The following is a 66,727-nucleotide window of genomic DNA, read 5'->3' on the forward strand; positions in this document are numbered from 1 at the left end:
TCAGAACCATATTATCTTCCAATCGGGGCGACAGAACTCCGTGTTTGAGTACTGAGAACTTCAGCTTTTGCGTATGCCGTTACACAACTCACAACTCACGACAAAACCGAATAAAATGAGTGCGCTTGTTACTACAGGAAAATTCGTATATCGCTCCTACTTCAAAGCTGACGGAGTTGCAGCCTAGGGCGTGGTTCTCACGCTGTTGTTCCCATGCGCAAACGGGCGCTGCATGCCTTCAAAACGCAACTGCAGAGCGGTGGCCAGACCTGCGGCGCAGCCTGTCGGTCCCCGGCATGGCCAATACCACCCCTCTCTCCCCAGCGCGTTCCACACTTCCCTCGGCTCCACGGTTCAGCCCACACCTCCAACGCAGTGCACCTGGAGAGGAGAGCAAGTCACCGAACCCTCCCCGGCACGCACTATGCCCCAGTTCTCAGGGTATTTTCGGCACTCGGCACACACCCGAACCCCATTGCGTCCCTCCCGGACGGGCCGCTCCGGTTTGCGCCCCACCCCACCCCTTCCATTGTCCACAGACGGACGCAAACAGGCCCCGCCGCCACCGCCGCCGCAGTCTGTCTGTTGCCGGTCCGTCAGTCGGCGCTGTTTGTCGTGCTCTGGATTACCGTGGCGTCTGTAGGTCGGCCCGGGCGGCGCCGCCCGGCCGCCATCCAGTGCCCAGCCACATCAGCCGGGCAGCCAGCGGTGAAATCGAAAGCAGGAGGGCGGCGGCGGCGGGGCGGAGGCGGCGCTGCGGCGGCGGTTGTGGTGGCGGCGGCAGCAGAGGGGCGTCGCTCGTGGGCGGAGGGCAGCGGTGATGGCGGGGGTGGCGTGGCTCGGGAATTGCCGCGGTCGGGGGATGACTCCGTCCAGCGGTAAAGGAGCTCCAGAGACGGATCTGGCGCCGCCCGGGGCGTTATCTGTGACCGCGGGCGGTGGCTGACTGCCAGGTAACCGAGCTCAGAGTCTGAGCTCTGAGGTCAGCCGGCGTGTCCGGCCGCGCCCTGCCCGCTCCCCAGTCACCGCGCCGACCCGGGGCACCTGTTTACGGCCAGGAAAACTGTATCAGACGCGCCGATAATGGCTGTTTTCCAGTGGGACTATCCGCCGCCAATCAAGCAGAGTCGGACGAAGCGCCGGCCTGCCTTTTGTTCGGCCCAGATGCGGCCGAGATATGTCGCGCCTAAGTCGCTGTTCGAGCAAATCCATCCTCGGTATCTGCGCGGTTTTTGAAGCCGAGTTCTCAAAAGCCAGCTGGATTAAATAGGCAGGGTGCATGCAACTATTGCGACAGGTCCGGGCGACCCAGCATTCCATGCCTAATCAGTTCTCCTGAATATTCCGCCCACGGAATCCTGCACTTTGGCAGCTTCCATGCCTGAATCAATGTAGCCTGGCCGTGACAATCGATAAATATGCAGCCAATTGTGCTGCAGTGGCCGGAGTTCTGGGTACCATTTGCGGGTGCAGCTTCGGCACGCAGGAGCGAGACCCACGCCCCGTGCCACCGCGCCGTCCCCACTGAGGTATATATAACTTCCCCGAACTGTTTTTGTTGCCCGAGACAGATCCGAGGCGACGATAGCCGAAACAACTGTGACATATTTCAAACTCAAGGGCGGCTCGAGTTTTCGATGTCTGTATGTATGTACTTTGTGACCGATAAGGAAGCCACAGTCGTTACCGGGGAAAATATTTTTCCAGTTTGGACACGTTCCCACGCGAAAGAAAAATGGCGACACATCGCATGTGTCACGAAGCAATATTCTCATTTGCTGATCACTTTGTATTCGTGCATTGGTTAGCGTCCTTGGCTGAGGGCAAAGAAACATTTATGAGCTGGAACAGTTCAATTGTTTCGCGTTCCTTTGCAGCGCCGACACTCTTGAGTGCACGGTTCATCGTTACTGAACTGCCATTTCCCCTCCTGTCTCAAAAAGGAAATTGGATAAACAGCATCCCATAGATGATGTTCCGTAACAAAATTGTTATAGGAAATGTCAAATGCACATGACCCTAGCGTGGTATCACAGCTGGGTGCTAGTGGGAATGCTAACGTAACAAAATTTTTATATAAAGGACTGTTCAGTCGAAGCTTTCAAAACTCCGTGTGACCAACTGGTTACGTGTGTCCTACACAGCTTAACTGTTCCGTTGCCTGAACTTACTAGCAGTGGCCTGTAATTTGGAATTCCCGACACTTGAGTGGCGAGCTTAGCTACATGCAAAAACAAGCTGCAGTATCAAATAAAAAAGAGGCAAAACAGATCAAAGGCGAAAGATCCGATCGATGCATTCGCAAAAGCACTCTTCAAATAGCCTGTTCAAGCGTGTGCATTTGACACGCACCAAGAAACCATCAAATTCGTAAAGCAAAATACCAGTACCTACGCCATTGGTTGCTAAAATAAACATAATGCAGAGTACAATATGCAGCTGCTTTTGAATAAAAAGCAATAAAAAACAAAGATATTTTTGTTAAAAGACATGACCTTCGCGTGCACTTTATGGTGCAACTATATATGCACGCTGAGACGTTTTGTGCAAATCTGTTCTTTCTCAAAGAGCCCTGTTTGAAGTATTTACACAATTGCCAAGCCTTTCGAGACTGGCGCATCACAGGGAGGAAAAAGCATGCAAGCCATTTAAGTTATGTCAAGATGGTGTTGGTTCAACATCCACCTACATATGTGTTTTACTTAGAGTGATGTTTGCTGACATTTGGATGCTTCTCTTAAAGACCTGGCTACACTATGCATTTTCTGCGTGCGTTTTTTTTGCGGAATATCGTTCTAGAAAGAAACGACATTACGTTTTTGTTATATGTTTTCATATTAACTTTTAATTAATATCAACGTTTGATTTTTTATACAAATACTAAAGAAGTTATATTAATATTTAATGTTTTTCTACAACGATATTATGCAAAACACGCAAACTCGCAAAAAACGCACGCAGAAAACGCACGCAGAAAACGCAGTGTAGCCAGGCCATAAGAGTGGTATTGGAAGTGTCAGCCTCCAACCTAAAACAAGTCAGTGCCTACTTAACGCCGTAATACCACCCCACACCTCATACAAAGCATGACATATTGTAGTTCGTTACCACTACACTACGGTACGTTCGTGCCCATGGGTTCGTGCCCAACCGTTCAATTCACAGTTCACTCTGCGGCCGACTCTGCAAGGCACAGTAGTGTAGTCGTGACTGTCGCAAGCTGCTGACATGACGTGTTCAGATATATCCAGCTTCGCGGTGTGGCCTTGGCCAAGTTCGTCGCCACTGCTATGTGATCGAATGGTGCTACTCTCCTATGACTGGCTGCAGTCGCTGATATGTGCTTGTGCGTCGATGCAGTCACCCGTGGATTTAGCTGGGAGGATATGCTGCTGTGCGCAGATGTGGTCTCCGTCTCAGTAGGGGATATGCTCTTGTGATGTTATGCAGTCTCCCACGAAATTTCTTTGAAGGCGCTACGCTCTGCAGAATTGCATGGTTCCACCGTGTCGGGAGCATATAGTGACATGGTCTTCATGTATCCAGGCTAGAGATCAATGTAGATTATTGGAGAATGAGCTTGTGGCGTGTGTGTGACTGATGATATGCACTACAGGTTCTGTCTCCAACTTAAAAAAACGGAACGTTATTTTGTAGAATTTCGCTTCAACCTGTTTTACGAGTTTCTACAGTAAGCTTGTTGAAGATATGGCCTCCATCTTTTCCGTCACTAAGCAAATTCACAGCTAAGAGCTATTACATGTTTCAACGACGGCAGACAGTGCTGATCATACCAATCGTACCAATCGGCGTGGCTTCGTGTGCGGTCCTCTATGACAGGGTGCGTAGCAGCCTCACTAAGCGGAATCCATTACCTTGCGTTTAAAGCTGATTAAAAGTTAGCCTGTAGCAAGAAAGAGGAATTAGCGTAGCCGGTTCCAGGGGCAACATCGTTGGACTTCTACCACGAGCTGCGCTTAAGGAAGCGCTCATTATAGTCGGTGAGCAGTTTTAAAATGCCGCGGTCCTTTTTGACGGCGGTGGAATGTGCTCGGCCGAGGACCCGCAGGTGCTCGGCGATCACGTGGCGATACAAGGGTGTCCGTATGTCACTCGTCGCAGACTCGCCCCCCAATCAGCTGCTGATCAGCGCAGCTAAAAGAATGAGCCAATCAAGAAACTACCGTGCTTCTGCTAATTTACCGTTCGGTGTTCGGTATTTAAACACAGGTCCGAAAATGGCTTGTTTGCCAAGTCTCTTTTGGGTTGGTATGCTAACCAAATTCCAAAATAGACGAAACTACTAATAATACGATGCATTCTGAATGCCAGTGCAAACCTCAGACAACATACAGGTTCAGAGCTCATATAAGCAGCATTTTATTTATCCTCACGATACGTGAACAAAATTTGATCCCAGCATGTATCAAATCTGCACTTCGTTCAAGCACAATTTATGTTGTTTGAACCTGACGTATTATATCTTTTGGCGAATATACCTATGGAATTACAGGTTCAGACTCGGGGTGCTGACCGCGCGGGAGGAGGCGATAGTTACTCCGCTAGTTACAAATAATCTTTTAGAGTCCAGCTCGACTCAGGTTGACTTGACTCCATTTGCGAAAAACCTAGCAATCCATTCAAACCAAGTAATTCCAAACACGAGCACGCATTACACTTAAATTCAGCCTTTCCCAATCACATCCCGTTAGAACAGTGAGGCAGGTTCTTTGACTCCGACAGAAGTCGTCAGACAGCAGCACAAGGAACATTGGCGACGGCAAGGGCGGGAGGTTTGCCACGTCAGGGGCGGTAACGACGTCGACAGGGGCGGGAGTTGACAACGGCGGGGCGGGGAACGACACCAAAATCGACAGCCCGCCTCCTCCCGCGCGGTCAGCAGCCCTGTCCGACACCGGCGCACACCGGCGCACTATCTTGCAGCCGAATCGGCGCACACGGCCGACGCACCAGCCGGCGGACTCCTCCACAAGCCGAGGCGGCCGCCGCATGCCGCCAGGGAAGGCCCACCGGTCCCAAGGCCGGAGACCAGACCGGTCAGTGGTAGCGGCGCCGCCGCCGCTCGGTCAGAGTGCCGCCGCCCGTCGCCCGCAGCGGTCGCATCGCAGGAGTGCTCGCTCGCTCGTGCGCGCACGCCACAGAGCGTTTGGTGGCAGTGACTCGTGCCCCGCCGGCTCGGCGGCGTTATGTGCAGCGCTATGGTTCTACCGACACTAGGCAGGACTTTCTTCAGGTGAGCACGCGTCGGCGAGTCCAACAGACACCCTGGTGCTGTAGGTCATGGTGGGATAATAGGCGGTGCTGGGGGCTCTCCCAAACTGGGATGATGCATGTTTCATGAGGTGAAGCCGTCACTGGCCGTCAATACTGATCGTGAGGTTGCTGGTGATCAGGTGGGGCTCAACATATTCTATGCTGATATTTCTGCAGAAGGGATTGCATTTGAAGGACAAGTGTAAGCATAGGATTCGTTTGAAGGTAATTAAATACATATATCCTCATGCATTGGTATGACATTGCAATTATGAAAGCGGCTCTTCAATTGTGAGGCAAATGTAAGCAGTGTTTACACACAATTCTACAAACATGTTGGCTGTATTCATTAACAGCATTGTGGACTTTGGAAGTTGTATGAGTTAAGAAATATCCAATGTGGATCTAAATCATTTGATGAGCTTCCCTATATTTCTTCACTGAACTCCAATTGCATACTAACGATTTACGAAAAGAAACATTTTTATAGTCACACACATCATAATTCTGAACCACTCGCAGACCTGTCTCTGGCTCAGGTCTATCGATGTCTGCTCACGCATACAACTTACCTGTAATCTCCTGCAAAATAACCACCAGGAAGCAGCGCTGAACAACACAATATGCCCACACCATCAAAACGCGCAAGCAGTTGACGCCAAACAAAAACTCATGCGGCTTTCAACAAAGGCTTACAGAGTATCCCAGGCCATTATCATGCCGCTAGTCGATGTAATCACGCAATTGCACTGTCTTGTGCACGGAACAACAGACCATAATCACTTGAGCCACGTTTTTGCGATGCGTTGTTCTTCCTTGTTGCCAGCCCGAGTGATGGCAGAAAAGAGATGGCAGCTGCTTGCAGAAAGTAGGGAAATATTTGCTTAGCCATTGCATGACAATCCAGGGACAATATCCAACGGTATCTGTTTTTGTATATGTATTGGAGTGATTGATAGCATAACGCCAATCATACAATGGTCCTAACTAGTACATCCATCGACTCCCATCCAACAAACTCCGTGAATCAAGTAGCATCACTTGATCACACCAGCCCGTGGGTGGCGGAAGTCCGGACTCGTCATTCGGTCTATCACACCCCATCCCCTCAATCACATTATCATATCATCTCATCCCGTTAGTCACATCATCCCGAGCGGTAGCGTCACAGCGCTGTACTCCGGTGGGGGCGGGGGCGGGGGCGGGGGCGGCCTTCCGACCGAACCGGCACAGCCGCCGGCGGACCGGGAAGTGGTGGGCCGCTCGGCTGGTCACTTTCGCCGCTGCCCGCTCCTAATCACCAGCCGGTGGGGGTGGTGCCGGTGTATACGGCGCGCTAAGGGCCGGCACACACGGATTACACGCGGCTGGCGAGTGCTGTATGGAGATGCAACTGACGCCGGCCGCATGGCCCGACTGAAAATGACGGGATAATGAGCGGGACTGAATACTGCATCATTTGCATCTTTCTTTGCGAACAAATTTCTGGGTTAGATCGACTAAGCCCAGTGAGCATTTGCTTTTAATACAGCTCAATTAACAAATGACAAAAAAAGAAAAAGATAAAATCCATTGCCACACGACAAAATTCACTAAGCTTCATTCCAAGAACTGAAGCCTAATCCAATTTATTCATCAGGTAGGTTCCAGTAATAACATAAATCATCGTAAAATACGACACTTCCCAATTTTTCATTGTCAACGCTCCACGCTAGCATTTATCGCCGTTGTTCGCGGTGATCTAGCATCCATGTTCAGCTCCGGGAATCTGTCATTTTCAGGCATTAGCACGGCTTCTGTCTAAGATCTTCTCAGGAAAAATATCGGACCCTCCGCCCGTTCGCCGTAGGCAACAGCGGTCGCCGACAGCTTACAAGCATTTTATTGGCAACATGAAAGATGACATTGGTTAGACCGGCTGGAATGGCGCAGTAAAAATTCAATCCGACAAACGTCTAGCTACCGGCCCCGGTCGCCCCCAGGCTGAGGAATTGCGCCATGGCAGATGAATCAAAAGGCGCTGCCGTAGTACCAAGTGGCTGGCACGTAAAAATCAGACCGAAATCTGCTTGTAATTGACGTTAATGGGCCGTTAGTGTGCCTCTGCCAGATCCGACTGCAGATGCACATCTAACTTATGGTTAGTTGATATGCTGAGCAGACTACCGCGCGAAGAAAACTACTGAGTTGTTAATGCAGATTGTACTAATGAGCATACCATTACTTACGCATCTGATTCAATGTCATATCTATTCATATACAAGGCAACATGGCCTCTAATAACGCAGATAAGCAGCATATCAATCATTCCCACGTTAAACATCACCCGAAGTGCGGACACACTATCGTGGATTATGCATCATTATCTGGCCCCTAAAACGCTCAGCACGAGGCAGCTTTGCCAGTGCTATCGGCAGATAATCCCTCCCCGCCGGATTCCAATCAGAACGCGCCGTATACCTGAAATAGCAAGGATTTGCGTAGTCTAATGAGTCCCGTTTTACCGTTGAGATCTGCGCGACATACCGGATTGGGTCGAGGGTTGACGATGTCGTCCTCAGCCCTGACCGACCTATGACGTCATTGGAGCGGAGTGGACAGTCCGCAGTCCGGCTCTGCAGCAGGGGAGGGGGAGGGATGACGCATTTGCGCGCTGACACAAATGCGTCAGCGGCGGCGGAAGGTAGGCCGGGCCTCAGAGACATGGCAGACCACGCTAGACACATGCTAGAACCGATACCATCACGAATGCAGACAAAAAGAAACCTGCCGCAGACTGGCCGGCCGAGCGCGTGTCCTCTTCGTGATGACGCGAGGTCCTGGAGGCAGACGACGGCAGTCGTGAGATTAATGCGACACTAATCGACTTTAGATGGCTCCGCATGGCTTTAAGCCGCGCCAGTCGTGTCGGCTATGCGGATGTCCACTCGGCAGTCAACTCATTCTCACAGACTCCTGCAGCCAAGGCCTGGCTGAATAGCTTCCGTGTCACTGTGTAAAATAAACCGGATTTACAGCCGGGCTGAGTTGCCTAGCAGGTGCTCAACTGAGTGAAATCTCGCTTTTTTGTCCTCATTTTCCACCTAGTAACATCAGAAGCACACATATATCAAATTCAAAGTCCTATTTTTGCTGCAGGTTTAAGTGCATTATCGTATGCGCCTTGATCTACCGCTCCTCACCGTCTCGCAGGCCTTCAGTCGAGCAGAGGACGGCAGACGCCACCTCCTGCGATGCACATGCGATTACCAAGAACACGTGCCGTAGAGATGAGGAGAGATATCATCCTATTAGTTCGTATTAGGCTATGTTCCAGTTCTCCCTCTCTGCTCACGACGGTTGTGATGCAATGTCTTGCTGCAGGATTTACATTGTCAAAGCGCGATAAACCTCGAGAAGAGCCCACAAAGCAGGCGTTCACATTGCCGAAGAATGTTGTTTGGCATCGCGAAAACAATGGTAAACATCCTAAATCAATTTACCATGGCTGTCGCAAAATGAATGAAGCCGATAAGAGTTAATTACCTCAAAGCACGCGGTCGGTCTTTATCCTGGAATCTTGGTGGCGGTTTCCTTGCTTGTTCCGGCAGCCGGCCAATGGAAGCCGGTTGTCGGCGATGGACTGCATGCATGCTACGTATGCGAGCTGCTGTGAATCCGCGAGCCTGGAAGGCGCGACAGGCCGATGACACGCAGATTAGCCCAAAAGGCGGATCACGCCCGGCCCGCCTGACGAGTGGTGTAAAAATCGCCAGCCGCGCCGACTGTTCCCATGTGGGTCTGTGTGGCCGCCGGCGACCCCGCTACGAGCTGTCCGGTGGCCAAATGCCGACCAAAATGTTTCGAAGGATGCTATGTCCTCTATGGCGTCAGGTATTGGTAAATGTAAACTTTCAGAAGCACACATGTTTACCTAGGGGGGTCAAAGCAAATCGGTCATTTCAAGCGGTTACAACTTACAAGGCACATATTTATCGGATTCCTTTTCATTAATCCAGAGGGAATTTACTCGAGGGAAGAACACGGATGGAAAAGTCCGAGGCTTCCGTACGCATCATCCACGCAGGCTGGCCACACCCAGCACAGCACGCAGCTGAGCTTGATGTCCTTCCAGCCGGAACCTGGAAAACACCTCCGGTCGTTCATGATGCACATCTATCTCCATCTCTGGGGAATCCTCGCCCTCTTTGAGCATTCCACATGGGGGAATACCAATGACAGGGTAAGCTATAACCGGTGCCACCGTACGGATTAGGCTCAGTTGGTGGCAGGCGCCCTTCGCGGCAGCACGAGCGGTCATCCTCGGTGGCTCTTGGGTACGGCGGGGTCATGTGTTTGGAACTCATGGATCCTTGGCGTCCTTCCACAATATTCAACAGCGGGCCTCACTGGTGAGTGAATGCGACGTGGTCTCAACTTGAACACATTCATATCACGCACATAGAAAAAATGGCGTAGCGATAGAGCGGCTAAGTGAGGCTTCGGTATTTCTAAAGCTAGCTGGCCCACTTCAGCCCTTTTAGTGGCGGGTTGGGATGTCACCCCCTAGGCTTTGCTTGAATACTTCCGAAATGACGGGAGACTTAATGCTGATTTTTTCTGAAAGTTGATATCGCACATACTCAAAAAAAAATCGGGGTTGTATCTTCGACAGCGGTGACTGCAGGCCCAGCTTTTTTTTAGATGCTTTCCTCTGAGATCTCACGGTAATGCGAGCGAACGCCAGAGGCCTGAGTGGCACTTGGTCTCTTTTTTCCATTTGCGAAAAAAATGTGGACTTTTTCATTCAACCCATTACAATAAAACTTAATGCACATACCAATACAAATAGGCAAGCAGCACAGATCAACATTTACAGTAATGACTGATTCAAACAATCATCTGTTCCTACCCACGCTAGTCACGTCACATTCGACTGCGTGCCCACCCGCCTGCGGTTGCCGCTCGACCCGGCCTTCGCCCGCGTGTCTCTCAGCTGACCGGCTCCAAAAGGGAAATCGGAACCGCTGGCACGGCGCCAGCTCCGCGGCGGTCGCGTCGCGTGCCCGCGGACCATCGCCCCCGGGCGAAAAGTGAGAGTTGACCGCCGGGCTGCGCAGCGTGGCTGGACGAGCGGCCGGCCGGGCGCCGCGCCGCGGCTCGTGGAGGGGAGGGGAGGGAGCCGACCGGGCCACCTGAGACTGACGGGGCAGGTGGGAGCCGCCAGTGACGCTCTTAAACGGGTTCAGCTCTGGTAAAACCACCCACTCCTCCGGATACAGACGGAGTAAAAATGGTGAAACCTCTGTTGCTGACCACGACAAAGAAATAGATCAACCCACAGCAAAGCAGTGGATTAAACCAAAAGCGCAACAAAAAGGCAGCAACTCCTCTTCCACACAAAAAAGTGAGCTCTAAAAATGTAGGCTTTACATCAGCATGCTATTTTCATTAACTTCACGCTGTTTCTAGGTTGTGAATGCCAAGTAATATGACGTATGTGTTACTATGCATCTGATCCTTTTTAGTCTGCTTCTCACGTCTCCTCTGTGCACCTCGCCTAAGCTTTCACAAATCCAGATGCTACACTTCTCGCCAGACAATCCGCGGCCTACGACCACAACCGTCACCTTGCAGTCATGACACCGCTAACGTCAACGGTCCCATGAGACACAGTTTTCGCCGCCAAACACCAACAGCCCACGGTCACGAGTGTCTCCTGCAGACGGCTGGGCGCGTAGCGGTCTGTCCTCTTGCCGGCTCGTGGTTCTCGCACGGTACGGAGAACACCGGCTACTGGATAAAACCCGGGACGCCCACCGCTGCTGTAACGGTCAGATCACGTCGGCCCGCGCGGGAAGTAGCGCTCGTTTCCTATAAATCGGCACGAAACTTCGAAAAAACGTCGGTTTACCGGTGTGATCTTGAGACGGCCACGGAGCGGTCGGTGCCGCAGCCGGTCAGGAATTTCATGATCCGAGCAAAGGTCGCTGAAGGCGATGGAAAGATAACGTTTCCACAGGCAATGTCAGCACTCTCAGCCAAGTTCGCTTTGCGGTCGCCGCCGCTCGACACCGTATATGACTCCCTGTATTATTTCTGTGTGCCGTGAGAAGTATCTGCAGCAAATGCCGCCTTCTCCAGACTGACCCTGATCCACACAAATAAGGCAGCTTGTCGCGCTGCAGGACTAACAGAAGCAGTGTCAAGCTTCCCGCTAGTCTCGGCTGCACTGCTTATGTTGGGACATGCACAAGGGAATCCCCTTTTGAATAATTTGGCCCGATTTATAACGGTTTACAAGGCTACAGGCGTCTAGAGTAAGCATCTTGAATCTGATTAAATCAAAAGGGAACAGAAGGCGACAAGATGAGCCATTTTCTGTCGATATATGAAAAGCAAATGAAGCCTTCGTTTGACGCTGTGATCTGACCGCGTGTCCCTCCGCTCTCGCAGGAATAACGAGCCGCAGCTTTCGAGCAGCGTGGGCTCCAGCATCGCCGCCGCCGACACACTGGGCAAGACGGAGCCGCACGCAGAGTACGACTTCTACAACCTGGCCGCCGGCGGGCTGGACATGGACTCGGACGCCGACATGTCCAACAGCATCGGCCACATCCTCAGCACCCTCGGCTCGCAGCTGGGCCGGGCCGCCGACCCGGCGCACCACACCGGCTTCGGCAGCGAGCTCCGACACTGGCCGGTCGATGAGAAACGCGTCAGCGAGCCCATCTGGGGTGAGGAGCTACATCATCACCAACAGCATCACCACCACCACCACCATCAGCAGCAACAGCACCAGCAGCAGCACTGTTACCGGACATCAGACCTCCCCAGCTCCCCGGACCACTTCAGTGACTCTGGCGCCGAGCTCTTTGACTCTGACTCGGACGTCCGGACTCCGCCGCAGCCACCTCAGACGGACTGTCTGCCCTCGCCCCAGCCGCCACCGCCTCCACCACCGACCACCCAGCTGCGGCCGCGCATCAGCTCACACGAAGATGAGGAGGACGCACTGCTCGGTCTGCAGGCTCTCCACGGTCTGCAGCCGCTGCACCCCGGGTCAGGCATTGCCGGGGGGCACGGTCCGACGCAGACACACGACGTTGACCTCGACAAGATGGTGACGGACTACCTGGGAGACCCGGAGGAGCTGTACCAGCAGGCACTGCGGTTAGACGAGCTGGCCGCCGCCCTGACCCGGGTGAGCCCCTCCCCGGCCCCGGCTGCTGCCCCGGTGAACGACAGCCGCCCGCTGGGCCCGGCGCCTGCCCCGGCACGACCCAGCGCGCGCTGGGCCGGCCCCGAGGGCGGCTCCTCGATCCTGGAGGGAGTGCTTCGCGGCACCCTAAGTCCGGCGACGCGGGTCACGTCGCCACCCACCCGACCACTGCCACACTGCTATCCGCCCGGTGGCTTTCACGGGTACACGAGCGGCGGAGGCCTGGCGCCCGTGCCCCCGCGGTACCCGTGTGACGCCCCCGCCGGCAGCCCGGTCCGCATGGACTGCGCCCTGTCGCCAGTAACCGGCTCTCAGGACGTGTTCAGTCCACCCGGTCCTCTGACCTCGCCCCAGTCGCAGTCCAAGAAGGAGGCCGCGCGGAAAAGAAAGTACGCCAAGCGGAATGCTGCCGAGGGTGATGCACCTCCCTCGCGTGGGCGCCTCCTGCACTTCTGCCACATCTGCAGCAAGGGCTTCAAGGACAAATATTCGGTGAACGTGCACATCCGCACCCACACCGGTGAGAAGCCGTTCCAGTGCAACCTTTGCAACAAGTGCTTCCGGCAGAAGGCGCACCTGGCCAAGCACGTGCACATCCACAGTTCGCCCAAGACGCCGCCAGCCAAGCGCTAGAGCGGGCCGGTATGGTGGGGCGATGCGTTCTGATGCGGACGCCAGCAGTGTTACCATGGTGTGAAGTTACCGTTTAGCTTAGACCCCTGTCTGGCACGCCACTCAGGAGCATGGCTGCCGAGCTGACGCTGTGATTTGTTATCGGGGCGTGCCCGCGCGACCTTTCTTTGTTCTTGTTACGCATGCGTGCTTGTGTTAATGTTAAACTCTTGTGTGTGACCGTAGGTGGGGCAAGGCCGATTCAGGCTAGATTATTTTCACAAAGAATCGTGAAAAGGCAGTGCCTTGCTAGGTAGTGTGGTCATGCACGACTGACACGGGGTTATCATGCCCCGCTGAGCGCTGCATACTATTCAGACATTGAAGGGGGATCGTATTTCTGCGGCGGCTATCGCGGGCCACATAACTCGGGCCTGCCGGACTCGTTTGGCCGTCTGCCATGAGAGGCGCCGTGGCTCCTCTCCCCCCTGCGACACAGGGCGTCCTCCGTCGGTAACTTCCGCAGCCGGCACCGCCCTACGTCGAACTTTGCAGGCAGAGGCGCCGCGCCGCGGCCGGCAGTGCGCGCCGCTCCAGTACAAAGTGCCGACGGCGCCGCCACACCCAGGGCGTGGCAGGTGGGCCCGGCACCCACCCCGCCCCCTGTACCTACCGCCGGCCGAGCCACCAGCCGGCCGGCACGTCTATTCAGAACGGGAAGCATTGCGTGGCGCTAAACACTCAATAATACCGGGGATTTTCATCCGTACTTTCTTGAAGTATTTTCTATGGATTGTCTGTAAAATTAGTTGAACAATGGTCTGCCAGATCTTTAAAAAAAATTGGAATGATCGCACCGCAGTGCTTCCCTAAACGTTTTGGTGGAGGTGTATATTTATATCGGTATTTTCAATGCTCCGATGAGATAGATAGCAAGTTTGAAATTGCAACTTGGTTGCCAACATCCTATTCTTACCACAAACACCCAAACATCGATCCATACCAAATTTCAATATCCTAAGGAAGGACTAATGCGCATCAACACAAAATTAGCAGCTCACGCTTTTAAGAAATGTCCCTCCACACAATGAAACAGCTAAGAATGAGAGCTCAAAGTTACCATTGTTGCCCCAGAATGCTACATAAGAAGGACTCGGTTGATGAGAACACGTATCTACCTATGTCAATTTTTGCATAGAATCTTCAAAAGGAAGTATGGGGAAGTATTTTACCAATCTTGTCAGATATTTTGAAAAGAATGGCTAATTTATTCATTCTAAGTGTGCTTTATTTATTTTAATTGTAAAAGCGTGGCTGAGGGAAGGCCGCGCTATGTTACCGGAGCTACGATTTAGGATTAGCGAAACGCAGACTGCCGGACGACTGCCGACGAAAACGATTGTGATTGGGAACGGAAGTTACCGCCCGCTACCCACAGCGACTGTACCACCCGAGACACCAGGTTCGGTGCCTCGTGTACCGTGGGCAACTGAGCCACCAGTGTAGAAAGTGTATATATTGTGCTGTGCCTGTGTGTTTCAGACAAAATTTTATATCGTTCAATACAAGACAATGTCTGTAAAACACGATGTGTGTATATGAAGGCACAGTTATGCTTCGCCTGATGTTCTAAATAAATAAAATTCTGAAGCAAGCATTCATCACGTTTTTGTAAATAGACAAGGGAGAAAAATTGCACAAGAGCAAAATAATACAGCAAAATAATCCATCATACACCATTCAGGACAACGTAGTCGAATTACGTTAGTATTTTAGCAGAGCGGACTAAGAAATAAGCATAAGCAATATCGTGTACAGACAGTAGCAAGAGAAGCAGCTGAGGAAGACGATAGTCAGTGAAACGATTTTGTTAGTGCTCGAAAGAGAGAGGGGGAGAGAGAGGGAAAAGGAGAGGGAGAGGGAAAAGGAGAGGGAGAGGGAGAGGGAGAGGGAGAGGGAGAGGGAGAGGGAGAGGGAGAGGGAGAGGGAGAGAGAGAGAGAGAGAGAGAGAGAGAGAGAGAGAGAGAGAGAGAGAGAGAGAGAGAGAGAGAGAGAGAGAGAGAGAGAGAGAGAGAGAGAGAGAGAGAGAGAGAGAGAGAGAGAGAGAGAGAGAGAGAGAGAAGATAAATAGGGACAACCGAAGATCATGCTAGGTCAACTTGCCTTGCCCTACTAAATGAGGTTAATATATATTAAACCGCGAGTAGGTAGAACAAATCTTTTAACCCTCGCCGAACCTATTGGTTTTCTACATACGCGCCGACCGAGGGGGGACGGGTATGACCCCCCCCCCCGCGTTTCGCCTCTGGTGGAGCTAGCGCGTCGCGCAGGTCGCCGAGGCACTGGGCATGAGTTGCCGCACGATTTGGCGCTGGTTGACACGCGACAGAAGCGGATAGACGCCTGAGAACAAGCTAGGTCGCGGCAGGAAGACTTCCACCAGCCGTGCCCAAATCGTTATCGCGCAGCGCGGGGCTTAACGAAAGGTCAGCCAAAGGTTGACCTCAGGTCACTTGACCTCGAGGTCAACGTGTATATCATTCGATGCGTCTTGACGAGCTGAACACAATGAGACCATCCGCGCTGCTGTATCTTGTTCCTGTACGGAGTTATTGGCAAAAACCGCTGGTGACCTTTGATGACGTCACATGACCTAACTGCTGCCCAACAGCAAAACAGACCTCAAGGTAGTGAAGGTTGATCGTATGTGAAGACATGTATGGTATATGGGGTCATTCCGACCCGTTTTAGTGGTAAAAACAGGAAGTTGATTTTTTCCCCATTGACTTATAATGGGGAGGTCGAGAAATTGACCTGACCTCATCGATATCAAAATTCCGAGATAGCCAAATTGTAGCTGCTAATGACCTTATAACATCCTGCGACTTTCAAAGGCCTCCGACATCTTCTGTAGCTCTGGCACGGTGACAAATTTGCAAAAAAAGTGACTTGAGGTCGGGTCATTCAAAGTGACCTGGTGACCTGACCTTAGAAGTTAGGAGGTTCAAACTTACACACCCTGTGTAAAATTGATGAGAGAATAGTCGTACCAAATTTCGCGCCGCGGTTTTCCCGCTATTCGCGAAAAACCTCAGGGGGGCGGATATCCGCCCCCCCCCCCCGTCGGTGCGCGGGTTAATTTTGGGACACCCTGTATTGTTCTGCATTGCCGGTAATTTGACCTTTGTCCCTTGTGGTGTCATTTTTGCCTGACTTGAAAATGACGTAAGCAAAAACTGTAGCCATCGCCCGCCCATATCCAATGTAATTTACCGCTTATCGATAGTCTGCTTACCTTTTTTTAGGATTTTTGGGGTCGGTATTCGCCCGTCCTCCCCCCCCCCCCCCCCTCTTCCCCGTCGATGGGAAGTTGGCCCGGTTCTCTGTCAGTGCGCTGGTTAAATTAATGCATGAAACGGTAGCAGCTCTTCTTAGTCAGCCGACACTAGGCTAAAATCTAGGACTAGGATACTAGGATACTAGGACAGAACAGCTAGGACACTAGGACAGCCGACACTAGGTATAACAGAAGCGTACCCTCATGCTCACTTAGCAGTCACCATATCATACATGTCAGACTGAAACCTGATGATCTTCCCCACAGACAGAAGCCTCGCAGACACGTTTGACTGCATAGTTAGCCGCTGCTGTCATGCTTGATTCGCTGCACGATAAGGTGAACAAAAAACGTAGAAAGATAAATATTAGGTGATGTCGCCAGACATAAAAGCTTGGCAGCGCCGTGATGTGTAGCATGCGATGTGTTAATTTCTGTAGCTAAAGCTCTTTGCATTGAGTACCGCTGTTGGCCGTGACATTGCGTGCACCTGGGAATAGCTGACCTACACCTGCCCTCTGCCCCTCGCTAACGGTGGTGACCTGCTGGTACCGGACGGGGGGCCGATGGGCGTCATGCGGTCAGGGCTGCCACTCGGCGGCCGGAGGCTCCCCTCCCCTCCCACCGACCGCAGATGGGCGATCGGGGAATTAGCCACCGTTAATTGCGTCAGGCGCCGAGCCCGAGACACCGGTGGCCGAGCTCAGAGGCGCCACGCTGACGTGGCCATCTCACGAGCCTCGCGAGTCGACAGGTCCGGCTCGCATCCGGCGGGGGGAGTCACAGTCACCAAGAGAGGGAGTCGTGAGCCGCCGACAGGGGAGACTGAGTCAGAGTCGCTGAGAGGGGAGTCGTGAGTCGGCGAGGTTTGTGCTGATTGAGATGACTCGCACTCAACGGTCCGTGCCGCGTACCAATCCACTTTGGCAGGCCCTGAAGGGTTCGTGAGATCTCAGCGTTTACTATTCGCGTGGGCTGAAGTTTAGCTCACGTGGCTCTTGAATATGTACGATAAAACTGTTGAATGTTGAGGACTTCCCTGCCCGAAAGGATTGCGAATATCAAGTTCGCAGATGACTTAACAATGAGTGGCTATGTATGCCACCAACTAACGAACATCTGTCTCCTAAAATAGTGGACAAATTTCAGAATGCGGTAGCTCAAAGGTCATGCCACATTTATTCACGAAACTTGCCCACATACGTCTGAGATTAAAAAAAAATGGGGAGTTGAAATGGGGAAAAAACGCGGGAGAATTGGGAGTTAAATGCGTGAAAAGGGTCAGGATCTGAGCGGCCTGACCCTTTTCACAGCATAACATTTTTCACAGCTATATTTCGGTAACCGCTCATCCGATCAACAAGCATTCTTCTATTCAGACAGATCCATCCTTTAGAGTTTAGAGCATGAATTCGACTACTTTCGATGCATAACACGGCACGTGCCGCATGCTAAGTCAGGGGTGCAAAAATTGTTCCGTTAAAAAAAAACTTGGCATTGACTTGGCGGACTACGATGAAACTTGGCCAATGGGTGGACGTTGATCGGGTGATGCATTCCCAACCAGCACGGTGGGATGCTACGCACGTGCAGGGCTCACTCCCACATTTCGAAAGCGACTGGGCGGATAGCATTAACCCTCGCCCGCACATGCCATTTTCCCATCCTAGAACGCACATGGGGGGTTGCCACCCCCCCCCGCGCCATTTCGTTCCTGTTGGAGATTAGAGCATAGCGGTAAAGACCAAAGAGATTCTTTGGGAAGAGACGAATCCAATGATACCCAGTTTTACCTTCTCAGGTCAGTCATTGACCTTCCAGGTCAGGTCAAACTAAAAAATATTGCTGTTTTGGGTCACCGTTGGATATCAAGTGCGCTGCTTATCATATACCGATGACGATGCTGTTTTCTGGTGCCAAGCCAGCTAGAACCTCTTTGTCACACTACCCGACCAGATTTTTGCTGCTGAGGTCATTTCAGGTCAAGTTAGGTCAAGGTCAATTATATGTGTTTGTATGTCTGTGTGTGTCTGTGTGTATACTGATGTGTGCACCGATTGTTTATGTGTCCATATTACATGAAATCATGATCTGAGAAGCTTTTACCAAAAATGCAGTCAAAAAACTTCACAAAAAGTAAATTCAGCTTGCCTAAAACGCAATTATCTTAGATGACCTAGGTTGAACTTGACCCTGACCTTGACACCTGTCATCGTCGAACAGCATGTTCCATGATAGATGGGAGGTAAGACTGGCAAAAAAGGCCGAAATCAAGGTGTCAAAAGCTCACAAGGCCCATGGCAAACGCAAGATGTTGAGAATTGGCCATTTGGGTCATGACATGACCTGAAAAACAAGGTCCGAAACCAAAAATCACAGAAACTTGAAATTTTTAGTGGACATCCAGAAAGGATAGAGGAGCAGCTATGCGAAAAATCAGCCTTCTAGCTCTAAAAATGTTGAGTGCAGAGCAGAAAGACTACCTGGGGGTGGCAACCCCCCCCCCATGTGCGGGCGAGGGTTAACACCTCTCACACACACATACACTTACAGAACAAATACGACACAAACTTGTTACACCACTAGGAGCAGGTTCCTATGGTTCCCCGCACAGTGCACAAGTCCGTTGGGATCCAGATTGCATGTGTGCGCACGTGCAGGAGGCCGCTTCCATATCTCGAAAGCGACTGGGTTGATTGAGCTCAAATTCGGCAAAGTTAGCTGGCTCCCTGTACAAATCATTTGACGCTCACTTTGCACGTGCGCACGTGCAAAGTGGCGCTCCTACATACCCAGAATGGCTGGGCCAAGTGCGGTCAAAATTGATACAGTTATACCCATGGATCATAAGCATAACAATGTTTACCATTTTCCTTTCTTTTTAAATTAAATTGATTGTCAATGATCGAAAGTTGCGACAGCGGTAATCTTTGGGCCTTAGAAAGTAATGTTCGCTATGAAATGAAATGAATGGGCGCTGCTACTGAAACATCAAAATGTCTTTTCATAGATGCGTAGTTCCTAATCTCAGCCTTCTCCAGAAATGATCAAATACCTATCAAGTGTGAACATGCTATAATCTCAAATGAAACATGCAATAGCGTTATCATGGGTAAAATGTTTTTTTTTAGCACTGGGGATCCCTATGCAATTCATTTGGAAACCTAGCTTACGAACGAATTTATGCATGGGCGATGCTAATGAGATATTAAATTGTGTTTTCATGAATGCCTTGTTCCTAATTTCAATTTTTTCTCGCAATTATAAAATACAAATGTGACCTCTGATCTTATCAAAATATGACGCCCTTGGATCTCTTATGAAAAATGTACGAACTTAATCATGGGTAAAATGCAGGATTGAATACTGGGGATTCCGTAACAAATTCATGAATAAATATAAAATACAAAAAAACAAAATAAAAAGTTTTTAAAATTGCGAATATGGCTCAGAGTAGCGCAGACGATACAATACTTTCCCACCATGACTCACCAACCCACATGAGGGGACAGCCGTGGACACTTCACAGACTAGTATCGGAATCAATTTAGATTCCATCAAGGAAAGTCTTAAGTTTCACAATGGAAAGCATCGACCACACCTCTGGAATACAACTCGAAGCGCCGACCAGCCCATAATGCAATTCTCGACACATCCATCACACCAGTTATCAGCTATAGAGCCGTCTGTGGTACAGCACATCTCCTAACTCACAAAAACTTAGCTCAATCCGAATCACTAACCTTTACCTAAAAACCGACTAGCCATTTCTGCCGCTGGAGTGGCCAAAACCGGTCTATGTGGGTACTGACAGCAGAATAAGCCCTTGACACCCCCTCAGACCCCCTCGCCCCCCCCCCCCCCCCGCCAAGGCGCACCTGTCAGCCCGTGAACGGTACAGTTGCACGTCTCGTTAGTGTAGGACCACGGGAGCGGGGCCGTGGCACGCTGACAGGCCGGCGCGGCGCGATGGCAGCCGATAGTCCGACAACAGGACAGGCCGCGGGTGACACGAGTGCCGTCAGGCTCAAAACAACTTGCCAATCATGTTGATGGTGAGGAATGATCACACGAGGCTTGCGCAAAATCATGCCAGGAATTTGAAACACCGTAAGGATTTAGACCGTGTTTTTGACGGCGTTAAAAGTTGTTTTGTTTATTCAAAGCATGAGGTAATTTTCGGGCGTGGAAATCCAGACTTTACTTACAGCTGGATGGGAATTTGTGACACCTTGTCCTGATATAGGCTGAAAATAACTTTGACGGGTTGGAAGTCTGGGCACGCTAAATGAGGCGAAAAGGGTTCCCATAAAGCATCACTGAGATTCAATGTTAGTCTGAATATTCGCTATCAGCAGTCAAGGCTAAAGTAATCAGGCGTTTACATTAAGTTTTACTTTAGCGTTTACTTAATTACAATTAAGTTGCGCAGGACTAAGTGTGTGTGAAAATAACGGTATCTCCTAAACAACGATAAAATAAAGCAAGTTTCGATCAGACATGTGCATGGATCCGAGAAAATGGATCTGGGATCTGATCCAACGGATCCTGATCTCGGATCCGTCGGGATCATAGATCCAGTTCTTTAATTTATCGAGAGATCCGTAGGGATCATAGATCCGCGTCTAGGATTTTTGCTTGAGATCCAGTGGGATCATAGATCCTCATTTATTTTTGGTCAACACAGAAATCCCAAAAGATCACTCGTTGCAACTCACAAACGTTCTTATTTAGTGCTTTTATGTGATAACACGTCATAATCCATAGTTTTATGTCACTTATTGACATAGAAACACTTGAAAACCTGGTTTCAAATGTTGTGCATGGCGGGATCCACTCAGATCATAGATCCAGGTTCTTGGTTTATCGTCAGATCCTGTGAGATCATAGATCCAGGATAAATTTTTCACACCGGATTCGATGGGATCATAGATCCGAGTCTGCAATTCGCCTCGAGATCCACTGAGATCATAGATCCATCACTCGGATCCATGCACATGTCTGGTTTCGATAGATGTTCAGCATAGATTGGTCATAAAAACAGTTAAAGGTCCTGTTCTTCAAATAATCAAATAGAGCCATTGTTCGTCTAACCGATATTAAGTCAAGCGACATGATGATAAGCATATTATGTTTTGAGTGTAAGAGCAGACAAATCAACATCGATAAAACATGAATAAAAAGCGTTATAAAAGTCAAGTAAAGTAGATTAAAAGCAGGCACCTCAATTGGTTTTGTAACGCCTACACACACTGAGTCGAACTGAATATCTAACAAATCCGTTCACGGCTTCACTTCATGCGCCTTCGTAGGGCGCAAAAGTCCATGGAGGCTAGCCAGGGCAGAGCTTGTAGCAGTTACATGCTTAATGTCTGTCACGTTTGCTGTGCTGCACTGCAACACGGAAAGATGTTAAGGAAAAGTCCAGTTTATAATTCTAATAAAACATGCAACATGCATCCGTAGTTTAAAGTGACACTAATTTTCGTACATCGGTGGAAAGTTTTACAAAATGCCAGCGGTTTAACTTGCTTTGAATACTGCGTTATGCGAGCCAGTTTACCAGGGAAAAATAAGAAATATCCATTGCACAAGTAGAATTGCAATAAAAGATTGTGTTATATAACATGTTACGTGCTGGCGATGATTCAAACAGCTCGTAGACCTAGGGTAAAAACAATTACATAATGTACTGGCAAAAAAAAAAACTGTTTTGATCCTACTCTTAATTCATCTAAATCACCATTAAGCCAGCAGACTCATTCATATTCAGGCCATGAATCCTGCTAAGACCCGTTGCCTCAGCAGATACAATGTCGCGATGCGTCAAGCCGTCCTGCAATACAGCAGGAGGTCTTAGCGGAGTGGGTGGCCGCCTGTCTGCCCCCAGGGAGGTGCCCCATCACCGGAGTGGGGTCGCGCTCTCTGCCGACAGTGCGACCGCCCTCACTACCGTCCTCCGGTGCAGTCCTGTCGGATCCACTCGCTACGACACTCTTGCCGAAACTGGTCGTGGTCACCAATATCCTGCGTGGGTGTAACTATGTATGTGCGCAAAATGACCTTTGTAGTCAGCGCGCGTTACTGCCTCAATAAATAAACAAACAAGGTTAGAGGAATGGTTAAAAGAACATTCGGAGAGACTGTAGTTGAAACAATTTCTTTGAAGTTCACGAGCAGGTTTTCCATTCAGATGAAAACATTTTCTGACAAGAAGATTCCTCTGAAATGGAACTCCTTACCTTCACCATGCACAGTTCCAGGAGTAGAAAATCAGGTGCGTCTTCAAATACCAGGCTATCAGTGTGTGCGTGTGCACATCTACCCAGCAGCATCTACATACCTGCTTCTTTCCCATCCCCACCAGGCACCAAGGGCGGTGAATGGTATGTTTACAGATTACACATCTTGCAGATTGATTACACACAATTCCAAATTGTCTGTCACTTCTAGTCGATTGGTAAACGGTTCAGAACACACTTCTCCGGGATGCACGTGTGCGAGTTGTGCAATGTGCATTAACGCATCACATTCCGGACTGAGCAGGACCGAGCACTATATGTGTGCTCGCCCGCCGCCGAAGCTGTAATGAATTCAACACACACAAACGATCTTCTCTTGCTTTCCCTTCTATTCCGTTCAAACCGAGTTCAAACGAGAACGAACGAGCGAATAACGAAATAGGCAACGAGACTCGTGCCAGGGAACGAATGAAGCGAATGATTACTTATGCGGCGCACAGCGAAGCTTCTCGAGACTTTACGACACGAGGCGAGGCTACGATCAGCTGATCGCCCGCGCACCGCACACTGCGACGAGCGCACTTAGTACTTAGCGCCCGCCCGACGGGGAAATAATTAACAACATCTTCCCCCCTGTTGGAGTAGGCAACCCCTGTTGGATACATGCCACTCCAACCCAAGTACACTCGATATGCAACACAGCTTATCACTAAACGATCACTAACTACGATCACTGATACACACGAACACAGTCACAGAGCTCGATCGCGCGCGCCCTACCTACCTACACCTCTAGATCATGGAGCCTCTGTACGGCTCTTGTACGGACACCCTTGGCCGTACGGAGGTCTACCGCACGCACAACCCCGTCAGACCCCGGGTGTAGCCGGGTAACCACGCCCAGCGGCCACATCAGCCTGGGAACGTTATCCCCTCTGATCAGAGCTACTGATCCGACCTTCAACTGTCCCTGCTGACGGAACTTACGGACCGTCACCGGAAGCTGCCGCAAATACTCTGCCGACCAGATGTCCCAGAACCGATCCAGACGCTCTCTCCGGAGCCTGGCACGAATCGAGAGCGAGTCACGTGACACTCCGGTCGGCTGCTCCACCGGCTCGGACTGGAATCCCGAGGCACGTCCGATCAGGAAGTGACTGGGTGTGAGCGGAGACGACGAGTCAGCGTCATCACCAGAGTACATGAGAGGACGCGAATTGACACACGATTCGATTTCTAGCAACAAAGTCTCGAGCTCTGTCTTACCCAGGCAGCGCCTGCCAAGGGACTTCTTTAGTCCCGACTTGACCGTCCGAACGAGACGCTCCCACCAGCCCCCCCACCAAGGCGACTGTGGAGCGATGTACCGCCAAACAGGAGCGAGGTGACCGAGCTGAGCCTGAAGGTAGCTGTCTGCACCCTTCAGAGTGGCGGCATTGTCCGAAAATATCTCTGACGGCATCCCTCTCCGAGCTGCGAACCGCCTCAGAGCCAAGAGAAAGTCAGAGAGCGACATCGAATCCATCAGCTCTAAATGAACAGCACGAGTTACTGCACACGTGAACAGACAGATGTACAGTTTTTTACGGGGCTGGTCGAGACAAAACACCGGCCCAGCAAAGTCGAGCCCCGTCACAGCGAATGGCGGAGCCTGCGTCACTCGCGATCGGGGCAGAGGCGCCACAGGCGCGTTGCAGGACCGAGCGTCCTGCTTCTGGCACGAGACACACTGACGTTTCACCCTTTTCGCGAGCCGTCTGACACCAACGATCCAAAACGAGCCTCTTAAAGCAGTGACCAGAGTCGGAACTCCGGCATGCTTCATCAGCAAGTGTTGCTCACGCACGAGAAGCTCACACACATGACAGCTCGGAAGCAGCACAGGATGAACCTCATCATCAGATAGGTCTGCCAACTGCAGCCTGGTTCTCACTCGAACAAGTCCGTCGTCACCCACAAAGGGGTTCAGACGGCACAGCGGTGAACCCTTGGGGACAGGCCGTCCCGACTGCAAAGCTCTCACCTCCTCAGGGTAGGCGTCCCGCTGTGTCAGCGCCCATAGCTGTCGCCTGGCCTCCGAGAGTTCCTCAGACGTCAGCTCACCTCGGAGACAGCTCGCAGTAGACTGTCTCGTCCTCCGACCGCGCGTCCCACTAGCGCGGCGCGCATTGTAGATGAAACGCCGCACCCAGCCAAGCACTCGAACAGCACGTGAAAGAGAGCTGTACCGCTCGAAGTCCAGCGGGCTCTCTGTAACAGACAATGTCGTGGTGAGAGCAACTGCCACCTCCTCGGCAGCTGCTTCAGAGTCAGCTCTGTCGGGTGCGTTTGGCTCGTCAGATACGACAGGCCGTCCAGCTTGCTCAGACAGCCAGACCGGGCCCGACCTCCACAGACGAGAGGTCACCAACTCCTGTGCAGACAGCCCCCTGGTGGTCAGGTCTGCGGGGTTATCAGCACTGGGCACATGCGACCAGCTCGACGGGCTAGTCAGCGACTGAATTTCTTCGACTCGATTTGCCACAAACTGTTTCCACTTCCGTGGACTGGCTCTGATCCATGCTAAGGCTATCATCGAGTCACTCCAGCAGAGGCACGGAGTGACGTCAGACAGGCGGAGTGCCTTCCTCACAAAGACAACCAGCCGAGCAGCGAGCATACAACCCAGCAGCTCCAATCTCGGCAGACTTATCTGCTTGAGAGGAGCGACACGACCCTTCGCCATGACCAGCGACACAGTGTACGCACCATCGGGCTGGAGAACGCGGAGGTAGACTGCCGCACCATACCCTTTGGGTGAGGCGTCGCTGAAGGCGTGAAGTTCGACGGCATCTGAGCTCTGCCACGCCCTCTCCGAGTAGCGGCGCGGAAAGTGGAGGTCCTTTAGGATCTCCAGGCCCTCCAGCCACAGGCCGAAGACCTCAGCGCTCTCAGCAGGCAGAGGGTCATCCCACTGCAGCCCCATCTGCCACAGTTCCTGGAACAGGCATTTAGACGTCATCACAAACGGCGTGAGAAATCCCATTGGATCGAAGAGACGAGCCATAACACTCAGCACGACTCTCTTTGTCGGCACAATATTCGATGGGAGCGTCACACCCTGGAAGGAGAAAACATCCTCGTTTGGAAGCCACGTGACTCCCAACACCTTCACGCTCTCTCCCTCTCCGCTGATTGAGGCAGAGTGTGCCTTGTCAAAGAGCACACAGCTGTTCGACTGACACTTGGTCAGTGCCATGCCAGCTTCTATCATCACAGATTGTGCCTGAGACAACAAAGCCCTGGCCTCCTCCTCTGAGTTGGCTCCCGACAAGAAATCGTCCACGTAGAAATTCTCCCTCATCTCGGTAATGAGTGGGGAGTCCGGGTACTGCGACAAGTGGTAACGAATGGTCGCGTTCAGTAGGAACGGCGAGCTACACACTCCGAACATCACCCTCTGGGACCGCATCACTCGCGTCTGATCCCCACACGCCCACAAAAACCTGTGAGAGTCCTGGTCCTCTCTGCTCAGTCTAATCTGAAGAAACGCCTTTGTCACATCTGCGGTAACCGCGACAGGCCATCGTCTAAATCTAAGGAGTACCTCGACTAAGTTCGGCAGCAAACAAGGCCCTACATCTAAACAGTCATTCAGTGACACACCGTTTGGTCCGCGCGCAGAAGCATCGAAAACAGGTCTAACCTTCGTCGTTGTACTGCTCTCTCTGACCACAGGCCTATGTGGCAGATAGAAAGTCGGGTACGGACTAACTAGCTCCTCTGCAGGAACCTCGACAACAATCCCTGCGTCCTCCATCTCACGGAGAGCGGCATTGTACCTCTCTCGCAGGTCGGGTTCCTTGTCCAGTTTACGAACCAGTCCAGACAAGCGCGCCTCAGCTGCCTCTCGGTTGTCCATGAGGTCGGAGGCGGCACCCTCCTTCCACGGCAGCTTCACCTCGTACCGGCCATCCACCATGCGCACAGAGTCGTCAAAGTCAGTCAGGACCGTCGAATCAGTGCTTTCATCCTGACTAATACCTATACCCTCGAGAGACCACAGATTCCTCACCACTGACTCATACAGATCCCCCAGTGTGAGCAGTTGGCAGCCCACTGTACAGCCGCTTCCCTGCACCAGACCCGACAGAACCCACCCGAACACGCTCAGCTGGGCCACAAGCCCCCCAGCGTTCTGCACTCGACCTGGAACTGTCAGTGCCCAGAACTGATCCAAACCTATCAGTATGTCCACAGACACCTGGCGGTCAGAGCCATAGCTGTCCGCCAGCTCCAAACCACTGAAGAATTCCAGTACATGAAGGGGGACCCTCGGTCGCTGTAGCGGCGCACACAAAATGGGAACCTCCATCGCGGTCACCTGGTGCATGGCAGAACCAGTAGTCATTGCCCCTGTCAGCCTAAGTTCGTACACATCACGGCTACAGGCACCAGATTTTCCACCCCCAAACGCCACATAAGAACTATCTTGGGAACCCACCCACTTGGCTCCTACTTTCCGCACTAGGGATGAGCTCACATAGCTCTTGTCCGAGCCACTGTCAAAAAGAACAGTGGCCTCCACAGGCCCATTGGAGCCGTGTACCACCACACGTGCTGTGGGCAGCACGGTACACTCCTTCCCCAGGACACATGACAGAGAGGCTCCTATCGCCACTGCATCCTTTGCCCCCACACTGTCAACTTGAGCCTTATCACAGTTCACAGAGGTAGTGACACCATGTTCTCTGAAGCACACAAGTTTATGATGCCTCCCTTGGCACACTGAACACCGAGCAGAACAAGTTTTGGCAACATGACCTCTTTTCAAGCAAATGAAACAAAGGCCAGCGGCCTTTATCCGCTGATGGCGGTCACTCACGGTCATTGAGTCCATGCTGGAACACTTCCCTGCTGGGTGTGGTCCTGCACAGAAGCCGCAGCTCTCGGCCACAGCCTGAAGAGCAGCTGCTGACGGCTGGCGTCTCTTGAAGCGCTGCAGCCTCTGCTCCTTTTGAGATGGTCCAGCGTCCGGACCAGCCAGAGCTCCAGACCGCTCACGGCGGTCCACCTCCTTCGACAGGAACTCCAGCAGGTAGCTGAGGTCAGCCTCCTTTCCTGCTCCTTCTCTTGCCCACTCAAGTCGAACACCAGCAGGCAGCTTGGACAAGATCAGTGGGGTGAGGAACAGTCCATACTTGTCCCCACCATAACCAAGTCCTTCGAGACTGCGGACATGCACTAGCAGCTTATCCTGCAGCCTTCTCAGGTCAGAACAGTCAGCACTTCCAAATGCCAAGAGACTTTGAACATGTGCAAACACTATCTGTTCTGTTCTTCCGAATCGTGCTTTCAGAAGCTCACAGGCAACTGAATAATTTGCACTGGTCAGGGGTAAGCCTTCGATACATCGCTTGGCATCACCAGATAGCAGAGATCTCAGGTACGTTAGCTTTGATATCTCAGGGAGATCAGAGTTGTGCACAGAAGCCGTGAATGACTCCCAAAACTCAGGCCAAGAAGTCACATTACCTGAGAATCTGGGAAGATCCAGTTTCGGCAGCTTGATACACTGGCTCAGCTGAGAGCAATCACTCTGCGGTGGTGCAGCTTGGCCCAATCCAGTCAGACGTAGGCGGGCCGCTCTGTCTTTCACCGCCACACAGCTGTCTCTGAACTCACCAGCAGCTACAATGTCATCTTGCAACTCTGCCTCACCGAGTTCGAGCTCAACTGCCTCCTGCGCTGCGTCCCAACTGTCAAGCCTCTTTTGAAGCTCACTCACTGCTCGCTCGACAACAAACAAATCTGGCTCCTTGTCATCCAGCAAGCTCTGGAGCTTGGTAACCTCCCTCTGTAGCCAGCTCCTACAAGAGGCTCTGGAGCGTTTGAGCTTGACGAGGTCCGCCATAATCAGTCACAAAAAAATCAACAAAACGAACGATCTTCGGCAGTTCAATGATCTTTCCCGGGTTTCGGCACCATGTAATGAATTCAACACACACAACGATCTTCTCTTGCTTTCCCTTCTATTCCGTTCAAACCGAGTTCAAACGAGAACGAACGAGCGAATAACGAAATAGGCAACGAGACTCGTGCCAGGGAACGAATGAAGCGAATGATTACTTATGCGGCGCACAGCGAAGCTTCTCGAGACTTTACGACACGAGGCGAGGCTACGATCAGCTGATCGCCCGCGCACCGCACACTGCGACGAGCGCACTTAGTACTTAGCGCCCGCCCGACGGGGAAATAATTAACAACAGAAGCAGCACATTTCTGAAAGTAATAAATTGCTTCTTTCAACCCCATGTCAGTATGTCCTTGTTCTCTGCGTATTCACTGCCCATATATGTAATATGTATGCATACAGTCTGAGGGTCTTGTCAAGAATGTTCGTATACCTATGTCTTATCTTCTACCCACAAATAAGCATACGTGCACTAGTTGCTACCTATTCCCAGTACCCCGCGACCCAGCGCACAGAACAAGACAGCTGCGTAGTGTGTGTACTGTGTAGCACCGGAAGGTAGTTCCCTCGCCGCCAGTCATTTAGGTACAGTTCCGCCGATAGCGTCCCGCTTTAGTACGAAGCCAGGAGGCACTTCGGCCATTTGGTCGCCCCGTGACCGTAACCCACATCCCGGCAGCGCCGCCGGCGCCCGGCGACACTCAGCGAAACAGAAAGTGGCGTCTGCCGCCGGCCAGCACCGGCCGCTTTCGCTTTCCGCCGCGCGCCGCGACCGAAAGAGAAACTGCCGGCCGTCGCGCCACATGGCCGCCGCCGTCGCGCCGCGCCGCGTTGGCCGCCGCCGCCGATCGTGACGCGGCGGCGGGCAGGTCGGTGGCAGTCGTGAGACGCGGATTATTGTGATCGGCCGATGGGCCAGACGGCGGCAGGAAAACAAAAACAATGCGTGGTGCGATAGGAGAGAGTTACGTCATTGCTGACCGCATAGTTCCTAGTGACGTATAGCTTACTCCAGAAGTCGACCCAGACACTCTGATAATGGCTTCCTCGTGCATTAGATGTGGTAACGCGGTGGAGCCAAAAAGCGAATGTACACGGAATGGGAGCGCGAGGCGTGACTCAATTAAAAATAGCAGACACCGCAGATCAGCGTGAATCAGTGTATTTCCTGACAACCTAAAAATAGCTAACTAGCATACCTTGTAGATTATAGAGGAACTGCAAATGAGAATGATGCGAAGAAGAGAGGGCGCGCTAGGCTGTAAGCAGAAACATGTCGGCAAGGCAATGCTCGCTCTCCTGTTCAAATGGTACGACCGATGTACGACGATTTCCCCATGTATTAAACAATAGTAGGGGCAGTAACCAGGTAGGAAGTGCAGCTCGCTCCCAGGGAGTTTTCTCTTCATCTGAATAGCTCATCAGCAATGTGCAACACAAAGTCTATACTATGCTCAAGAAAAAGTCATTTCAAGACCACGGACAAGGTCCGACAGCTTGTCGGCTCGACATGTGTAGTAACCGGGATTGCCGGGGTTGCTGGGGTGCAGTTCAGGAGCGATAACCATGTTCCGGCATATCTGACGGTCACACTTTGGGTGACGTTCGGGATGGTATCCATAAGCATCCCCAGAGTCACTTGTTCTCGTCGGCCGGGGTGAATAACCAGTCACACACCTGCTAGAAAGGACATTGACGGACGACCACTAAATAGAAGAAGCCGCACAGCGTCGCCTGCCTTGTACGGACAACATCGGAGACGGTGCGAGAGGTTGGGTCAGCACGGGAATGAGTGACCCGCGTCTTCACATCGTGACGCTGCGTCGTGCCGTGGCGAGGTGAGCAGTGACGCTGGTGACGCTAGAGATGATGATGTTACCGTGATGGGTGCAGAGCGCTGCAGTGACACAAAAAGCGACGTCGACGTTACTTTGACGAGGTGACTGCTGCAGTTCAGTGGATTGAAGTGACGTCGGTGCTGTATTCACCAGCTGGTAGTTCAGTTGGTGCCACCTTGTCTATGATTCTGGTGCTGGTGACGAGTTGATGGTGATGCCGTTCCTGCCGTGACGTGGCGCTGGTGCCGCCGTGACGACGAAAATGGCGTTGTTGACGTCTCGGAGCTGGTCTATTAACCGTGGAAGCCGCAGTCTTTGTATCTTCCCGGCGGCAGCGGCACTGCGAACGTCCGATGGCCCAAGATAACACCAGTCGCCCCGTGCTGCGGTCCGTTTGAAGACGCAAAAACGACGGCTTCCTCCTCAAAGGTGCCGTGTTTTCTGTAAATGCCGACGTTGTGCACTGTGGGCCTGGTAGAATAAACCTCGGTTGCAATAAGCATTAAGCATCTTATCATGTTTTGGTCATTTTATGGCAAGACTTCAAGCGAAGTAAAACTCCGAAATACAAATTCAATAATATCTATAAATGTCAGATTATCCATTTAGCAGATGTGATGTTTTTTCGCCGATGTTTTTACCATTAGAGAAAAGCTGCAGATTGCACAGTTCTCTCCAGCGGTTTGCGGCTTGTGTTGGTGTCCATATTCCCATTCAGCAGCACCGATGGTGCACACAGTCGCACGGCCTCAAAGCGTCATAAATTACAGAACCAGCTTGTCAACTGCAACCAATTCGTCGAAGCGCCGTTCCGAAGGCCCGCCCACCTGCCAAACTACCTCAACGTGTTCCCACAACGTTTTCATCATGGCGAGTCGTGTCCGGTCCCCAGCAAAAACTGGGCAGCTCTCAGCACGATGAGGCCGCCCGAAATTCTCACTAGCCGCTAATCTGTGTTTGATCTGTGCTGCTGCTCGGGTACACTCCGAGTCCGGCCGCTGCGGGCCCGCGGGCGCTGCGCGGCGGCCTCCACTGCACCCGCCCACGCACGAAGACATGAGCCGCATACCGGGCGGTCGGGTCGGCCGGCGCCGGCGGCCACTCTGATCCGCTGATGATCCGCTGACAGCCCACTGAACCGAGAGCTGGACCGCTCGGCCCGCACTGCGGTCAGCACGGGGATTTTTCTTATAGCGGCCGCGGGCTGGGGGCGGAGATCTAGCACAACATGGAGAGGATGGAGCCGTGCTTATCTCCGCGCTAAGCGGATGACCACGTGCCTAGAACGCATGGGATCGGCCAGCTCAGGACTGTAAGGAGGCTGGACTATGGTGTGAGTCTGGCTGAAGCTGAACCTCAACCCCAAGAGCAGTTGCATATAATTTGCAGACATTTTTAACCTAGTAGACATAACGATTACCCGTATTCAGTCAAATTTATTGCATGCTTCACACCGCAACATTTGCCACGACTCTCAATACCGTGCCAACTGTGTTTCCATCCCGATGTCAGTTACATGCCAGAATATTACCAGAACTCTAACTAATGGGCTGACTAGCAAGTGTTATCAGTTGAAAAGGTGAGCGGTAGCCGCCACCCAAAGCCGGCACTTTGCTAGAAGAGTATCGAAAAATCGCCGAGTTGTTGCCCTTTCGTGCAAACGGCCGTCTTGAGATCGGCGTTCTACAAAGATATCGGCGAGCATCGTGATGTGTTGTTATTTGTTAGAAGACCAAAAGTATATCACCGTGGTGCGATAGGCATGCCAGAACTACTGCTACTGAAAAGATGCAATCCATCCGCATCGCTTACATAGACAGTCGGGAAAAAAACTTGTGGGATGGTTGTGAATCATGTAGTCTTGTGTCCGGTTCCCTGATGTGTGTACCCGGTTGTGTTTGAATTTCAAAGCATGCGGAATGAAGCAGATTTTGTTGAGTGCATGACGCACACTAGCGCTTATCTGTCGGCTATCGCCCCAAAGCTACAAAGAACAGTCGGTCCAGTGACATGAACATCTACCCACATCCTGATAGGTAAATTTTGTTCTAGTCCCCTATTCTAGGGTTGTCAAAAATTGTCACGAATATTCAAACGAAGATTGATACGCCTGCTACTTTTTATGCCTGTTAGTTTAACCTTGACTTTTTTATACTTTTGCAATTCTTTGTGACAATCTTAAAAAATCACTATTTCGACATTTCTCGATTATGTCCCCAGTACAGTTACTAAAACATGTAAAAAAAGAAAAAAACACCAATACAATACTTAGTAAAAGTGGATTGTAAAAAATGTAAGTAACTTTTGGTGAGTTATTAAACGAGCAGGCGAGCGCACCAAAGGGCGTCTTACTGAATAAATTCTCTCTAGTCAGTATTGCATATCTGACATAGGAGGAACGATCATCCCAAAAAGATAAGGCGGATACAATCGCGACTACTATCATACCACAATTCGTTCTTTCCTAAAACTATCCGAGAATGGAACCAACTTGATGTAAATTTAGCCGCAATAGAGACGCTTTCTGACTTCAAAGCGATGTTGTAATGTGTGTACTTGTAGTGTATAATGTTGTGTTCGATGTGTATTTGCAAGAGGAGACTCATGCTACGGCCAATCCAGACGAATCGAATTTAGTACGATCCGCCGACCATCACCAGGACCTACCAATGGTATTTGTGATGTTTTTCTATGAATACAAATGAAATGAATACATGTCACAAAAAGTATGCTAGAAACCATTTAGAGAGTGTTCGGTTGCCACGATGGCATTTACCAAGACTACCTAATATGGTTCTCAGTTCCACTTCCTCCTCCTAAGCTCCTGGGAGCAGTAGCGCGTCTAGTGCCCTCATCTCCATTTTTGATGCTACGGATTTCGCGATTTTTCCCCGCGAAGTTATTCATCCGCATCGTTCGTGTCGCGGCATCAGCGGCCGGATCGCCGCCCGGGCCACCGCGCCACCCCGCTCCCCGATCCGGGGCGCCGATTTCCGCTGAACTGACTTTGGGGGTAACGGTCCGGAGGAAGCCAGGGGAGCCGCCGGCACGGCACCCTCGTCTCGGTCGACCGCAGCCGCGTGCTGCAGGCGCTACTGTGCGGTGCGGCGTTTTTTGGACGGTAAAACATAGCGCCCAGCGCCACCGCACTGGAAATTTCCCCAAGAGCCCCGGCTCAAATGAGGGTCAATTTCGCTCGGTCAATTTCTAATTGCGCCCGCGATCTCCAGGAAAGAGCTCATAGGCTGTCCTTTTCCTGGTGTTTTGGCATTTCTCGAAAAGCTTAAGATATAGCTGTGCTGACATTCTATACGGCTGTGGTTATGTCATTTTGCGCTTTCGTGAGATTGTTTGCGTCCTGTAGGATGCAGCTCAAAGTGAAAGGTAAAGTTTAAGTGATGTATTCTGACAGAGACCCGACCCCGCGTTCGTGTGGCTGCCGTACGAATGATAAGCGTCTCGGAAGAACAACGCCACCAAATTTGTCGAGGTTACTTGCTTTCGAGATCTCACAACTAATTTCTAGAGTGGCACCATTTTTGTCATTTTAAAGCGGAATCTGTGGCCGGAAAAGTTTATGTGCCAGTTTATTAGCTCAAAAAAGCCAAGTCGGGAATAAACCCAGTAGCCCGTAAGCTGCAAGAACGCCTTTCTGATGGATTGACTATTTTCAGAAGTATTACAGTCGACGGAATATTTTCACCTTTACTCTGCTCAAAGTATTTAAATGTTCAATTAATGTAGCGGTTTTGAGGGCATCGAGTCAGTCGCAAACCTAATGACGCTGAAATTATATAATGGGAATGGAAATGCGTTTTTTATGAAAAATATTTCGTATTAGATTGATACGTAACCCGTACGTGGAGAATGTAGAATCACGGTGGAATAAGTTGAAGTTGTCAGTCCCTAATGCGGCAGATTGTTTTGCCATTCACAAAAAGGTCAGATTGTTACCCTTCAAGTTGCACTGGACACTGACTGGCATTATTAAAACTGATGATCTTTTTGCCGTACTGAGGCATTCCAATAATAATGCGTCATTAAGGAGGATAAATAGCAGAAAGAAGAACATTTAAAATTCTAAGCTAGGGAATATGTTACCGTAAACTAATTTATTCCATGATTTAAGCGGCAGCCAATACTTAATGTTGTGGTAAGAAACAGAAAGGTTAATTTCAGGAATCGTGAAAGCTGAAGGGAAACCAGGACATTGCAAAGGTCTAACGTCAGTTTCTTCGTATAAACAGGACCGCGGTTGGTGTTCCACCGTTACGAAATGAATCATTAGGTGTTCTCGAAAGGTGTGTTAATGTGCTAAGCTTCACATCAGTAACACTTAAAAACACAATCAATATTATTGGTTCTCAAGGGTCCAATACCAAGCAGAAAACTGTTGATGATTAAAAAAAAAGTTGCGTATGAGCCAAGTTTCATATTTGTAGAGGTCAGGAAAGTTAACTGCCCTAACTCGCTGCACGTAAAACTCTGTACGGTCCAAGAAAATATAGCGCATTACCAATTATGTTCTCAGTTTCATTTACACTTCTGCAAGAAGATTCAATTCTAGAAAGAGCAGCCTATCGATTTATTAAAGCGTATTTGTTTTGAATGTTACGCACGCTTAGTTGTTGGTTCCGTTTGTATGAAGTTCAGGTGAGTTACCAACTTATTATCAATTGGGAATACATGAACTGCTCGTTTTGCGCGACAAGAGATCCATTTATATCCCGGGCACTTGAAATACTTGCTCAATACGCTATACGCTCCCACGATCATTCGAATGATTGATATATTTATCTATTTTGGATCTTATGGGAGGCGCGTACGAGACGCCCTCGTGTCAGGTTATCCAAATTTCTGCCATTAACTAAAGCTTGATCAAATAAGACTCGAAGGACATCAATAAGTTTAGTGTATGAACTTTTGAATTGAATGATTTGCAGCACGATTGCCTAACTATTGCCTATGACTGACGACCTGAGATAGGTCGGATTTAGCCTCGACCTTTATCAGAGGTCAACAAAAACCGACTTCAAACAAAAACATATCATTCGACAGGGCTGCAAATGACAAACGCTCAGTAGATATTATAGGTACCAAAATGGGTGTTCTGTGACTATTTTCGCAATATATAGGCAATTTATCAAAAAGCAATCCATAATAGTTAACAAGATAGCGGAGAAGGTTCCAATCGTACATGGTCTAGCATGGCCTTGACCATAGTCGTCTATCAAAAATTGTCAATCACACATCTTATGGAAACATTCACATGCCGCTTGCCGCTGAAGGTCATTTGATGTTTTCATGATACATTTTATTCATCTTGATGCATCAATCAACTCTCCGAATAGGTATAAACTTTCTAGGATTGTGGGTGCCCCGAGTCCAGCGACCCCAAATGCAGGGTCGGTGACAAAGCAGCCATGTAAGCACCAAGTGGCCCGCCCTGTGCTGAACAGCTCACCCGGGGCGCAGGCATAGTGCAAAGCGTGCACGATTGCATCGGACCCAAACACGAAACTCATCGGCATTCAGCACATTAAAAGACAACAGGGGCGATCTAGGTCCTCAGGTGCAACCGACATCGCCGATGCAATATGTTTAGCGTGAGTCTGTTTTCATTTGGTCATTGTTTGCGGCGGTTTATACCTACCACTGGAACATATTGATCACGAATTATCATCTAGCCTTATTACGTCGTGACCTTTCCGAGGGTGACCGCTTTTGATCAGCATGAAGTTATCTGAACCGCAGAGAAACCATTGCAAAGTCGTCACGTTTTGGAAAGCATTCGCAGCATTGTGTAATCTGCAGCAGAGTACGTCACAGCGGTGCAGCTGAGAGTAGCCGCAACAGGGCTTTTTGCACCCTAATGCCCCATATTCCTGTTTTCTCGGAAGCCCAGAATCGTGTCTTAGCGGTGTGGGTACGAATCGCTCCGATGTCTCCTAACGGTCGCAAGGTTATCTATCGGCGACCAGCTCTTCGTGGAATCATTCTGGCGGCATGTTCATGGATAGCGGGGTGGGTGGAGATCAGCCAAATATCAACTGTCAGACAGCATGCAATTTGGAAGTCGCATTGCGAGGTTTTTCCCACTGTTCAAATAAAGCACGAGCAATTATCGCGTTCGTTTAAAAGTTGCGATGCGATAACTGCAAACTGCCCATCTTCGGCAACGATAATAATCAGCAGATTAGTACAAAAAAGGAATGGGGATTTATAATCTACAAAACGCCAGTCCTATTACAGATATTTATGACCAAGGAAGCCATTTAGCCTTGCATGACGTGTGGGACTCAGCGGAAAATTTTATGCAAAATGTCACTCTAGCACGAGCTTCGTCAATGTTCCTCCTGCATCGTCAGGCATGCTTTCATGCAAAAACCCAAGCTTCCCAAGAAAGGAGCATGAAGAGTAGCTAACTTACCATGCTAAAAAAAACTCAAAATTCTACTCATCTCTCCAACTAGGACTGCTATTTGTATGAAGGTACTGACGGAATTATCCCTCGCATGTGTGCGGCGTTTGCCAGCTTCTAATGTGTAGGGGGGGGGGGGTCGGTTGGACCCCCCCCCCCTTGCCGTTTGGCCCCTGATCGAGCTAGAGCTTCGCGGAAAAAAACGAGCGTGTTGCCCGTGACGAGAGGAAGCCGATGATACCCAATTTTAAGGTCCTAGGTCATTGGTTGACCTTCCAGGTCAGGTCAATGACCCAAAGTCGGGAAAATCGGGACCTATTAGAAAGTCGTAAAGTGTGGCTGCTAAGGGGTTTTTCGGGGTGCTGATCACGAATATCGTGTTAGTTTTGATCACAGATGATGTCTTTAAGCATTTAGGCCAGGTCGGGTCAGGTCAGGTCAGGTCAACCAGTAGGGGTTGTGACGGGTATTCGTAGTACGTGTCAACCGCCTCTGACAGCTTCATAACATGTTACGAAGGCACCAAAACTACTTCGTAAATGTTCAAATGGTTGCTAAATTCGAATTCAGCTCCAAAAACGAGCCTAGAAACATGCAAAACTCGAAAAAGTGAACCGAGGTCACCCGAGGTCACCAAAGGTCAATGACCTGACCTGACCTTCAGGTGACCTTGACACCCATTCTAATGCATGGAAGCAACATCAAATCACATGTTTGAACGTTTGAAACCACGAAAAGCTTGCAAACGCGCGGCTAATGCGAGCCGACATACATACGCGGAATCGCGATTCCGGCCAAACATGGTCTCGGAAAAGAGGTCACAGGTCAAAGGTCATTTGGGTCAGGGTCATGAAATTTTCAGGGTAGGTGTAAAATTGATCAATGAGAGCGTACTAAAAGTTTCGTCGCGATCGTTCGCTTTTTACGCGAGTTATTCGCGAAAAACCATGGGGGGGTCCATCCGACCCCCCCCCCCCCCTACACATGCGAGGGTTATATTCTGGCAATCAGATTATCTAACGACAAATGACCAAACAACGAAGACATTAATTGCAACTGTTGTTCCCATTGACCTATAATAAGTATAGACGAACCGGCCCCCGGTCAACAGACATGGTAGCCCAAATCTAGTCGGATATGAACATTCTTCTAAATCCATAGACTTTAATGTTAAATTGACTATATTTGAGAGGGTTTTATGAAGATACATGACCAGATACAGAAAAAAAGCGAGATGCTATCTTGTAGATTAAATCGTCGACTATCTGCGACTTTCGAAGTGTTTTTCAATCTGAGGTACGGAAATCGTGTTCCCAAGAGACTGAAAGTAGCCATGCTTTACATTAGACCCAATGGCAAAAATTCGGAATCTGACGAAATTGGCCATTTTTACGTCTGATTTATGAAAATTATAGACAGGATATATAAAAACCCGAGATGCTATCAGGTGGGAAATTTCATTGTCTATTTCCGCTTTTAAAAGTGTTTTTCGATCTGAGACCGGCAAATCGTGTTCCCAAGAGACTGAAAGTAACCCTGTTCTACAGCAAGACAATGGCAGATTTCTAATATTTGATGGAAGATATCTTAGGTGATAATAACCTTACTACTAATTGCAATGCTTCATTGGAAAGCTCAACACTGGCACTATCATCGGTCTTTGTATTGCTATTTCACAGAACAACAAGAAATAACGTTTTGAAGCCTCTGAATATTGACTTACTTTTCATCGACAGGCTCGATCCCCATTACCACCAGCAATTTTCCGGGAAGTCAGGATTTTGCAGATATTTAAGCAGAATTGCAGAGTTATGTTAATACTACGGCACTTAAATACCTACACATTTTAAGAAAACTGCTTTTTTCTTAGCATGAGTTAGGTCTCAGAAACAGCAACATGTGGATATAATGTGGAAAAATAAATGCAAATGATCGCGCAAGAGAGTATCCTTAGCTCCCTAGCAACCACCTAGCAACGTAAGGCAAAATAGTAAACAATTTCTGTTGATATCAGATACTCAGCCTTGGAAGCACACTAGAAGTTCACCATACTGGGCTTCATACTGAATTTTGCATACCAGAATGGGTGTTTCCAACTAAAATTATTTTTTTCGCGAAATTTATCTTTGTTGCCCTACTATTTTTCGTAAAACCGAGATATACAAACTTCATGATATCAAAAATAATATTGTGATAATGAAGACCGCCATATAAAACAAGATAATTGCTGAGAACATGCCTACTAAACTTGGTCCTACCCCTGTAGACGAACTACTCGCGTTTTTGCGGCGTTCCTCGTCGACCAAAGAAGGAAATTGTTTTCTAAAATTAAAGGGAGATAATGAGCTTTCTTTTTTCTTAAAGGTAGTGTGCCACCTTTGAAAGATTTCCCGTTTTATTTTTCCTAGGATAAGAAGCTTCTGTTTTTACCTAATATCGCAAAAAAAAATCAAAAATGGGCCTGGAATAGTGCCTTTTTCGCCTAAAAGTTTATCGGTTTTTAGATATGTATAACAACTGTAGTGGGCTCACCTGCAAACAGGCGTCGGGCAACAATCGCGAATGCGGCGCACTTGTGACAATAAGCAAAGGTCATTATAGTGTTACGACCATACGACGTACGGGAATGAGTTATCAGCTGTCTAATCGTAGACAACACAATGTCGAGCCTTAAACTGTAAGCCTGTATTGGTATTGTTTCTTAAATTTGGCTGTCGAACATTAAGTTGTGGTTTGAAATATGATTTTATGTAAAATAATTGATATGAAACAGCCGTCACTTAAGTTATGACCCCATTACACCACACGCAAGTGGCAGAAATGACAATGATCAGCTGACGCATTTTTCTTGGCCGAAGTCAGAGCGCGCGGCCCGACGCACCACGCGTATTTGGAAATTCCGACCTCGACGAGCATCAGAAGCCACCTAACAGGCGTGTTCGAAACCGCAGGAGATGATGATGAACGGGTTTATCGAAACTTGATTGGATGAGCCTATCGGTAATAGCGATTTTAGTGTGTGCATTTATTGTTCATAGTGGTGTGAAATGTGGTTGGGGTACGACCGACAACCCGTCGGGGCGAATTTCGCACTGGGGTACTCAAAATTTGAAGAATTTAAGACGTTTCCATAAGTTTTGAAGGTATGGATAAGTTCTAAAAATCCGGTTCTCCTTATCCGGGTCATTAACTCCATATGGTCCAGGAAAGCTGGCACACTACCTTTAAATAAAAATTACTCGACATCTTTACTATTTCTACTGTAGTTTCTATAAAATATGAAAATTTCCTAGCACATTTTCGTATGTGAAAAAGTTTTTATTTTTGCAAAAAAGAAGCAGTACTTGCAGTACTTGTAACACCCACCGAAATGCGTTGTCCTTCTCTATGAAAAAGTCGCAGTATATGGCGCTTTTGTTTCAAACAGCGACGCTTGGGTTTTTGTTTATGTTATCGCCTTGTCGTTGCTTGGTTGTAAGGATTCTAATTTGAATTAGAGTTAATTCGGTTTAGAATTAATTAGATTCTAATTCGGGGGTACATAGTGCCTACTCTTCTTTGTTTCCAAGTATTGTTTTGCGCCACAAATGAACGGCATGCGCCAGAAACGCAGCCAAATCTTGCGATTGCGACTACGAAATTCATTATTTTGGCCTCAGAGCCTGAAGCGAAAAATACAAGCATATTTATTTCAAAAAGACTTCAGGTTTGTCGAACGGTGTTATGAGAATTTTGATAACAGTACTGCATAAGTTTTTCAGTGATGCCGCAAAAGTGTTGTATCTATCTTCTTTTATTGTGCAGTCGGCGGGACCGATTCAAAATTGAGTCGTTGCTACTAAAATAGCAGCATATGGCGACAGATGATGAACAGGAAAAATAGTTGCGTAAATTTAGACATAAACCACCCCCAAACCATGAATATCTTTTGAAGGCACTATAGACGACCATTAACTAACTAGATGTGATGAAGATCAAATGTAATGAATACGCTCATTTTACAAAATTACATGCAAGTACCAAAAAGTGATGTAAGTACTTATTCAACGGTCATTTTCAGCGCTCCCCGCTAACGTGACTTCAAGTTGAGATATTTGCGGCAAGGTACCGAATTGAGCAAAATGGTTTTAATTTACATTATAACTTGTTGTGTTTTGTCAGAAAATGGTCCTAACTCAGATTTTGTGGAAAAAGGTCATAATCTCCCTTTAAAGCGCAGGATAAGGGCAATCCACTGAACTCTAATATATACCTGCTTAAAGGTTAGGGGCAATCCTAACCTTTAAGCACGGACGTAGAAATAAAAGTTTATTAAATATTTGACGTTAATTTATTCTAAAATGTGTAACATCACGCTCACATTTACTACAAAACATTTATTTAAACGTTTAAGGGTTGAAGTCAAGCCTCACGAAATCGTCTCCATGGTAACGGAATAAACAAAGTCCTCGGCATCATTTATTGTTGCCCGATTGTTGCCGCATTGCAAATTGCGTAAGGTGTGTTGACAGTTCTGTGCATATTAAACAAGAAAAGATAGTTTGTCACCAATAAAGAGCACAAACAAATATCAAGCACATATTGCACGTGATAAGTGAATCATTTCAAGGCGATAAAATTGACTTACGTTATTACAGCAAGCATTTCAAGCGGTGTGATCTGAGATATTTGGTATTTATGTAATTAAAGCATTTGATTTCATTTTCTTTAAATTCAACCTGTTTATCTGCTAGAGCAGTGAGACACTGATAATTTTATCATAAATGGCTAGAGTCAAGAGAAGAAAAAACTGAGAGACACTTGCAAATGCAATCTTCACAAATGTTATAAGAAACGGTTTGTACGAGGTCTACCCAAGGTCTACCTAAGAAGGCACAGGCCTATGTTCCTGTTGCTGAAAGGCTTCTGAAGTGTGCTGAAATTCATCTGCCAACTGAACCAGACATAGCCCGACTTATGGCCAAGATTGGGCCAAGATATAAAGTAAAAAAGATTGACGAACCTCAGTTGTAAGTTGCTACTGCAATTAAACACGATGGAGGCTGGAGCCGTCAAGAAAACTGAATGGAAGCTCAGCAAGACTGCAGCAGTCGAAATGCCTACTATGTGTGACCTGCTAATGACTGGCTTAATTATTTCTTAGTGGCTCAACATAAGTGCTCAAGAGCAGAAGGCCCCCCATTTACTTGTGTGTGCGCTGATTTGTGGAACGTGGAACGTGTCGAAAACCAGAATTCGTGAACTTTTGGTGATCATCAGACACCAGTGACCTTTAGCGATGACCTGATCGAAAAATCGTCTAGATGATTCTCAAAGTCCTTGTAGCGAGCTACCTACTGCCTTTTCCGCATTTTATACCTTTCTTCCTTTGCGAGATAATATGGCGTGGACAAATACGTCGGCCCCCTCCTCCCATCACTATGGCGAAGCTGACTGAAAGGCCCACTCGGGCGCGGGTTAAAGAGGCTCATGGGTGAATGAAATGATGCATAATTTTGTGCACTCAGATTGGTATGAGTACCTATATCGCCACTCATCCCACAGTCTCTACTACCATGAACATTATTTTCATGTATTCATAGTTCATATGATTTGACGATGCTTTGATGATGTCATGAATGTTACTGCTGAGCTTCATCTTAAATACACAATACATAATGTTATATCAACTAACAAACTGTCTTAATCGAATTCGCAATCATGAAGAGAAACGCGCATGAGACCTGCAAAACTACGTGATAGTGAAAGTGGCCCCGCTCGTATGCACGTGCAAACAAAACCCAAATGGACTTGAGCATGGCACCCTTTTAAACGGTCACTACCGGTGTACCAAATTTGAGCGCAATCTCCCCAGCCGTTCTTGAGTTGTGGAAGCGACCCCTCGCGAGTGCGCACGTGCAAGCTGGACCCAAACTGACTTGTGCACGGCACCCTGCTAAACGGTCCCTAACGGCGTACCAAATTTGAGCACAATCTGCCCAGCCACTCTCGAGATGTGGAAGTGACCCCTGCACGTGCGCACGTGCAAGCTGGACCCAAACTGACTTGTGCACGGCACATCTGTCAAACGGTCCCTAACGACGTACCAAATTTGAGCGTAATCGGCCCAGCCGTTCTCGAGATCTGGAAGCGTACCCTGCGCGTGCGCACAGCAGCAGCACCCAAACCGTGACACGTGGAAATGCATTAACATTTGCATGTCCACCGACATGCCAAGTTTCAGCTCAATCAACCCAGTCGTTGTAAAGTTATTGTTGATCGAACAAATATGTCACCACTTAGTTGGCACGTGGCGCGTGCCGTGCCCCTCACCCTATGACTTTGTGCTATGTTCAAGTGATTAAGCTTGGACGCTTCTACATTGTAGACGCAGTCTCGTTTCGTTCCGTCGTGTTATTTTCGAGAAAGAAGTTGATGAACTTTCGCGTTTTTCCCATAGACAAAGCATTGTGTCATTAGTTCGTGCCCTTACACGTACGGTGGCGCTAGTGTCGCTCAGCGGGAACGGCCTTCAGGCGCTGATTAAGCCAGTGTAGTCTTACAACAACCATTGACCTATACTTATTATAGGTCAATGGTTGTTCCAATTTACACTCCTCAATGAAAAATCAAGCAGAGGAAAACCGAACACATGGAGAGCATGAGAGGGCTCGTGGATTTGAAATTTCTTCGACTCCCACTTTTGCCATTTAATTACACTCCTGTTTTATACTGTTGTGTAAGTGCATACTAAGCAAGGCCATATATAGTAGGTAGCGACACTGAGCGATTTGTTTACAGCCAGCTTCGATCCCGGTGACGCAAATGTGTCGTCACGAGACAAAACAATATGGCCACCTCTAATGAGAACCAAGTGCAATAAGTTCCCGGATGTAGACAGCACTGACGTCACCGGGATCGAAACCGACGATATCAGTACTGGACCTATGGCGAAGCAAAGTAGTGACATCCCCCTGATACTAAGATGTTGTAGCTTTCGGGGAGTAGGGGGACGGACTGTACTGTTCAGTAGTACTCATAATACAACAGTAAGACCAAGGCCATATAACCAGGTATGGTCATCAGGCTTTTTTTACCGTCCCCCTACCGGGCCCGAATGACGTCACTGGGATGGTAACTCGCCGGCCGCCGTCCGTAGCCATTATGGAGGACGGACGTTTAAATACGTTTTCAGCGGATTTTAGTGCAGTTTTGATGTCCGATGCAAGGCAGAACGGTGTGATGTTTCCTCAGTGAAGCAAATCAGGACCAGCTGTTACTCGAACCAAAGATTTGGCGACATTATTGGGATCGGACCGAGCCAACGTGCGCCCCGCCGGATATCCGGCCAGCACATCGGCGGCTCTCTCGTGAAAATCGCCATAGTTTTGCGCGAGGCTTCGGAGTCAATGGATTTCTGGTGACTGACTCCAACCGCGACTTCCAAAAACCAACTCCGACTCCGACTCCGGGCTGGGTAATCAACTCCTACCGACTCTAACTCCGACTCCGCAGCCCTGCCAGATCTGCGGAGCGGCCAGGGCTGCGGAGTCGGAGTCGGAGTCGATGTTAGACACCCGAGCCGGAGTCGGAGTCGGAGTCACCGAAAATATGTCGACTCCGCAGCTCTGCTAGGCCTGCGGAGTCGGAGTCGGGAGTTGGAGTCGGTCGGAGTCGACAATTCTGCCCGGAGTCGGAGTCGGAGTCGGAGTCGCCGAAAATCCATCGACTCCGCAGCCCTGGCGGAGCCGATGGATTTTCGGTGACCCCGACTCCGACTCGGTTTCCAAAATCGACTCCGAGTCCGGTCAGAACTGTCGACCCTGACTCAGACTCCGCAGCCCTGGTTTTGCGTCTATTTCGCCCCATAATTAAGAGAGGTTGTGTGAACTGCACAAACCGAAATTGTACCGTAACACAAGTATATGTACACATTCCAAACTTCTGACTGGAACGAACCAAATGCGTACACAATATACCGGTTTATGTCATACCATAAATCGTAGTTATAAAAAACCATTTTGGACAGATTGGTAGAGGACAAATAAGGCACAAGCCTAATCTCTTGCGACTTGAGTAGGTACAATAAAATGCTCCGAACTGTCGGAAAGTTGTACAAGATGTCGCCTCTCCAAACACAATGTGCCGATTGACTCCGCGACAGCTAGGAACCGGGCAACATAACACGTGAAACAGAGCGGTGGCACCTCAGCACAGGCTCCCCAAGCTCGTCAAGGCGGCGAAAAAGGTCCGGCAAGTCGGTAACAGGTTCACCACGGCAGCGACAGGTCAGGCAGGTCGGCAGCAGATTCACCAGGGCGGTGGCAGGTGCGACAGGTCGGCAGCAGGTTTACCAGGGCGGCGACAGGTCTGGCAGGGCGACGACGGACCTGTTTCACCAGGGCGGCAGCGTAGACGCGGCGGCAGGCCCGCTGGGGTGGCAGCAGGTCCCAGGGCGGTCGCAGGCTCACCAGGGCGGCGACAGGTCCGGCAGGGCGACGGCAGTTTCACCAGGGCGGAAGCGTAGACGCGGCGGCAGGTCCGCCGGGGTGGCAGCAGGTCCAGGGCGGCGACAGGTTCGGCAGGGCGACGGCAGTTTCACCAGGGCGGAAGCGTAGACGCGGCGGCAGGTCCGCCGGGGTGGCAGCAGGTCCAGGGCGGCCGCAGGCTCACCAGGGCGGCGACAGGTTCGGCAGGGCGACGGCAGGTCGGCCTCAGCAGCAGGCAGTCAGCACTAGCAGATTCTCGGGGCAGCCCTGGTTGAGGTGGGATGTCATCAGAAACTGCACGTCTGGGTGCCGGTGTCGGATGTCGTACAGACCACGCAGCGAGGCTTTACTGCGCAGCACGCCCTGCTGGCAGCGCAGGAGTGTCGGCAGCCCAGCGGGTGCTTTCGGGTCGCCTTCCTCAACTTCCTTTCGGAAACTGGCGCTCGCCACTCAGGGACTCGGGCGACGTCTCCAAAGCTGGGAGACAGATGATGAAGTCGATATGATGTGATTTTATACCCTCAGCTCGGTGCCAGTCATTGTGTTGTTATGTGCAGGTAGCCACTCCTCGCCGTCCTGCACGCCAGAGGACCAGCCCCGTACCTGCAAAACACATTACCAAGTTTATTAACACAATGCAACATGAAAAAATTGACTAGGCGATGGGAAGCAAAAATAATCAATGCCCAAAGGTGCCTTTTCTTCGATTGCCTTTTCTATGTGCTGATATGAAGCCTCAAAACATGTACCTATTTTATATTTATGCATTGATTGCAGACCTGACTCAGAATTCAGGTGAAACAAGCAAATAACACAATTTTTCATTAATATTTTGAATTTGGGTCTGGCATTACTGTTCCATGTACAGGTGCGTCTGCGTATAAAATCATATGAAGCAAGTGCATTAGGTTAATAGTCTCAACAAATAGAAATTAGTAGTAGCACAGGTGGTATAAATAGAAACCAATATATAGACATTAGACAAGGATGAGCTTGTTTAGTTAGCAAATGTCAATTACATAACATTTACATAAACAAAAATGGGATTTTCAGCAATAAGCATGTCAGAAATCCTTTTAAATTCAAAATTTGCATCCAAAATTTGAAAGTTTAGATACAGATTATAAAATCTGGCAACAACTAATATTGAAAAGAAGTAACAATGAGCTTCAACTTTGCACAAAAGATGTGCCAAAATTTTGGTGAGAAATCACTTGCGCTGAATTTTGAGACCCGAAAGCCCCTGGGCCCTGACGCATCTGACAGTGTGTGAATTTTTCCAGTCTGGGAGGTAAGCATAGATTGATTTATTTGATACTATTTAATTTGACAAATAAGTTTTATTTTCACAAAGCATTATATTTATAGAAGCTAGCCACTTCCGAAACACTTTACAACTATTCCATCTCCATTCTCCTTCTCATTATGTTTTCAACAATGCTAAGGCATTTTACAACTTAATATGAGTTTATCATGCTCCCTTTGAAAGCCAAAAATGACAAAAAAAAATGTGAAACCGGGTTGAACTGAAACGTGGCTGATCTGCCTATGTTACCAATACTCATGCTTATACAGTTGAATTAATTGAATACCTGAGCTGAACTGCTGAAGCTGGTCATTCTTCATGATCTCTGAGACGACAAGTGTGTGAATGCCACTCATGTGTATGCTTTTCCGATCTTCAAACACATAAAAAGTGATATTATTATCAAATAAACAATATTCAAACTCCGTATAACAATACACGCGCAACGGCTGGAAAACACTGCGCCGGTGCGCCAGAATTGACAGCATCGCCTGAATCTCAGCGACCAATCAGCTTTCGACCATCCCAGTGACGTCACATTGGCAGCATTTGGTAGCAATTTTCCTCCTATGGCCCGGTAAAGGGACGGACCCCCCCTGAGTAAGACCCTTTAGGGGGCGGAGGGGGGGGGGGGATAAACGAGCGAGCGCGAGTGTGAGCCTTGCACGTGCGCTGATGCGGGGGGTTCTTCCAACTAATTTGTGTGCGGTACCGTGGTTACCGGTCTCTAGCGGTGTGCCAAATTTGAGCGCAATCAGCCCAGCCATTCTCGAGATGTAAAAGCGGCACCCTGCACGGGCGCACGTGCAAATTGGATACCAACTTATTTTGTCCGGCACCCTACCCACCGATACCTCACCGTGTACCAAATTTGAGCGCCATCTACCCAGCCGTTCGCGAAATCTGGAAGCGACTCCTGCACGTGCGCACGTGCAGTAGCACCCCAACCATCACGAACGGAAATGCACTGCCCTGTGCGGTCTGCACACATGCCAAGTTTCAGCGCGATCACCCCACTAATTGCCGACTTATTGTAATGGAAACAAGCTTGACACTTCTTCATTTTGCACGTGGCACGTGCAGTGCCATTCACTCAAACGCATATCGAAAGTAGTGCTTGGTAGAAGGGATGCAGCTACCCTACAAAAATACCGCAAGTCAATCAGTCCAGCGGTTGCTGAGATATTGCCTATATAGGCCTCTCAAAAGCGCTACTTCAGCAGAATAACTTGAATACCCTTAACATTTCTCGTGTAAACATTCCTGCCACCAAACGTACTGACTCATTACAAAACGCATCACTACAAAAAAGGAGAGCTCACGGTGACCTTTACGTAACAAAAAACGTCCTACACACAAGATATGTATCAGGCAACGGATACACGCCTTGGAGTCAAAATTTCCTGAGGCGCGTGAGTTCATCGCGGGGATTACTGGCGCGCTGCAGTCCTGGGGCAGTTTCCGTTAGTCACGCCGACCTGTCCCGTGCTCTACAATGTAGTAGGCACGCGACGCGGCCAGAGCGTGCCACTCCCGACCGTACCTCCATCGTCCAGCGCTGCATCCGGCTCGACTAAGCTCGGTTCATGGAAGCAGCGTTTACACCGCGCGTGGATCCCGCCCAGCGGTGGGGACCCGTGACCGTTGTGGACGCCCACTGACGGAAAACGGTTCACCACCGGGACGGGTCCAGCCTGCGGTCAGCACGTGTAGGAGGTGTGTGAACTGGGGAATACTGCACACGAGTTTCCCGCAGAGTAAGGATCATAGGCGCGGGAGCCGGGGGGGCAGTGGGGGCAGCTTGCCCCCCCAACTCTGGGGCCGTGGGGGCGGTGCCCCCACAGCTTTGAGACGGAATACCACACTTTTTTTTGCAAATGTTTTCTTTTTTTGTTGAAAAAGCCGAGGGGTGAAAAATAAGTGGCCTAAAACCGGTGAGAAAACTAGATTTGGGGGTACCCTAGGTTAATCTCTATTATGGTGTGCCCCCCCAGTCGGAAAGTAGTTCCCGCGCCCCTGGTAAGGATAAATGGAGAGCCACTCATCCCACGCGTTACGAAGGTACCAGCATACTGAAGGCTGGAACACAGTTTACACGCGTGCAAATCGCGTCTCGTTCCTTCCATTGAAATACATGACATACCAATAATTTTCCCTCCCAGCTCGCAGTTCTACGCGGTGCGATTTTTGTCACTCCAATGACAGGAGTGAGACGCAATTTGTAGGCATGGAGGATATTTTCCCGGCCTTCACGTTTCCAATATAAGATATAATATTTTCCTTGTTTACTATGAAAATATAATTGTTTTGCTAAGCCGAGCTATTTTTGACAAGTCACACCCGATATGCCGATCACCTCAGATATTTCGTATATCTAGCCATAGACAACATGAGTCATGAGTAACATGAATAGCATATGTCATGACTGAAACCTTTCAAAAGTATCCAGGATGCGAATTTTTCTTGCGTAGTTGTATTATCTTTAATAATCACCTCCTTTGGCCCATTATAAAAAGCGCTCATGGAGCTGGGTACTATAACTTTCAATTTTAGTGCATTCATTGTTTTCCTTATTTTAATTGTTTTAGAAGAAATCGAGCAGGTAGAAGAGTAAAATATGTGTTATTAATAATTCTTAAGTAAAATAATTCTTAAGCCTGCATTCTGACTGCCGTTACACCTAGCCATTTTTTGTCATTAACCAGCACTTGGCAGAGGACAGCCAGTGCAGCCAGAAGCGGGCAGGTGTCGGTCCGTCGGCCAAACCCAGGAGCTGCTGAGCCACTCTGCGGCGCCGCCCACATCCGGCCCGTCCGCGCCGTCCGTGCCAGCTCCGGCTGCAGACGGCAAACACCACCACCGGGCCCGACCGCCGGAGTTTTACGCATTCTCCTGAGATGCTCAGCCACATCCGGAGTCATTTTTAGCGCGGCGGACGCCATTATTTCGAAGCGGTCGGCGGCTGCAGCATGGGCTGTGATGTGTGTAGCGGTGGGTTCAGACCAGACAGCGAGCCTGCACCGACACAGGGGGTGGCCGTCCCCCGGCCCCGCCTCTGAGATGGATGGCGGGAGCGGTGAAGCCATGGTCACGTGGCGGTCCAGGGGCGTCGTTTTGTATAGGCCTGGTAGGGCCCGAGCCCTACCAATGTTTATTTGGGCCCTACCAGTGTTCGCTGAGCTCTACCAATCTTTTGTCACTTATCAGTTGGTAAAAAATCAAAATAAACAGATAAGCAAATAAGCATATATGTACATTCGTCACAGATGTGTGTGGCCTGTGGGCCGTAGGAGCTGCTGTCGCGAACCCTTCGCAAGCCGGCAGGGGATTCTTAGGGAACGGCAAGGTGTCCTCACTCCTCAGGCCGGCAAAGGGTCTTCAGAGGCCGGCAGCACCTTCAGAAGTTCAGTGGGGTCCTTAGAGAACGGCACGGTACTCTGAACTCTCAGACTCCGGTGGGATCCTCAGAATTGCCGGTGTGGGCCACGCAAAAGTCACTGGTGGGTGTCCGTCAGATGCATATGTCGCCGGTGAGGGCCCTCTTAAGCGCCGTTTCGGGGCCCTCAGATACACTGGTTTGTGGCCATCACAGATATGCGTGGGACCCTTAGAGCTGCTGAGCTGAGTGCTGGTGCGGGCCCTTCATAGGACGACAAGGGGACCTCAGAGGTCGGTGGTGCCTTTAGGAGCGCCGAGGGGGTCCCTTTAGACCGGAATAGTATTCTCAGACGCCACTGGGACCCTCAAGAGTCACCAGTGTGGACTCAGTGGAGCCGTCAGAGTCGCTGGTGTAGGGCCTTAGGAGCCTCTGATGAAGACCCTCAGAACTGGGGGAGAAGGGGCCTCAGAAACGCCGGCGTGGGCGCTCAGAAACGCCGGTGTGGGCTATCAGAGGCACTCCTCACAGTTATTGGGGCCCTAAGAGAATTGGTGTTGGACCATCACAGGCGGGCATACAGCTCGTAGAGCTGGCTCCTAATAGGCCGGTAAGGGCCCTCAGAGGCCACCAATAGGCCCTCAGAGCCGAGGTCACCAATGCGCCCTCAGAGCCAAGGCCACCAATGGGCCCTCAGAGGCCAGCAAGAGATTCTCAGAGACCGTGAGGGGCAGGCTGGTAAGGGGCCCTTGGCGGCCTCTTAGGGCCTTAACTGGTGACAAGGGCTCTAAGAAGCCGGCGTGGGGCACTTACGAAGATCTTAACCCTCGCCGGACCTATTGGTTTTCTACATACGCGCCGGCCGAGGGGGGGGGGCGGGTACGACCCCCCCCCTCGCCGTTTCGCCCCTGGTGGAGCTAGCGCGTCGCGGAAAAAACGAGCGTGTGCGCCGTTACGAGACGCAGAGATTGGTACCCGATTTTAAGGTCCTAGGTCAACCGGTGACCTCTGAGGTCAGGTCAAGTGCCCCAGGGTACGGTTCAGTTTTTGGTGAATAACTTCGCAAAAAACGGCCGCAGAGCCGCGATTTTGGCAGCATCGTGTTCGCCTTGCTCAGGCGCGTCGAATGGTATACTTTTTGTCCGGGTCAGGTCAACTTGGGGTGTTGACCTCAGGTCAAGGTCAGGTCAGCACCCCCAGGTCACGAAGTTGGTCGAAAGAGGTCATGTCGCATGTCATTCGATTCGGCAGGTCTTCCTGAGTCCATTGGTGGCTTTCTCGACTCGCTAGCTCAATTTGATCGGGAGTTATTGACGAAAAACTAATATGACCTTGATGACGTCATAAATGACGTCACGGAAGGTCAACATTGCAAAAGTGACGCATCGAACCTTGCAAGGAGTGCATCAAATCATGATTCTGTGTGCTTGAGATAGTTGGAGATCGTTCCCGGCGCCAGAATAGCAGTTTTCATTTTTCCCCATTGACTTATAATGGTGAGGTCACGAAAATGACCTGACCTCATATGACCTTTAGGAAAAATCCGAGATATACAAGTTGTGAGACTCATAATGGATACTAGATCCTGCAAGTTTCATTTCCCTGTGGCATCTCCTCTGGCAGTGAGGGCGTTGCGAAGTTGCGACATCTGAAGACCGTGCAGAGGTTCACTTATGACGTCATAGGTCAGTGACCTGACCTGACCCAAAAATGCGGTTGGTGTCAAAAGATGCGGCTTGGATCAAAGGTCAGGTATGCCAAGTTTCAGCTCTCTATCGCCAGCGTGTTCGGAGCTATCGCGAAAAAACCCTATGGGGGGGCGGCACCCGCCCCCCCTCGGCCGGCGAGGGTTAATACGCCACTTAGGGGCCCATGAGATGCTCTGATGAGCCCTGTGGGGTCCCTTTGAGACGAAATATGGCCAGCGTGGACCCTCAGCGGCCGATTGACGCCGCAGGGACCCGAAGGGCCCCCTGGACCCGATGGGAGGGGCACGCGCCCCCTGTGCCCCCCCCCCCCCACTTGGCTACGCCACTGGAATCTATCATGCTATGTTTAAGATCTCTGCAAGATGTATCCCCCGTTTGCTGACACTGCAGAGAAAAGGCAAGCTCGAAAGGAGGCTTAGCGGGGTGTTTGGCCCCTTATCGAATATCTAGAAGATATTTATCATTGACTTGTCACCGTAAAGGAATTGTGGGCGTCACACGTTGACACTAAGGGACACCGTGCCGAGTTGCGCAAGTGGAAGCACAGTGCACACCGAGTAACGGCCACCAAATGAGTGGTACGAGTTGAAGTTAGTCGGCAAAGTGATAGTGGTTACATTTTGGTATGCCGACGGGGCTCTGCTTGTCAACTTTCTAAAACAGGGGCGCACAATTGATGATGTGCGTCCATTCGATAGACATCGAGGAGAGGCTATAGGGAAGCTGACATAAAGTGTGCACCTGATCCACGGCCACGCACCTGCGTACTTGCGCGGGGTGACGATAAGTTAAGTGATGAAATGTGGCTTCGAGTTGTTGTCGCATCTACTTTTTTTTCCGAACCCTGCACCCTCTGGTTGCCACCTCTTCCCCAACATAAGGAAATTAGCAGTGGAAACTTCGCTGACTGCAGGGAGACTAAAGCAGCCGTCTTGGACGTGGGATGGGTCCAAAACCCAATTGATTATGGAGACTTTGAGGGCTCTCCCGAAGGCCGAAGCGCTGCGCGAAATGTGTTTGTCTTAGCGGTGGTTATTTGAATAAATGAACTTTTTTGTCTAATAAGTCGATGACGTATCTCTCTGCTTCTTCATGGTCGGGCATGTAACTTTCTGAATGCCGGCTCGTACCGTCATCCTTTTATTTTGGCAAGCAGGTCTTTCTAACTATCGTGGTGTTTCGAGACCTCGTTAGTTGTCGAACCCTGCGATTGGCGTGGGCCTTCAAAGCCGTTCCTGGCCCCGTAGCCGTCTTTTTCATTCGGCTTGGGCCATCAAAACCGTCCCTGGCCCCTTTCAGCACAGCCGTGCTTTTAAGTCGGCGTGGGCCTCTTTCAGAATGGCGTGCATTCCTCCGACAATATTATAACTGCCTATTTAACTGCACGTTTTGTGCATGGAGCTCGTTGAGGACCTAGACTTCCAAAATGTTTTTTTTTTAGATTTTGGTTTGTCTTGTCAATGACCAGGGCGAAAAAATAAGTGGCCGAAATCCGATGAGAAAGGCAGATTTGGGGGTACCCTACCTTTTAAGCCCCGCCACATGTGGCCGGCCGCCGCCTTTGGGCCCTACCAATCATTTTCGGAAAACGACACCCCTGTGGCGGTCTCGACTGTTTAAGGACACATTCCGCCGCCGCTGCAGACAGGCATTCCAGACGCACCTCAATGCGACTGCCTCAATCATATATCTGATAGTCGGCAGAGAACAGGTTTCTGCAATTTTTATGCACGGTTGTTTGATTGAATATGCGTTCGTATGTGTAGCTAAATGGTTGTTTGCCTCGTATTAACGAGGGATTTAAGCGTTTGACAGCGAAAATGTTTCAACAATGCGACGAAATCGCACAATATCTACCTCTTATCATAAAATGACGCCACCGCGCCAGACATCAGGACTCAGGGTATTACACGTCTGAGCATGATGTCCTGTTTTTCATGGAGCATAAACGGTTTGCGCGCCGAGTCTGGGGCCAAACATGGTGTGGGAGGCCAGGGGATAATCCTGGGGCCGGCTCCCCACGGACGACCGACACGACCTGGCCACGTGTGCAGGGACCGGTTAGCCGGCGGGCGCCGTTCCAGATGACTTGGGCGGGGGAGGGAGGCGGCGAATCGATCATCGGGCTATGATTATCCGACCAACTGAAACAGCGTTAGCTATTTTTATTCTTGCCTAATAAAGGACAGTTGCCGCACCCAGCGTTAGGAGTCTGGATACCTAATGCTCGCCAAGGCCGCTCATGAAATGCATTATTAGTCAATCTTGTGCTGCATATTTTTCAGATACCGAAGTCAATCATTGATAGATATCATACGCTGGGACTGGTAGAAGTATTTGTTCCTGGTTGTTTCCATTGTTAGCATGTGTAGGTGCTCCATTATGCAGGGATATGCTATATGGCTTTGGCTTGTATGATCTGACAGATTTCAGTATATCAATTGATTTTGTTCCTCATTTCATTTGAGGATAAGATCAAAGCAATGACTAATTTTAGGTAATTTTCTAACTTACTTTCATCTTGTACCGACGGTAAAAAATCAAGTTGCTCGTCAGTAATAATCGTACTTCATTTTAAAGTAACATTTTTTAGCGGCACTGTCATCACAAACACTTCATACGCAGCCTACGCACATCAATGTTAGCTAAAGTTATGCAATCTGTAAGACTGCAGCACCATAATACTCAAGCTCTTCCCTCCTCCACATCTATTTGCCCCCATTACCGGAGTGTTACGGCCGGTGCGGGGGCGGGGGCGTGCCTCCGGGGTTATCCAGAGGTCCGCCACGGGGACCGGCGGGGCTCCACCTCGGGACGCCGGCGGCACCGGCACCGGTTCCATCACGGACAGCCGACCGTCATCGGACGGTTATCAGGCCGCAGAATCGGCGCCGACGCTTTCCTGGTGGTGAGCCAGCGCGCGGGCGGCCGGCACGCCACCAGCCCCGCGCAGTCGCCGCCGCCGGTAGCCGCACGCGCACGGTGGCGATTTTTTGTTCAGAGGACGCGGTGCTGCCCCCGGTTCCCTGTGCGCCGTTTCGTGCACCGGTCCAGTGGCACGCTCGGTTCGCAATAATCGCCCGGAGAAGGTGCTACTGTATTAGGTCCACCTCCCGCCGGTCGTGAGCCAGATAGCTTCATCTCGGCATGCGATTTGGGTTTCATTGAAATTAGGAAGTGCCACTGCGTTTTAGGAAAGGCGAAACTGCCAGGGATTATGTATATTATCAAAAATCATACGCCCAGTTTCACATGGCAACGCCTTTTCCCAAAGAATTTCGAGGATGTGCAAACAACTCCATTTTACCGTTACATTATTAATCCAGCGAGGCTGGTAGAATATGGGTAATATTATACAGTCATGGTCACGCAACTGTTCATAAGGGGTATTTTGAATTTTAAGAAACACGATAGCTTGGAGATACACAAATAGTTTGGGTCGGATCAACTTTTCATCTGATTTCAAATTTGCCTTACCGAGGTGGCTGTGTATTCTTCATGCCGTATCAGTCATTGCCGAGAAGCATTTTGAACACTGAAGCCCTCTAACAAAAGCAGAGAATGGTCAGCTAATGTGTTTTGGGGGTAAACATTTTGAATAACACAATCAAATAAAATGGCTTAACACTGCTCAGGGTGAGCTCTGAAAGGTTCAGCTTTAAAAGGCAGAAGGAGCCTTATCGGCTCCCCTTCAGATTTCGAAATGCACAAATTAGAGCGATAAACGCTTTTAATCGCTTTTAACGTTGAACGCTTTTAACAGTTGGCTGAAAGACTTACAATTTTTCACTAAAAAAAAACACACTATCGGTCAGGTCATACCACAGGTCATCACAAATAAAATCTTCTGGAGATAGTAGCTTTTCGTTTTGGCATATAACTAATGAACTAAGAAAATTCAGACTCAAAACTGGCATCACCAAAAATGATGTTTCTCTCATTAAGGTAGTTTAAAATATGCTTTTTGTGACTTTACTAAGTGAAGTCCAACATTTGACAAGAGGTCGAGGGTCGTTCATAACCCAAGAAGGTAATGTTGCATAACAATCGACGCGTGATGACCAGGCAAGCAGTTTGGAGCTACCTACAACTCCTAAGGACTTCTTCTTGTGTGGTCGGCTCCATCGAGTGGATGCAATGCTTAGCCTTTTATCAGTTCAACACTTTAACACTACGTCACAGGCGCCAGAGAATCGAGGGATGGTCATAGAAGAATGAGCTTAAGGAGGTCCTGCTGCTTCACCACACTTCTCGGTAGCACTGCTCCAGTTCTCTTCTGTATCTCTTCTCTTGCTTGTAGTAGCTCGATACATTCATAGAGAAAGTGCTCCAGGGTCTCAAGCCCATCTTTACATAGAGGACAGATGCCCTGTTCCTTTTTGTGTTGCCTGACTTTTCCTCCCGCCACCAGGGAATGTCCAGTAAGTAGTTTGATCTTAATGGCCCAGTCTACCTACTGCGCTCTATCCGCTGGCTGGCCAAAACTAGTCAGGGGGTTGTAGCAGTCCAGCTAGTAGCAACAGATGCTTCATCCAGTGTAGGCTTCTCATGCTAGACGCTACCTTCCGGTATTCCTCTTCAGTGTGGTGCTGTGTATAGCGTGGTTCAAAGCTTTGCTCCAACCTCTTTCTTCCTGAGGAGTCGAGACATCAATCACTTGAGTCAGTGTTGGGAGTCCTTGGTCTGCTAACATTTCCTCCCATTGCCGAGCTAGGCTGCTCCGGCGATCCTCATTCACCGCACCGTGTAGCGATATACAAGGGGGGGGCAAAAATGTCCCTCCCCCCAGGCCCCACCGCGCGGAAGGTGGCCGGGAGGCCCACCGCCTGCCGGGTTAAGGCGTGACTGCAAAATTTACTGAGGTGGATTTTTTCTGAGGTCACGCTTCTGGTGACCTTACCTGACCTAGTTTTTCCTTCTTTTTTTGCCGGTATGTGCACAATGAATATTAAGAAAAAGTTGCGGAGTATGAGCTAAAAAAAGTATCGTGGCATTTGACAACGGCATAAGAAAAACTTAAATAGGGGGCCTTTTCGGTCCCTTCCCGCCCGGAAGTAGGTTAATAGAAATTTGAAGAATTCGTGCGGGCACTTCGGCAATGCTTTTTAACAGCCTATATCCGTATTCATAAATACAGATCGATTATTTTGACGCTGGCAGTCAACCACTTAACACCTGGAGGGCCGTACGGCGTAGGGGAAGATGGGGTAAGACGGACCAGCTAAGGTTTGAGGCCGCATATCTTGCTACACTGCTCTCGTAATTCATATTATTTATAGTCTTCGGAATGCTCAATCCTTCCTCTGTTGATATGTGTAAAGACTAAATTTCAAATTAAAGACATCTAGGTAGTGGATGCTCTTAACCCGGCAGTTGCTGGGGTATTCCGCCACCCACCGTTTGCTGGGGGGGGGGGGGGGCGTTAAACGCCCCCAGCCGATAACTCGAGAACCAATAGGCGCAGCGAAACGCACGAGGCGGCAAACGAAAGAGCGCGACGAGACGCTTCAGATGAGTACTTTAAAGTTGAATTTTGAGGTCACAGGTCGGGTCAAGGTCAGGTCAAACACCTGAAATCGGGCTTTCAATAGCATGGACTTCAGGACTTCGCAATGGGCGCCTCTCGCCATAAACTCTGTCAAAACGGTGCACAATCCATCTTATAAGGCCTACAAGAGTGTCAGCTCCATATAGGGGTCAGTCAAGCATAGGTCAGGGTCAAGGTCAGGTCAACCGGGTAGGCACATATCCCCGAAAATCAAAACTGATATTCGCAGCCTGTGACACATGTTTTATAGGTAATTTTGGGCGTAGAACACGATGGTGACATTCATTTTATCATATGTGTACGTGTTTGGATCACTAAGTTCAATTTAAGAAATTCATGTATCATGGTCGTGAAGTAGTCACGAAAAATTGCCAGGATTCAGTTCAAAATTTTGGAAAATACGGAACGATAATCAAAAATCGAAGATAGCCATTTGATTGATCATGGTATTGGCAGTCAAATGACGGTTACGGCATGTCTGTATGTCTTTTCTGTGATTTTATATGATTTTTTGAACATATGCCGTTTTTGGTCGAAAACTCAGAAATCATGACGTCACTAAAACCTCGATATCTCAAAAATTTTCCGACCGATTTTTTTTTTTGAAACTTTGTCACAATAAGCTTCAATCGATTCCCTACAGGTACCCAAAATTTGGCGCGGCGAAAAAAGTGGGGGCGTTTAACGCCCCCCCAGCAACTCGCGGGTTAAAGAGGGACATGTCAAAAACTCAGACAAGAAAAAACGTGGGGTAAGACGGACCACCCAGCAGTGCCTGCTATCCGTTCATGTGTGTTACACTTCTGCTCTGTACTCTTGTAACCAGAATGGTAAAATAACAAAATGAGCCTTTATTCTTTACTCATGTGTGATGGAAGTGCAGCTAAAAGCTGGGAACATGTGTGTTGATTGTCGTTTGGCATGAATGCATGCTAACTGAGCACTTTCATGCATGGCTCACATGCAACAAAGACTCCTTCCTGAAAAATTAGCTTACTTAAACTTGTGTCAATGTTTTGGAAAGAAAAAAACTTTCCATATGCAGGGTACAATGGACCACCACAGGGTAAGATGGATCACAGTGGTCCGTCTTGCCCCAAATCTAAATTCTGTCATTATCATGACGTATATGTCAAATAGCCCAACATTGCAAAACCTTGCCTTTCCTAAAGTGTGACTATAACTATGTTTATAACTTTGTTCTTCACAGTAAAGTGCAATATAGAAACTAATCATGATAGAAAGGCGCCGTAATTGAATCACCCGTAGACCTCTTATATTAGATCGGTTTGACGAAAAACAACATTTTTCTAAATAACTCAAAAGCTATGCGTCCTAGCAGCATGAGCTCAAGGTGGCCATTGTTACGAAGGAAAACAAACATACAGCCGGGAGGGCTGGTGGTCCGTCTTGCCCCGCTGGGCCGTCATACCCCACCTTCCCCTACCATATTTTGGAGTGTAAATTGTAATAAAATGTGCCAAGAAAAAATTTCACCAACAATAATAAATTATGCGCAGCCGTAAGTATTCTTAGTTTCGATATAACAAAATTATTAATAAACCAATGAATTTCTAAGTCACACAACGTTGTGTTTTTGTGTTTTTTATATCATGTGACGTTCATATCCTTAAAAATAATAATACTTATAACTTCAGTGATCAGTCGGACCGGCATGGGGAGACATAAAGCTTTTATGTGGTGTTGGTTGATTGCTGAGGACAAGAGGTTGTGCTATTTTGTGTGTTGTCATCTCATCTTTGTTGCAGTCATTGCGGTGACGGACTGTGCCACTAGGGCATGGCTTTAGTGTGCGTTGTGCCACGCTCGCGCTGGCTGGTCAGAGCCGGCGCGGGGCGGTGACCTCTGACCTGACCTCGCCGGAGGCGCTGTGACGTCACCAGCACTGTGGACGGCCGCGCGCCGGCAGACAGAGCCTCATTCCAGGCACAGCGACCGAGCGGGTCGGAGCGGGCTGCGGCGGATGTGGCCGCATTGCTGCGAGCGTGCTCCGCCACGCGCCCCATCCAGCCATAAGGGTTACTTCTAAAACTTTTTCAGTTTTGGCCAAGGCGTTTTGGCCTTCAGGCTCGCCTGACGGTTTATTGCTTCCGATCTTTTAGTGATTGTTTAATGTTTATATGGTAGATATTGCCTGACGCGGTCAAGAGTTAATGTTAAGCAGCGTTGATTCTCTGCCTTTCATTGTTTCGATAAGAAAAGAAAAACTGGGTGAGAAGATTGCGCTTCTTTCTGCATTCTGGATTTTGTTTTCCGTATTTACATAGCCGACTGCAGGCCGGGTATTCTGGGCAGTTAGCTTTCGAGTCAATGCACTACTGTCCCCGTCGCATAGGCCTCTGTCTCTCCTACCTCCACCCCAATCTCTCGAAAAGGATTCCATGTCATGTAGCTCCCTTTAGTCCACCTGAGGTGGCCTGCAGTTGACAGCAGCGCCATCTCTTTGTTCATTGCGCCCAACTTAGGGCGCCCTCTGTGGAACGCATTCTCAACACCACACCGCATACAGGAAAGGATCCATTGAAAGAAGGACCGGTCAAGTCATTACCTTCTAAACAGTTCTGGAAGCGATTGAAGACTACCCGAGCGAATGAGCCTGGTGGACTTACCTTGGTCGATCCACTCTTCAATGTCCTGTTTTGTTCCTTTGTCTGGCAGCGTGGTTTTCTTTTTGTCCATTTCGTCGTGTGCTGTCCTTCCCAACCTTGACCTGTTCAGAGATGCTCTGAAAAAAAAAAATGCAGGCACCGATTGTCTGATTTGGATCCAGAATTCGGCACCTATATTTCCAATAATGTGCATTCATCGACGAAAAACGGGATTGACGTTACGAAGGATGTCCCCAGTTTTGAGCTTAGCTGGGCATGAATCGTTTGAATGATAGGGAAAGGAAGGCTTCAAAAAAAAAAATCCGGACAATGGGCATCGGTGCCAGACATAAACGTAGGTCACTAGTATTGGGACTCTGCCTGCCGCTGCTCCAATCACAGTTTTACATTCGCAATGTTGACACTAGTTTTCACTCTGCAATAGAAATTTTGGAGTTGTTTGACAATTGACACTCACCGAAAATTGCAGGCTGACAAATCGTCTTCAATTAGTTCCGATCCGTATCACTTCACTAGCCACAGCACAGTTCCTATCAAACTTCCAATCCCCGACTCTTATCTCCTGCAATACAAAGCCATTACCATGACAACACAGTAACACTGCCGTTACCCGACGCGGACCAGACGTAGCCGGCGGCTATGGGCGTCACGTGACCACGCACCAACGGAGATCTCGGCCAATCAGCATCCAGAAGCGCGTCTGAGCAGATGTCGCCGGCGCGAAGAAAAAATTGAAACAACTCTTCGCCACTCGCCACTCGTGTTGGGTCGTTCGTCACAGGGGGGGTCCGTCCCTTTACCGGGCCATAGGAGGAAAATTGCTACCAAATGCTGCCAATGTGACGTCACTGGGATGGTCGAAAGCTGATTGGTCGCTGAGATTCAGGCGATGCTGTCAATTCTGGCGCACCGGCGCAGTGTTTTCCAGCCGTTGCGTGTTAAAGTTTAAAGTTAAAGTTAAAGTTTAAGAAATCAAGGAGGTGCCGATACAAAGGCTAAACCTCCGAAAACCATCGCATCGCATCGCATCGTATTGTTATACGGAGTTTAAATATTGTTTATTTGATAATAATATCACTGTTTATGTGTTTGAAGATCGGAAAAGCATACACATAAGTGGCATTCACACACTTGTCGTCTCAGAGATCATGAAGAATGACCAGCTTTAGCAGTTCAGCTCAGGTATTCAATTAATTCAACTGTATAAGCATGAGTATCATAGGCAGATCAGCCACGTTTCAGTTCAACCCGGTTTCACATTTTTTTTGTCATTTTTGGCTTTTAAAGGGAGCATGATAAACTCATATTAAGTTGTAAAATGCCTTAGCATTGTTGAAAACATAATGAGAAGGAGAATGGAGATGGAATAGTTGTAAATTGTTTCGGAAGTGGCTAGCTTCTATAAATATTAATGCTTTGTGAAAATAAAACTTATTTGTCAAATTAAATAGTATCAAATAACAAATCAATCTATGCTTACCTCCCAGACTGGAAAAAAATTCACACACTGTCAGATGCGTCAGGGCCCAGGGGCTTTCGGGTCTCAAAATTCAGCGCAAGTGATTTCTCACCAAAATTTTGGCACATCTTTTGTGCAAAGTTGAAGCTCATTGTTACTTCTTTTCAATATTAGTTGTTGCCAGATTTTATAATCTGTATCTAAACTTTCAAATTTTGGATGCAAATTTTGAATTTAAAAGGATTTCTGACATGCTTATTGCTGAAAATCCCATTCTTGTTTATGTAAATGTTATGTAATTGACATTTGCTAACTAAACAAGCTCATCCTTGTCTAATGTCTATATATTGGTTTCTATTTATACCACCTGTGCTACTACTAATTTCTATTTGTTGAGACTATTTACCTAATGCATTTGCTTCATATGATTTTATACGCAGACGCACCTGTGCATGGAACAGTAATGCCAGACCCAAATTCAAAATATTATTGAAAAATTGTGTTATTTGCTTGTTGCACCTGAATTCTGAGTCAGGCCTGCAATCAATACATAAATATAAAATAGGTACATGTTTTGAGGCTTCATATCAGCACATAGAAAAGGCAATCGAAGAAAAGGCACCTTTGGGCATTGATTATTTTTGCTTGCCATCGCCTAGTCAATTTTTTAATGTTGCATTGTGTTAATAAACTTGGTAATGTGTTTTGCAGGTCCGGGGCTGGTCCTCTGGCGTGCAGGACGGCGAGGAGTGGCTACCTGCACATAACAACACAATGACTGGCACCGAGCTGAGGGCATAAAATCACATCATATCGACTTCAGCATCTGTCTCCCAACTTTGGAGACGTCGCCCGACTCCCGAGTCCCTGAGTGGCGAGCGCCAGTTTCCGAAAGGAAGTTGAGGAAGGAACCCGAAAGCACCCGCTGGGCTGCCGACACTCCTGCGCTGCCAGCAGGGCGTGCTGCGCAGTAAAGCCTCGCTGCGTGGTCTGTACGACATCCGACACCGGCACCCAGACGTGCAGTTTCTGATGACATCCCACCTCAACCAGGGCTGCCCCGAGAATCTGCTAGTGCTGACTGCCTGCTGCTGAGGCCGACCTGCCGACGACCTGCCGGACCTGTTGCCGCCCTGGTGAGCCTGAGCCGCCCTGGGACTTCCCGCCGCGTCTACGCTGCCGCCCTGGTGAAACTGCCGTCGCCCTGCCGAACCTGTCGCCGCCCTGGTGAGCCTGCGGCCGCCCTGGACCTGCTGCCACCCCGGCGGACCTGCCGCCGCGTCTACGCTTCCGCCCTGGTGCTGCCGTCGCCCTGCCGGACCTGTCGCCGCCCTGGTGAGCCTGCGACCGCCCTGGGACCTGCTGCCACCCCAGCGGGCCTGTCGCCGCGTCTACGCTGCCGCCCTGGTGAAACAGGTCCGTCGTCGCCCTGCCGGACCTGTCGCCGCCCTGGTAAACCTGCTGCCGACCTGTCGCACCTGCCACCGCACTGGTGAATCTGCTGCCGACCTGCCTGACCTGTCGCTGCCGTGGTGAACCTGTTACCGACTTGCCGGACCTTCCTCGCCGCCTTGACGAGCTTGGGGAGCCTGTGCTGAGGTGCCACCGCTCTGTTTCACGTGTTATGTTGCACGGTTCCTGGCTGTCGCGGAGTCAATCGGCACATTGTGTTTGGAGAGGCGACATCTTGTACAACTTTCCGACAGTTCGGAGCATTTTATTGTACCTACTCAAGTCGTAAGAGATTAGGCTTGTGCCTTATTTGTCCTCTACCAATCTGTCCAATGTGGTTTTTTATAACTACGATTTATGGTATGACATAAACCGGTATATTGTGTACGCATTTGGTTCGTTCCAGTCAGAAGTTTGGAATGTGTACATATACTTGTGTTACGGTACAATTTCGGTTTGTGCAGTTCACACAACCTCTCTTAATTATGGGGCGAAATAGACGCAAAACCAGGGCTGCGGAGTCGGAGTCAGGGTCGACAGTTCTGACCGGACTCGGAGTCGATTTTGGAAACCGAGTCGGAGTCGGGGTCACCGAAAATCCATCGGCTCCGCCAGGGCTGCGGAGTCGATGGATTTTCGGCGACTCCGACTCCGACTCCGACTCCGGCTTTAAAAAACCAGCTCCGACCACCGACAGCCACCGAGTCGACAAATCCGGGCAGAATTGTAGACTCCGACCGACTCCAACTCCCGACTCCGACTCCGCAGACCTAGCAGAGCTGCGGAGTCGACATATTTTCGATGACTCCGACTCCGACTCCGGCTCGGGTTTCTAAAATCGACTCCGACTCCGGCTCCGCAGCTCTGGCCGCTCCGCAGATCTGGCAGGGCTGCGGAGTCGGAGTTAGAGTCGGTAGGAGTTGATTACCCAGCCCGGAGTCGGAGTCGGAGTTGGTTTTTGGAAGTCGCGGTTGGAGTCAGAGTCACCAGAAATCCATTGACTCCGAAGCCTCGCGCAAAACTATGGCGATTTTCATCTCCGAGATAGACGCCGATGTGCTGGCCGGATATCCGGCGGGGCGCACGTTGGCTCGGTCCGATCCCAATAATGTCGCCAAATCTTTGGTTCGAGTAACAGCTGGTCCTGATTTGCTTCACTGAGGAAACATCACACCGTTCTGCCTTGCATCGGACATCAAAACTGCACTAAAATCCGCTGAAAACGTATTTAAACGTCCGTCCTCCATAATGGCTACGGACGGCGGCCGGCGAGTTACCATCCCAGTGACGTCATTCGGGCCCGGTAGGGGGACGGTAAAAAAAAGCCTGATGACCATACCTGGTTATATGGCCTTGGTTCGTCAGCTGTACGCTGTCCACTGCATGATCGAATTTAGTCATGCATGTTAGGAGAGTGCAAATCAAGTACGAATTACGATAGTTGGTCGACAGCGTTTACTGCAAATTGGGAAGGGGGCGGTTAGTCATTCCTTGATCGGCAAGGGCTCCGCATGGATTGAAAGTTGTCTAAAGCTGTGGTCGGGCGCTCGTTTATATCCTGCATGCACTGCAATAGGTACAATCAGTATGTTGAATATTTGGTTGGCCCCTTGGCTCTCCTACGGTTCTATAGCCACCGTTATGTCGATTATCTTGTTTTGCATGCTGTTGTAAGCATAGACAGCATGGTAATCATAATTGTTTGTGACCAACATATTCTTACCTCCACAAAGACCTGTGCAACCAAGTGGCCAGCCGAGCGTAGAGCGAACCAGAGGAGGGAACCGGCAGGGCGCTGTGACCGCCGCGCCAGGGAGCACGGTCTGAGCGGCACCGGCGGTGGTACAGCCCCGACCGCCTCCGCACGATATGGGTGCGTGTGTGTCCGTGTGCGCGTGCGCGTTGGCGAGATAGTCATAATCCTGATAGACATAAAATATACTTGGACTAATGTGAGCCAAAAAAAAAAAATACCATTCATGCCTGGCCTTACTGGAGTGTGTCAAAATGTATTTAATTTGCGAAGGAAAGACCCGGGATTGGCCGCCGCACCGCGAGCACTAGCCACGTCATATTGGATCACGCAAGTTGGAGCTGCTTTTCAGAAGCCATTGCTGGTGGTAATAAAGCTCCCACTTCTCTTTTCAACTTGCAAACGCCCCTGGCACTGCCACTTCTTTGGTTCTTCCTCCCGCGATTCCTCTTTCTTCGTCTCCGACTTCCGCAGCCTCCTCCTTGTTTTCACCGGTCCTGCCCAGGACTGCTGAGTGGCTGCCGGCAGATCCCACAGTTTTTGGAGCTCCTTCAGGGAGGCTTCTGCCAGCAACCACTCGTTCTTCATGGCTGTCGGTCGAATGGAAGGGCTGTCACCAGCAGAACCGGGAGCGACCTCCCTCATCATGAACACCGGTCCATCGTCTCAGCTCCGACGACCAACTGGCCATTTATCTTTCACTGGCCACCGCCCTCCGACACTGCCGCTTCTTCGGCTGTTGCTCCCGTTCTTTCCCGTTCTTTTTCAACTGCAGCTTTTGTAACTACTTTACCATCACCGGTAGGCCCAGGAGGACTGTTTAGTGCCTTCCGGCAGAACCAAAAGTTCTAGAGCTCCTTCAAGGAGATTTTCGCCGAGAATCGCTTACTTTTCATGGTCGTCGGTCGGTCTATTCGGATGGAAGGACTGAATTCCAACTGCGGTGTGCGATGTCCGCTCGGTGTCTCGTTTGTGCTGGAGTCATTCACACTCAGGCAGTAGGTATATAGGAATCTGAAATGGAAGCACAGGCGATACTCCATAAATTATTTCATACCTTCGCTCTTCGGTCACGACTCTCGACCAAGTCTTTTCAACTGCTCGTGAAAACGTAATTTACGGCGATAGCGATGGCGAGCGTGGTGCTTCATGATGCCCCACATCTGCTCTATTGCGTTGAGCTCTGAATGTCTGGGTGGTAAGCGAACCACTTCACTCCATCCGCCGATTAAATATCCACCAGACACTCCGCTGAACTGTGCTCCGCTGACTGAGGTCCAACAGCTCCAACCTCGTGGCAACAGCCGGGAAGGAAGTGCATCTTTTAACAGCCAGCTCATTTCTGCTTTCCTGGTTGGTGTGTTCTGACAGCTAGTGGCTTCAGTCTGCTGCGTATGGTACGAAACCTTCATGATTATCACCGATGGCTCGTTCAGAAATGGGAAATGGTAGTCAGCCGCCGGAGAAGGCTGAAGGCGGAAGTAGTAGAAGGCTGAAGGCATGTTTGCGATGGACTGCGTGCAGTCTGCCCATCCCACTGAATGCTTCATTCTCGTTGTGAACCATGTCTCGTCAATGTAGACGGTTTCGCCCTCACTCTCGGGGACGCTGGAGCTTTTTTTTTTTTGTTGGCATATAACATCTGAAGTTTCCTTCCTGACTCACTTTTCAGCTTGGAAGTCTTTTAGGTAGGTACTGAATTCATATACCTATCATGCATAATTCGGACGGTTCCTGAATTCTGAAGTGTTTTTAGTAGTAGTATTGTAGGTGGTGGCAAGTAACGTCAACCGCATGAGATCTGTCGGTTCACTAGCAGACTTGTTCAAAAACTCGCTAATTTCAAGATTCCAAATTATTCTTACTTTAATCAGTGCGTTAGACGATAATCATGGTCGGCTAGCTGGGCTCTGCGGTGTGCCGGCGCGTTGTCCATGAAGATTGTGCTCGTCCCCCAGGACCACATTCAGGCTGGTGAGGAAGTCACCGAAGGCCTCAGAGGGGACTCCGCCCACACCACCTCGTAGTAGAGCATGCCAGTCTGGTTGCAGGTGTCACGCTGACTATTCACACACCGCGGCCAGCCCATGAGAGCGGCTGATGTGCTGTTTAGTCCCGCCTCATCGACGTGCAGACCAGTTTGAAACC

At 49.6% G+C, this 66,727-nt stretch overlaps 2 protein-coding genes across 2 annotated transcripts; one reads left to right on the forward strand and one right to left on the reverse strand.

The window, feature by feature from the left end:
• Window positions 1–5,066: 5,066 nt before the first annotated feature.
• LOC122393158 (sal-like protein 2) lies at window positions 5,067–14,744 on the forward strand. Its single transcript, XM_043388899.1, has 2 exons — window positions 5,067–5,254; window positions 11,710–14,744. The coding sequence occupies exons 1-2, from the start codon at window positions 5,208–5,210 to the stop codon at window positions 13,106–13,108; spliced, it is 1,446 nt and encodes a 481-aa protein (XP_043244834.1). The 5' UTR covers window positions 5,067–5,207; the 3' UTR covers window positions 13,109–14,744.
• Window positions 14,745–23,044: 8,300 nt separating this feature from the next.
• On the reverse strand, window positions 23,045–60,653 carry LOC122393157. The gene is made up of 3 exons (XM_043388897.1): window positions 60,373–60,653; window positions 59,916–60,031; window positions 23,045–25,643 (listed from the first exon to the last, which is right to left on the reverse strand). Exon 3 carries the CDS (start codon window positions 25,629–25,631, stop codon window positions 23,451–23,453), a length of 2,181 nt encoding a protein of 726 aa, XP_043244832.1. The 5' UTR covers window positions 25,632–25,643; window positions 59,916–60,031; window positions 60,373–60,653; the 3' UTR covers window positions 23,045–23,450.
• Window positions 60,654–66,727: the final 6,074 nt, after the last annotated feature.

Source organism: Amphibalanus amphitrite, unplaced genomic scaffold (genome assembly GCF_019059575.1).
Source record: "Amphibalanus amphitrite isolate SeventyFive unplaced genomic scaffold, NRLGWU_Aamphi_draft 000519F_arrow, whole genome shotgun sequence".
In the NCBI taxonomy this organism is placed as follows: Eukaryota; Metazoa; Arthropoda; class Thecostraca; order Balanomorpha; family Balanidae; genus Amphibalanus; species Amphibalanus amphitrite.

Coding starts and splice junctions, on each gene's coding strand:
- LOC122393158 (XM_043388899.1), top strand. CDS start 5,208: ATGTGCAGCGCTATGGTTCTACCGACACTAGGCAGGACTTTCTTCAG. Junction 5,255..11,709: donor CTAGGCAGGACTTTCTTCAG/GTGAGCACGCGT, acceptor CCGCTCTCGCAG/GAATAACGAGCCGCAGCTTT.
- LOC122393157 (XM_043388897.1), bottom strand. CDS start 25,631: ATGGGGCTGCAGTGGGATGACCCTCTGCCTGCTGAGAGCGCTGAGGTC.